Genomic DNA, 72,089 nt, shown 5'->3' on the forward strand with positions numbered 1-72,089 from the left:
TTTCCTCTAGAGAGGACCACTTTGCAGATTTGGCACGTTACTTTGGTCGCATTGACCTTTTTAAGTCCAGCTGGGAATGTGGAAAACTTCCACACGATAGATGAATACCTCTCTGGAGGGGAGGGGGAGGTTCTGGTACAAATTCCTGAGAGGTGGACTCTTCAGAATCAGATTAAGAAGGTGGAATTGTTGGCATTTTGAAAATTATGAGGTGAATCAGGTCTGCAATGAGCAAAAAACAGGAGTTCTTCTCAGCAGGCCTTTCCCTAAGAAAAGGTCTAAGAAGAGTGATTGAAATGGGTGGGGTCCTTCAATACTTTGAATAGGAATTCTAATGAACCAATCAAATCTCTTTTTTTGTGTTAAAATGGGGTATGGGCACCCAGCACGCGCCCAGCGCGACTTCGCAAAATGTAAAAGTAATGTATATTTTTTTTAAGTTAAAGAATATTATTTTTATAATTACCTCAGATAATGTCTTGTATTAATATTTATATTATATATATATACGTTTTTGAACATGAAAACTTTTTGCGGGAGTCGCGCACCCACCGCATTCGATATGCATATGACATCACGCGCTACCGCGTGTCCGTCACATCGCGTATTACCTACATCTCGCGTATGCGCCAGAAGTCGTGTACAAGTCGCATAGCGTCCGCGTTGGAAAAGTTGTAATCATCGCACTCCCTACGCGGACCCTATACAGCAATCCTAAAATGGCGGACACTTTACCCGCAGTGAACGGGAAGGGTACGCTTTGGGTGTGCGACTCCCAAAAAAATGACAAAAAATATTTAATGAAATCATTTAAATATCTTTTAAACAATATAAACTAATTAAAAAATATATATTTTTATTTAAAAAAAGAAAAAAAGAACATTTCAAATATGTGTGATGTAATTTAAAAAATAACATATCTAAAAATAAAAAAGATTTTAAAAAAGTAGTTAACAAATATAAAATATAACAATAAATATATTTTAAAATTATCATTTAAAAAACCTTTGAAATTCAGTGAAAAAAGCCATAGGTTTCAGATGTTATAGTTATGAATTAGCATATAAAAATCCTTTGAACTTCACTAAAAAAGCAAATGCTTCGGACGTGTTATAGTTAGGAATTAGCATTTAAAAAACCTTAGAAATTCACTGAAAAAACTATAGGTTTCAGGGGTGTTATAATTAGCTGGACATTTCACTGTTACATAACTATTGAAATTCCTCCGTTATAGTTAGTTGTTCTAACTATAACTCGCGCATCCGCAATCCACTGCTGATGATGCCACATATTACATCATTCAATGACGTGGTCACTGACATCACTGATGACATCACTGATGACATCTCAAATGACATGGTTGGTGAGGGTTCAGTGTGTTGGTTGTCTTCGTCAAAGTTGTCTTATATGCTCTTAATTTTGCGGTGGAAAAAGCTGAGGAGTTTGTTGCAGAGGTCTTGTGAGGGAGGTATGTCAATTGTTTTACGTGCACCACTTTCAAATGTCACCATCCGCCACTGGCAGGTGGAGAGCCAGGCTCAAGGCAGGGATAGGGGCATCCACCTGCCCCAGCTCCAGGCATTGATTGTCTCTCAATTTAGTTACTCTGATTGCACTAATAGGAGCTGTCACTGCCAGTAATTGGCCATCAGTTATTTAAACAAGAGTCTGTTTAACATATCAACACCAGGCCCTGGCTGTGGGGAGCTCCACCTTCCCCATCCCAGGCAGACACCCCCGGCCTCTATGTTGGAGTCAGCCCTAGCAAGGTCAATGGGAACTTCACAGCGTGATTCACGGAGAAAGGAAAGGCTGCGTGCTGCCCTGGAGCACACTGTATTCATCAGTGTCAGGCCCTTAAACCTAGATATGAGGAGGAAGTCGCCTTATTGTGCAGTAGATACACGTGCTACTGAATAATTGATCAGTGCATACTGAAGTACTGGGTTTTCCGGAACCCAGCGGTGTCAGGGTACACCCTAAGACTTCATGAGTTCTACCTGCTCAGACCACAGAAACGCATAGTCTTCTAGGTGAAGTCAAAGATCGAGTTTATTGGCTGCAACCTAGTAACAGGCGTCCTAGAAGTACAACACGGTGTATATTCTCAGGAGACTGCTCAACCTTACAAAACCAGACTTCTCTTTTTATACAGAATATTAAGCTTTAGGCAAACATTCTTTACATTTTAGTATACCATTCACATGTTTTCACTACAAAGGAAAAGCAGAGTCATGATGACAAGCCCATGTTTCAGTTTGTCCAGCCCACAATAAATTATCCGTCAAGGCCCAGTATTTTCATCAGATATCGATGGACCCCCAATAAAAACGGGCACCTCCTCATCGTAAAGCAAGTAAGAGAGAAAAAACAGGGACAGGTGTGAGCAAGATTAGGCAGGGTGTGTGTGTGATGAAAAGGTTTATGGTAGGCTGTGCCTTGATGCTATCTCGCTCGGCCACTGGGAAAGGAACTGGCCGGGCAGGTTCGGCCTGGGGCAAAGGTTCCAGCTTGCCCAGGTCACAGAGAAGTCAACTAAGGTGTACGTGTCCTTTGGAATCGAATTTGGCTGTAATCATCTGCCTATGTGAGGGCAACTCACAAAATGGCTGCCGTGCACAAAATGGAACCCAAGGGTTCAGAACGAAAATGACGATTTTGGGGTGAAATCGTCGCTTGAATATGACGAAAATGCTTGTGCATAGTGAACTTGTCATTTTTGGTCTTTTGATACCAAAATCGTCATGTTACGACGAAGTTGAATACACGAGTCCAGAATTTTAAGTACTACAGGCCCTCCTTTTGCCCTTACATAGGCAATTTAACCTATCCACATGCTAATCTGAGTCCAGGTCTATATTCCTAAAGTCATTGAGATGTTGCTGTAGCATCATCCTATTACTTAGCTCGTCTCTTGGTACAGGTTTTCTTACACATGATGTAGCACAGAGGCCACATATTGCAGGAGCACACTGTACGCACAGACAAAACAGGAAAAGGATAGCTAAGATCACCCCAATGACCATCAGAATTTTCCAACCCCAGGCGGATATCAGTTCCCAGAACCATCCCATTAATGACCAATCTCCTTTATTCACGTGAATAGATTCGGAAATCTTATGCAGTTTGGAGATGGCCTGGTACACTGTTGGAGCGTTATCCAGAATGAAAACACAGCAACTTGATTGGATCAATTTACATACCCCACCTCGGTCTGCAAATATGACGTCTAACGCGACCCTGTTCTGAAGTGTCATAAGACGATCCGACTGGAGCTCAGCAGTCAAGTTACTAAGGGCACCAGCAGTTTCAATTACGGTGGATTCAACCACCCTTGTCAATTGCCTTATGTTCCTGCTGTTAACCATTGGTCCCCAGAACGGCAGAAAACCCTTTACGAAATCTCCAAATTCTTGTCCCGCAGCGTCTTCTTTACTCAAGACACCTCTAAATATCCTTGTCTTATGGTAATCTGCCGCAGCGGTGTAGGTGGGAGGCAACAGGAACGAAACAAAACATGTGCCCGAGAAGTCAGGGGGCAACCATGTATAGGCTCTATCATGGCAGATGAAATATGTACCATTAGCTGCGAGAAACGAAGGGGAAGTCTGAGACACAAAAACATACGTTTCAGTACAGATACTCTTCCCTAGCTGAGCTCTGGGAATCTTGCCATTACCTTGCAGACACAAGTGACCCGGATGGGGTGCAATCCACATCGGGGAAGATCTCTTAGCTTGCTGTTTCTCACTCAGAGTAGCTCCATATCCGGTTACGTTCCATCCTATTTATACTAGCGTCTCATCTCTCGGGATAGTTTCGTACGAAATATCTTCTTTAATCATGTCTACTATACCCTTAACTAGAGCGCTATTCTTAGGATTGTCTGTTATAGAACGTAGGGGGTAGACTTAAAGTGCGTAGATGAACATCGTTCGGTATGCCCACACAGAACCATTGTGGCTGAATGGCAGGACCAAATAAGGGATACCTTTATCCGTTATGTGAGGCATAAGACCACACACCCAACAGTTAGTCGTGTTCATTACTAGTTGGTGTTGGTGTAAGAGCTGAACGAAGGAGTTATTAATAAACTCTAATCTCCTAGCGGATTCATGTTCAGGAATGGGTTGAAAAGAATGTGAAGAAACAGTAGGAGGAGGTACGGGCGATGTAGTGGGTGCAAATGTCACTTGAAAAGAGAATAAAACATATCCTATTAAAAACACCATTACGCTGAATAACATGAAAATACATAATAATAAAAAACGTTTCTTGGTCATCAATTTACATATCCTGGCTTTAAAAGTCATTGTTTTGGCAGGTCTCTCCATCTCGAAAAACTCCATCCACTATGCAATGCTGCTCGCGATGGTTGGGTGTTCTATGCTAAGGAATGCTTCTGTCAGTCCAGGGCAACTCCCTTAGACCAACCAGAACTGTCGACCTAACGTCTTCAGCTGCACCCCAAAGACTTTGGGCAACCGCGACCCTACAGCGGAACCCGGATGGTGGTTCGAAAAACAAAAATAAAAAAGTTTCTCAGATGGGAGAGCTGCGCTTTCAAAAATAGTACTTAGAAAAGATAATTTTATTAGTTCATAGTTCTCGGCCTCAGATTATATCGTTGTTTACCCAGTATTGTCTGGTCTCGGAACAAGAGTTCAGGCTCTGTAGTGTCCAATCGAACTGACGGTGATACAGCTGGTTGCAAAATATTGTCACTCTCTTTTTCAGTAATTGTTCCTTTTATACGTGCATCACTGAAAGGCAGAAACCGAGGCACAGTTTCAGTCTCTGAGTCGGCGACACCCTCCTGGACCCACCGGTCATACGGCAGAGGCAAAGGTACCCTCTTACAATGTACGCCGTGAATCCAGTGCTTCTTTCCTTCCACTCGAACAGCTGATCTTGTTGAAAGAAGGACGAGGTGTGGGCCGGTCCACCGGAACTTTGTTCGCTGGAAGTTTTTCACCAAAACCCAGGATCCAGGATCGATGGGGTGTCCTGGAGCTTTAGAGACCTGAGGCAGAGAATCGTGGACCTGTTGGTGTAAAACATGCAATTTAGCCGTCAATTCGTACAAATAGTCAAGCAGTACAGGGTGTTCGATTTCACTGAATTTTGTAGGCCTTGGCACTCCCCATATGTTGGCCGGGTGGCCAAATACTATCTCGTAGGGACTAAGTCCCACTCGTGAATGTACAGTCATTCTGGTTGATAAGAGTGCTAGGGGTAGAGCATCAGGCCATTTAAGACCAGTGCTCGCTTGAATCTTGGCCAGTTTTAACTTTAGCGTGCTATTAAAGCATTTTACTAGTCCAGCTGATAGGGGGTGATTTGCAGCGTGGAACTTCTGCTGGATGCCTAGCCCTTCACATATTTTCTTCATCACTCGACCCACAAATTCACTCCCATTGTCGCTCCAGACTATTCTCGGCATTCCAAATCTAGGGAAGAACTCTTTCACAAGGGCTTTAGCTGTGGACAAGGCAGTATTGTCCTTCAGGGGATATGCTTCTACCCATCTTGAAAAGGCACAAACAACAACGAGTACGTATTTTAGATTGTTGCACCTTTCCATTTGGATGAAATCTAGCTGCAAAACCTCGAAAGGATATGTTGGAGGTGCAAAATGACCAGCTGGAGTTGGGGTTCCTCTACCAGGATTGTATTTCAGACACACCATGCAATTCGTGACCACATTCTCTGCACATTTAGGAATTCCAGCATTTTGCCATACTGGAGCCAGCAACTTGCAAATCCCTTTTACGCTGATATGAGCCATTCCATGCGCCATCGTAACCACTGCAAGCACGTACTCGTTGGGCAACAACCATCTCTGATGCTCTGACAATTCAACCCAACAACCATTTGCATCCATTCTACCCATGCTTTCTCTCCACACGTTCAACTCTTTTTCTGTAGCTTCAGCTTGAATAGACTTCACACTCACTATTGTGTCTTCACACATTCCAACGTCACCAACCCATCTTGCAGGGCCTGCAACATACATTCGGCTCATCACATTCCTTGCTGTTTCTTTTGCGACTTCATCTGCAAATGCATTACCACGACCAACATCATCAGTCACTTTCTTGTGAGCACTACATTTCACAATCGCAACTTGTAACGGCAAGGTCAATGACTCGAGAAGCTCATTCACCAACTGACCATGCTGTATCTTAGCTCCATGCGAAGTCAGGAACCCACGTTCTTTCCACAACCGTCCAAAACTGTGAGCCACACCAAATGCATACTGGCTGTCGGTATGTATGGTCACTTTCATTCCTTCCGACAACACACACGCTCTTGTAAGTGCAATCAACTCTGCTGCTTGAGCTGAATTATGTGGAATACGTGCAGTTTCAACAATCGTATGCAAAGTCGTGACAGAATATGCTGCAGTCGTATCACCATTCGGAAGCTTGAAGCATGAACCATCCACCCATAATGTACCATCACATTCAGCAAGAGGAGTATCGTAAAGATCTACTCTCCCTTTCGTTTCTTCTTCTGTTCTAAGAAAACAATAATGCTGTTCAGAGGCATCTAATTCCTCTACAATTGGCAACAACGTAGCTGGGTTAAGCGTGTTGCATCTTTTTATGTGCTCATGACTCGCTAATAAGGTCAACACGTAACCTGACAATCGAGCACTAGTTAAGTGCTGTGTCTTGGTTCTGTTTAGCAACGTGTCTACTGCATGTGGAACCATCACGATCAACGTATTATTCATCACTAAACCAGCAGACTGTCGAATAGAAACAGCTGCTGCTGCTGTAGCTCTTACACAACTCGGCAATGCTTTAGCTACCAGATCCAAAGTCGACGAAAAATACGCACATGGACGCTGCTTGTCTCCAAACAACTGTGTCAACACTGACAATGCACAACTTTCTCTCTCATGCACATACAATGCAAAAGGCTTACTGTAGTCGGGGGTACCCAACACAGGAGCCGAACATAATGCATCGCGCAATTCAGAAAAACTTTTCTGGCAATCTTCAGACCACGGAACGGGATTCGGTGTATCTTTACACGTCAGTGCCACCAAAGGTTTGGCCAGCAAAGAGAAATTCGGTATCCATTGTCTGCAATATGATGTAATACCCAAGAAAGCACGCACTTCTCTCTGTGTTCTATGCACACTCAATTTCGCTATTGCCTGAATTCTTTCTGGGGTCAGTTTCCTTCCCTCCTTCGATAAGAGATGACCTAGGTAGGTCACTTCTTGTCGACAATATTGCAATTTTGAAAGGGACACCTTGTGATGCAAATCACACAGATGACACAACAAAGACAGCGTGGCTTCTTTACATAACCTCTCAGTATCTGCAGCGACTAGCAAATCATCGACGTACTGCACAAGGGTAGCACCATCAGGTAAAACAATCGTATCAAGCTGTGCCTTTAGAGCTTGACTATATATTGATGGACTTTCAAAGTAGCCGTGAGGAGTGCGTTTAAAGCGGAAGCTTCGTCCTCCTAAACTGAAGCCGAAAATATCCCTACTCTCCTCGGCAATCGGGATGCTGAAGAAAGCATTCTTCAAGTCAATCACCGAAAACTAAGTCGCGGAAGCTGGAATCATAGTCAATAGGGCAGTGATATCAGGGACAACTGGAAATTGTGACATAACTATTTTATTGACCTCTCTCAGATCGATCACAAATCTGTAAACAGGTGGCTGAGAAGGATCAGTACGTTTCAAAACAGGCAGAACAGGACTATTGCAAATGTTGCCTCTTGTCTCTTCAATCACATCCTTTTCAATCAGATCGTAAACGATCGCTAGCAACGCTTTTTCACCTTCACTAGAAATCTTGTATTGGGGAGTGCGTGGCATTTTAACATTGGCTTTCAATGTCACAACATATGGCGGTATTTCCAAAAGACCCACATCATTAGGACCAGTAGCCCAAAGAATATCAGGAAGAAATGACAATTCAGTCGGGAGTTTGTCCTTTGACAAATACATTGAGGAAACCACTCTCTTACCCAGTGTAAGTTGTACTCCCGTAGGAGAACAATACAACGTCGCATACAATCTTTTCAACAGATCCAATCCCAACAAGTTTTCACCACAACCTGTCGTCAGAATAAGGGGTGCTTCTAGTTCACAAGGACCAACAGAAAGGGACATAGGACTAGAAATCGGGTTCCTAACCGGGGCGCCAGAAAAACCAACTGAAACATTAATTTCGCCAGACAAAGGTGCGCCTGGGAGTTTTGAGTGCATAATAGAACTCTTTGTAGCACCAGTATCCAACAGAAAAGGCTCTGACACACCTGATGTAATCACCTCAACGTAGGGTCCATTCTGATCTACTGGAACTGAAACAACTCCCTCTCTTTGTCTATGGCTGTCCTAGCATTCATTGCTTCCCATATTCTCATCTTCTACATAGTAGTCATCAGCATAGTACTGAGCCGTCCTACCAGACGCGTTATTCTGCTGATCAAAACTATTAATTGAATTCTGCGGCGGAAGGGAACGTGCGTTCTGGGCAATATTTCCACATCCTCTACCTCTAGGCGCTTGTTGAACACCTCGACCTCTTGTGCCAGAAACACCATTTGGGCGCTGTATCAGAATGGGACAGCTATACTTGAAATGACCCTCTTCTTTACAGTACGAACACTGATTGGGACCTACAGGAACACGTGGTTGAGTATACTCTACTCTTTGCCTTTGAAACTGTTGAGGTTGCTGATAATTATTCTGACCACCATTATTTTGACCATTACCGCCACGTGGTGGAAACGCTTGCTGTAACAGAACCTTCGTCTTTAACTCTTTAGTGTTCTTCTCTACTCTATCTTTCTCGTTTTTATCTCGATTTTCATAATACTGTGCAGTAGCTAATATCTGTGCTGAAGAGGACACGGCCCAAGAACTCTCTGAATCCTTTAATTTCTTACACAACTCTGAAAGAAGATTGTGCACAAATTTATCGACGAACAACCGTTGACCACCTTCTGTACTCATGTCTTGACCACTGTGGTCGACAAACGTCTCTTCAAACCTGGTGAAGAAATCGGACACCGTTTCATCTTTCTTCTGCTTACATGCAGACAATTTATCCCAATTTACACGCATCACAGGCATTAAAGTTTTCATGTAATCAATGATCCTACCAGGGAGGTCTGCTACTAAAGCCTCTGGTTTAGCACCACCAACTTGTCGGCCATCTGCAGCAGTAATATTAGCCCATGAGTCACCTAACTCCTGATCATGATCTGCATGACGAATCTTTCCCCATAAAGGCTGTGGAACAACGTTCCCAAACAACATGTCTATATCGGCTAAATTCATGATGCATGAACCTGCAGTCTGCGATAACTCCTTGTAATATCCTGCAGGATTTTTACGGGGATCAGGCAATGTCTGATTAAGGGCCAAAACTTCAGCTAGCTTCTATGGAACATGTACCCACACATGCTGGAAATGTGCTGGTACAGCATCAACTTGATTGGCTACATCAGCCGCAACGGCGTCCTTCCATACTGGAGGAACTTCTCTCATGGGATATTGTCTTCCCTTCTTTTTAACAGAAGAATCAGACTCAAACAACGAACGAGAAACACCTTTAGTCCTAAGCGACAACAATGTCGCAACTGCTTTCCTAACATCTGAACCCACAATTGCGCCTTTCCCAAACTCGAACCGTGCACGACACAACTCAGGCGGATTGGGCTCTAAATCATTTTCCTCCAAATCCTCAGAAAGGAAAGTACACATTTTCTCAAAAACGTATCTCTGCTTTGGTGCTTCCCACTGGTGGAAGACATCCATAACAGATTCTACATCATATTTTGTCGGGTCTGTCACCCATCTATGTGCCAAATAATTCAACGTTTCTTTCTCCCTAGAATCAGGCAGTTGGCTACGCAACTGTTTACGCTCAGAGACGGGAGTCGGACTCGCCGCTCCAAAGAGAGGATATAGAAGACTAGTAACAGTACTAGCCACTCTCTGACAAACAGAAGGAGAAGTTGATGAAAAGACAAGCGGGAAAGCAGGGTGAGGTAAGGCAGATGCAGAGGCAGTGTCAGGAGGAATACCAGGAGTGGTAGTCGGTATAGTAGTCAAAGTTGTAGGAAGCAAAGGTAGAGCAGATGTAAAAGCCGGTGGCCCTTGAGGAGGCTGCACCGGAGGATCAGGAGCCAGCTGAAAGGCAGGTGGTTGCTGTGGAGGAGCAGGAGGCAATACAACCACAGGTTGCGCAGCTAAAGGTTGCGGAGGTGCCGTAGCATTCTGCGCATAAGGGGGTGGCGAACTCAATAAATGTGACATTAGGGGATCTTTTTCTAAGTCTTTTGCTGCATCTTGCTGAAGAGGCGGCAAAACAGGATAACATTTATCGATTACCATTTTACGTTGCCTGTACAACTGCTCACTCATCTGTTCTTCTTCGTTGTCTTTAAACTGCATGTCAGCTTGCATTATCGAGATACCCCTTTCTCTCTTATTTTTCTTCGCTAATTTAATTTCCTTCTGTTTGGCTTCCTTACGCCATAGGCGGAAAGAGTCAAACATTGCCGGCCGGGCTTTCTTCTTAAAAAGTTTGACCTCGAGGTTGTCTAGTATTTCCGTGTCAAAACTACCGTATTGGGGCCATTTTAGAACACCATCATTTCTGGTGTATTTGATCCACACTTCATTGTATGTGATGGGGCCTACTCCATGTTTCACGTACAGTTCATAAGTTGGAGTTCCAATCGGAGAAACCGGACACGAGTCCTCGAATCGGGAATCCCTATTATTACAACCAAGACAAAACAAATTTCCAAGTCTGCTTAGACCAGGCATCTTCGCTCTCTAGTCTAGCTTCAAACTTCAAAGGATTATCGAATACGATATTCTCGTGAATACACGAGTCCTTCGGCTTTGGTACTTGCAAGTTCCAAATCAAAGATCCCAAAGGATACCCAAACTAAGAACCAAACTAAGGACTGGGAGACGCTCCACTTATACTTAACTGAGGTATCGATGACGTCACCAGAAGACTCGTCTATCGTTTCGCTCTACCAATCGTCAAGGGTCCAAAGCAGGGCGATAGCCAGGGCAGCAGTCCTTCGTAGCCGTCGGGAAGCGGGGAACCTTGCAGCAAAGACTTTCGGACCACGTCGACATGCAGGGGTCGATGAAGTGGCGGCCTTCCTCCAGAATTTTCACACGGAGCCCCTCACGAACCTCTGGCTTGGACCGGTACCGCTGGAATCGCCCCACGTTGGGTGCCAACTGAAGTACTGGGTTTTCCGGAACCCAGCGGTGTCAGGGTACACCCTAAGACTTCATGAGTTCTACCTGCTCAGACCACAGAAACGCAGAGTCTTCTAGGTGAAGTCAAATATCGAGTTTATTGGCTGCAACCAAGTAACAGGCGTCCTAGAAGTACAACACGGTGTATATTCTTAGGAGACTGCTCAACCTTACAAAGCCAGGCTTCTCTTTTTATACACAATATTAAGCTTTAGGCAAACATTCTTTACATTTTAGTATACCATTCATATGTTTTCACTACAAAGGAAAAGCAGAGTCATGATGACAAGCCCATGTTTCAGTTTGTCCAGCCCACAATAAATTATCCGTCAAGGCCCAGTATTTTCATCAGATATCGATGGACCTCCAATAAAAATGGGCACCTCCTCATCGTAAAGCAAGTAAGAGAGAAAAAACAGGGACAGGTGTGAGCAAGATTAGGCAGGGTGTGTGTGTGATGAAAAGGTTTATGGTAGGCTGTGCCTTGATGCTATCTCGCTCGACCACTGGGAAAGGAACTGGCCGGGCAGGTTCGGCCTGGGGCAATGGTTCCAGCTTGCCCAGGTCGCAGAGAAGTCAACTAAGGTGTACGTGTCCTTTGGAATCGTATTTGGCTGTAATCATCTGCCTATGTGAGGGCAACTCACAAAATGGCTGCCGTGCACAAAATGGAACCCAAGGGTTCAGAACGAAAATGACGATTTCGGGGTGAAATCGTCGCTCGAATATGACGAAAATGCTTGTGCATAGTGAACTTGTCATTTTCGGTCTTTTGATACCAAAATCGTCACGTTACACAAAGTTGAATACACAAGTCCAGAATTTTAAGTACTACAATATGGAAAAAGGAGGGAAAGGAGAAAAATAGGGCACCTACCTGAGCTCAGTGTCTTGCCATCTCTCCAGTTGAAACTGACCCCTCCTCTTTAAACCATTGCTGCCCATCTGCTTTTTGTTTAACGTAGAAACTGAGGTGTAGTCCCAACTCTGCCATTAAGCCAAATTGTGTGATCCTGGGAAGGTCCATTTACCTCATTGAGCTTCTATGTCCCTGTAGGTCCGATTTGAGGACATTTAACAAAATAAAATCTTACTGATACGTATGGAACCAAAATAGTTTTCTTCTCTGGAGGTTGGCACTTGGAGAAGAGCTCGTCAGCACCAACCCATGAAAACGGCTGTGGCGACTGAGGTTTGGGTGCTCTGCAGGACAAGAAACATACATTCATTTTAACACAAACAGATTTGTGACAAAATTGGCTCACTGTTTTTATTTAGCTTCCAAAGAGGCTAGGGGTCTCTGTTGCTATGCCACTTCGAGTAGTGTGGAAAGACCTGTCCCAGTCGCTCAAATTGGTTTAGAATTAAAAGACCAGTATCTTAATACCCACTTCCTGTTTTCACCCCTGGACTTGCAGAGTCACATTTTTCCCTGTTTACGTTGTCCCATGTGTACCTCACTTGGGCTGTCCTACAAACATGTTATCGTTAAATGCAATACAATATTTCACTGGATGTAACCCATGGACGCACTGAAAGATAATGGCTTTTGCAGATAGTTTTGTAGCCCTTTAAATGTGTTGATTTGAAATTACAGGGTGACTAATTGTATTTCGGTATCTTGGCTATTCCAGCAAAGAAACGAAATGAAGCAAGAGAGGATTAGAAATGCCCCAGGGGGCACGCCCCTACAACCCACATTAACAATGGTAATGGCCTAATAGATAAACGTATGGGGGAGGGTGACAACTTTGTCCTACAAATGGTTCCAAGGTGGACGAAATGTTCACACCTTTTCAATGCATTAACCCTGGGCCTAGCTCTACCTCTTTACTCTTCTTCCTGGCTGAACACTGAAGTCACTGTAACCACTCAGGTGTTCATTCACCCAGTCAGTCATAATGACCAATACCTTATAAAAGTACAGATATGATTCAATAATGTACTTTGCATGACAATGAACTATGCCATTTCAGTAATGTAGTGCAGTGAGGTGTTTTAGTGCTTCAGTGACTCTTGTGCAACATATCTATCATAGAGGTGTAACCTCAATTAGGCATGTTTGCATGGAGGTTCTTTATTTGCGAGTGTGACGTATTTATGTGTGACCATAGATGTGTGAGTATGCACAGGTACCTGTGTGACTACCTTGTAGAACATACGTAACCATTCCTTTTCTGAGCTTTAGTAGGCACTGTAATACTTGCTATAAAGGTTGTTTTGAAAGGGAACAAACGCATGAGGTATTAGAAATATATGGCAATTACCCCTGGGCGTACTTCGCGAAGTAGCCCTTTGCGTAGCTACGCGAAGTGCACTTGTACTACGCGAACTGCGTAGTACCCTGTTCGCGATGATTGCACAGTGCCGGATGCTTGTCCGCACTGTGCAATCATTGAAAATGACATCCTGCGCAGTGCAAGCTGTCTTTAACGCCGCTTGAGTAGATTTTTACTCGAGCAGCAGCTTTCTCAATGCGGACTGTTAGTTTCTCATTGCGAGCGGTCGCGACCACTAGCAATAAGAAATCTGACCTCCCCGCGTTGAGGATCTTGCCGGGCGTTTTATTTTCCACGCTCACGATCGGCAACGTGATGTCGGAAAAAGTCTAATGGGATGTAATTTTGCTTGCTCGCGGTCTCTAACTTGACGTTGACGACCGCGAGCAAGCAAAAAATAACCGCTGCACTACGCTACATGTGTTTGCACTGTGCTACGTGCAGTTCGCCTAGTGAGAAGTTGCGCAAACCTCACAAACTACGCGAGCGTAGCGTAGTGCTTTGCCCAGGATTAATGGAAATATGTGTTTACTCGGATATATTTGTTGTATGATAAACAGTGGCCTGCTCAGTTTGCATGTCATAAATCAAATTAAACACTATAATACTTTAGCAGTTGCAGCAGAAGTTTAGGAAATAATGGCCTGTGACCGGGAGTAGTTGGGCAGATAAGAAAGCAAGGGCAAAAGAAAGCATAATTGAGGAAAAGATGAAGATGAGAAAAAAAGGGGAAGAAAGAACCAAATTATATAAACGCGAACAAAGACAGACAATGTGGGAGAAATACAACTAAGAATTACATAAGAATGCAAAAAGAGAAAAATGAAATAACAATGACGGAAACAAAGGGAGACAGAGCTAAACAGAAAAGAAGTGAAATAAAAAACAGTGAAAGAAAGAGCGAACAAGTATTTATCTTGCCCTTCATGACAGATTGCCTACTTGATATAACATAACTAAATCAATAAAAAATTTCAATCCTACTACAGTGTTCTACTTCCTTTAACCGCGCCACATTTTCAGGCCTTTCCTGCTACTTATTTTTTTTTACTTCAGTCCCTTGCTTGCGGTTTTTGACATCTACTAAACCAACATGGAGAAATGTGACTTTTTGGTGCATGGTGGTGATAGAGCACCATGTTATTCTGAAATTTGTATGGGTGCATCATAATCACGAGTAGTTAGCACCCACATATTTAGGGGACTGTTTTAATATGTGATTATTAGAGATGTAGTACTAAATCGAGTATATTGCAATGTGTAGAAGTGTGCTCATATTATTTGAAGACTAATGTAGTGCTTTAACAGAGAATATGCCTTAAGTATTGTAGAAATTATTGCTTCACGTATAAAAGGTTACATTGGGATTAAACGTGCCCTATATGAAAGTTGCACGTGTAGGTTTGCCTATTCATGAAATAATATGTGATGCCTTAGAAATGAAATGTAATGTAATGCTTTTAGAATGACTTTGAATGTAAATGCTCATGATTCAGTGTTAGGAATGCATTTAAATGTGTAAATGCCTGGAAAATGAACACGCTAGTAGAGGCCTAATTGTGATATTCAAAGTTAGCCACATGGAGTAGGCCTGAACTGTATTTTCCTTAGGAAGGCTCAGTCGAATTTTGAATTGTAGCTTTGTGTGCATGCAAGGTTGCTTTCTCATACTCTTTCTTTTGCAGGTGCATGGACACATAGCTCATTAGGTAGAAAAATCCTTTGTTTTTAATATTTAGGGTGGTAGAGTCAGTATTGAGGAGTTCAACGGAATGTTTAAACAATACATTTGGCGGAGAAGGTGCCTGGGACCCAAGGACACAGCAACGGCTTTTGGATGAAGCTGAAGTTTCAATGGAAAAACCCAGGAGCAAGGACCTGCCTGAAGGGGTGTTTTTAGGGCATGTTTACTGTTTTGGGATTTTGTAGTAGGGACAGTACCCTGAGGGTGGTTCAGTAGTTGTAGTCTTTGGCAGATGGAGTATAGCAGATTTTGAGGAGAGGGATGCAGGAAGGAGCATCTTAGAATGAGCTCTGTAGCTTAGGATACTTACCTCTAGAAAGTGAGTGTACTTCCTAGGAAGTCTTCACTGCTAACACCCTATTTCTTTCCTGAGAGGGAATGTTAAGTAAGGATGTCACATTAGAGTTAGTGTAGGGATAGATTAATCTTTTCTTCCCTTTGGGAAATGCAGTCAAGGCTCCAAGCAGGGGCTGTCATTGTTTGCGTGATGCTTTTGAAGCTGAAGCAAACTTCAAGGGTAGGGAGTTGTCGTCTGAGTCGGAGGAAGGCAGGAAGGCACTTGATAATAACTACTACATACATATACAATATATATGCTGTGCTTGCAAACTACGGTAGGTCAAGGGAGTATTATGAAAAAACAACTTAGATTCTCCTTGGCTTTTCTACTTTGGCGCGGTTTCTTTGACAGTCTCTTCAAACTAAGACTCATCATCCAGTGACAGTCTCTGCCTATGCTATCTGTGATGATACCATCCAGGCATCAATTCAATCAAAGTAAACGCCTATCATTCTTCTTAATCTCTCAACAAACCTTAGTTTGTTTCACCAACAAACATTTATTCTTTTTTGTTAAAACACAACCCATGCATCCTTTCGTTCCTTGCTTGCCTTGGCTTAGAGTTTGACACAAACACCACTGAGGATTTTTGCTACCCTCCACCCATACAGTTTCACCCACCCAGGCAGGCATCTTTTCTTTCATCTTCCACCCATCCTTCAACCACCCATGCATCTGATTCCGATCAGCCACCTATGCATGCTTCCCACATATCCTTCTCACCCACTCATAAATATTACATCTCGACCATCCTTCCTCCTTCCACCCTTTTTTCCATTTTTGTTTAACACCTTCCATGCGCATGACGAGCTGAGCTCGTCATGAGTTGCGCCGCTCGCATGCTCATGACGAGCTCAGCTCGTCATGTAACGCGGCTTTTCGCAAAAAGCCGCACAGCGCGAAAATAGCGGCCGCACGCATGCGGTTAACACACCCATCAAGGTCATGTAATCTGGCTTTCAGTCTAAAACTTTCACAGCTGAGTTGAAGTCAGATAAAAGAGGGCATTGGTTACTCAACTCCCACCGCTATTGCTAATGCTAATGCTAAGTAAAGTGTGTCTTCTTCACCCGTTGTTCACAACAACTTCTTACTTACTAAGTTTCAATAGTACAGCATACTGTACACCCTTGCTGCGAGTGTAATGTCAATAAGTAAGGAAAATTACGACTGTCTGCCACTGCTGCTGTCTCACTTCCTGCATCTCCTGCAGGTGTCTCATCTCCTGCCTCTTCCAGAATGGCCGCGTTGCCATCGTCGCTGGCCCCAGCACTCGTGGTTGGTAGTATGCCAAGAAAAAACATTACGCTTTTTTGGATACCAACTAAAGTTAAATACATACATATACAACAGACATCACTTTTATAAATTTGGTACTACTAGAGTAGAGTAGACACTAGTAGTGTTATGGCCTTCAGGGTCATACTAGTCTCTATGCTAAGTTAGCCTAAGCCGCACAAGCATTTTAGGTTTGTGTCTTTCAGTTTTGCGCACGTTACCTCGCAGCTTGTTGTGTAAGAAAAACTAAGAAGCATTTGAGCCCACATGAGCTTACACTGCTACTGTCTGAGCGCTGCGTACAAGTTTGAAAAACAAGCAACTTTGTTATTGAGTTCTGGTGGTCAGTCCGTATTGCTTAGCCATAACATGCTACACTTTTGGCACAACTGAGAAATGCTTGCAATATACTAACGAGCACCATTTTTCTCATTACAGACAGAAGATTCCCTTCTACCAAACAGATCTTTGCAGAGCTTATGATGTAACCAGTACTTCTAGGTTCTTCTAAGGTGAGGGGTCCCCAGAATTCGCTAGGAGATCTTCATTTATAATTTTATATAAACCATATTCCTGCCAAGGGGAGGGTGGTTCTTCAAGCACTGTTCTGTTATCATGATTTCCCTTTTTGTCTTCTCTGGACTTGATGTTGTAACAATGTTTATTGTTTTAATCTTATGCATTTTGCTGTTGGTGCTGGCACTTATCGTTAGTATACTGCATTATAGAACAACGTACAGAGCTTGTTATTTAAAAATAAACCTTTTGAACTTACATAGACTCTGTGGTATTTGGTGTGGAGAGTGGACTTAAACGAGTGAGTGAGCGAAATGGTGTGCATTGCTCCCACGACTCTGAGAGGTTGGGAGTGTAGTGTTATGTTCTGGTTTGTCTAATCATTAGGTTTATTCGAGGGGTTCGGGGAGCCTCAGCTAATGAGATACTATAGCTAGTCGGTCAAGGGATTGTGGGTGAGGTATGAGGAAGGACCAACCTCCTATCAACAACATCCTGTGAATAGTTCTGTATATGCAGAATTCCTACAACAGTAGTAGTATGTACTAGTATCCTATAAAAAATAGTTAAATATCTGGTTGGGAATTTTGTTGGTGGGAATTTTCTCAAAGAGTATATAAGCATCTTTTAACCCACACTTGTGTGCTGCATCTTCACCATTCTATCTAAAATGATGCAGCATCATTCAACTATACCTTTCAACAACCTAGAAAAAAGAAGCCTATATAATAACACCTTAAGTGAGCATCTTTCCAACAACATTTTTGTGCTGCATCTTTGCCATTCTATCTAAAATTATGCAGCATTATTCAACTATGCCTTCCTACACACTAGAAGAAAGAGGCCTAATTAATAATACCTTATGTGAGCATGTTTCAAACCACACTTTTGTGCTGCATGATCACCATTCTACTCGTACTCACACTCTTGAACCTACCACTTAAAAAACAACAACAGCTCTTTGTTATACATCATGCACCTTAAAATATATAAGACATATGAAAATGCAGATACAAGTAGAAACATACCAGAGAGAGAAGTCCATGCACACCTTAAAACGTGACAGGCTTCACCTCCAAATTTAAAGCAACAGCTACAATTATGCGGTATACTACAAATATACATATTCACACACTAAAACAAACAACCATAATCACTAATCCATCTTCCAAAATACACATACTACTATACAGTATCTTTTTCAAACAATATTTAAGTAGCGGTGTTCTCCTGTCACAAAAATTAAACCTCAACAGGGAGCACTGACAGATATAAATAAAGCAGGTGCACGAGTTGAAGCTCAAATTCTGTAATGCATTAATCCACCAATAAATTCATGAGCGAGGTTGTGGCTAAGCAGATGTGCTTTCTCCCCATTTCCACCTTGAAATTTTTGCTGTAATTCTTGATGGTGCTCTTTGCATCCTTCATTTTCTAGAGCGCAATCCTCGTGTAGAATTCGTGAGGCAGGTGGGAAGGGGCTGCTGCTATTGGGCCAGCTGGAGCGGGGATCACCATGACATATGCTTTCCCTATTTGTGAGAAGAGGAAGAAATCTACTTTCAAGAATCCAGATCATGGTGCATGTTTTGGGTAAAATCATGACAACGAAATATACACCATCCCAAAGGACACACTTTCAACAGTGAATGCACAACACTCAAAAATAGAACAGTGAAATTGCAGTTTTCTCTGTTTTTATTAGCCAAAGCTGTTTGTGGTGGTTTGGTTTTCAATATCAGAGTGAGGAGGCATGGTGTAGCTACATAGGTAAAACACTGCACTGTTAGCTTTCATTTAAAACAACAGACACCATGCCAGGCCATTTTCTCACTCACTGACGGTGCTCCCAGCCAAAGCTCTCATGCGCACACCAGCATGCAGCATCTCGTTTATTTCGCGTTATGGAGTCTACTGTGAGAGCCAGAATGCGGCAAAACCCAGCTGAGCATGTCCGCGCAATACATGGGCCATACAGTAAATGAGAAATGGCCAGTCCATGTTTCCTAGGGGCAGGCTCCAGCAGCGATTAACCATTAACCATTAAATTAAATCATTTAATTTAAAAGGAAATCTAATATCTTTCTCTAACTTGCTGTGCCATTTGCAAACACTGGGGTCAGCAAACCACTTCACAGATTATTAGTTTTGTAACACAACTATTTCCATTTATGTTTCCTGTACCGATACATATTCAGAGATTTCAAGAACCCGTGGCTGGACGTTCCATCTCAGAGAAGTATTTTTTCAATTTGATAACTTTATTTAGGTCATTGACCATAAAAGTGCAATAAAATATGTACAGGCACAGAAATAAAACCATAGATATAGGCAATTTAAAAAGTTATTAAACATTGAGTTATCAAAGATGAGATAAAATGAAAAAGCAGTGGGCCGTTATTTTTTGTTAATAAAAACAGTTCTTCTCCGCCACATGCCGTGTAAAAATCGGGAGACAGCAAAAACAATGAGAGGGGCGGTATCGTAGGTTAGAACTCTGCAAGCTTGTGCACATTGTCTGAAACCCAGGTTTTTACACAATGGAATAATTCAGCATTTCCGAATTTCACTATATGCCGGGCAGAAAAAGAACATATGTGCAATGTCTTCCCTACAGTAGTTACAAGCAGGGCAGTTGGCCTCCATCGATTTTGCCCATCTGGATGTCAATGCCCCAATCGGTATAGAGCCATGCCTCAGTTGGATGTATAATTTTCTTGCAAGTGGAGGCTGCACTAAGTCCAGGAACGCCTCCGTCCTAGATTCAACTTTCATCAGTAGGAACTCAGTGGACAGCCTGCCCAGGGAAGTCGAGCAATATAGTGTTTTGTGGATTTATGACCTTACAGCCGCCACTAATACAGACCTTTGCATCCTCGCACAGCTGTCCTCTGGTGTGTCCCATAGTTGGGGCAGACCAATTTGGTAGAGGAGAGCCTTTACATGGACCAACCAGGGTATGTTCTTATTCTTTAGCTGCCCCCAAATTGCAATGAACTCTGCTGTAAAGGATACGAGCTCCGGCACAGACCAGAGCCTTCTCCAGTATAGCAGAGGTCGTGCAGCTGCCAATTCGTTAATAGCTTCCAAGCCCAGATCCAAGTGTAGTGGTATGAGAGGCATGCTTTGGGGAAGGGCAACCAGGTGTCGCATGAATGCCTGTTCAACCTTCAATAAGTTGTGTACGTTCGTGTGTCCCCAAAGTTCTGCAGCGTACAAGGCTGCAGACCTGACCTGTGTTTTATATATCTCAAGGACAGGGGTAACTGGTTTAAAAGTAGAGGCTCTGTGAAATCTGCCTATGCCTCCCATAATCTGCGCCAGTCTGAGGGAAGATTTAGAAACTTGGTGGTCCCATGCAAAGTGCTCAGTCAACGTGACCCCCAAGTATATAAAGGTCTTAACTCACTCTAGGGGAGTTCCATTCAGTGTGGGATTTGGGCGGGTGTGCCTCGGGGGATTGAAAATCATAAACTTGCTTTTCTCCAAGTTGACCTCCAATCCCCGCGAGGCACAAAAGGACACAAACCCGTCCAGGACCCGCGGGATGCCCGATGATGTCCGCGACAACAACAAAGTGTCGTCCGCGAACATCAGAGCGGGCACCCTACCAGTGGCCAGACGCGGGGCATCGTTATCCCTAATGCCATTAAGTTCATCTATCAGACCATTGACATACAGGCTGAAAAGAGTGGGGGCTAGAACGCAGCCCTGGCGTACGCCCCGGGTAACAGGGAAGCGAGCTGATAATTCCCCGTTCCTCCCACACCTCACCTGTGCATAATTCCCAGTGTGAAGTCTGATTAGGGCATCTAATATGTAGGGAGGGAGACCAAGTTCCTCCAACAACGTCCAGAGCCTCTCCCTGTGAACCAGATCGAATGCGGCCCGCAGGTCCACAAAGACAAGGTAGAGGCGGCCACCCTCTAATCTTGCAGTTTTCCAGTATAGGACCTGGAGCCGGAAGATCTGGTCCATGGTCGAGATCCCTGATCTAAATCCGGCTTGGAGGGTGGTCAAAGTTTTATTCTCCTCCATCCAGCCCAATAGCCTATCGAGTAGGATTCGGCCCATCAGCTTCTGGGTGGTGTCAAGTAAGCTGATTGGTCTGTAGTTGGATGGGACGAGCGGGCAGCCCTTTTTAAAAATCGGAACAATCTCGGCTCCCAGCCAGGTCTCAGGTAATGCGGAACCCTGTAAGACCGCATTAAACAAGACCGCCAGGTAGGGAGCCGAGATTTTTGGTTGGGAACGAAAAAGGTCTCCCGGTAGTTTGTCTAGGCTGGGGGCTTTATTCGGAAGCAGTCTCTCAATTGCGAATTCAACTTCCTTGAGAGAGATGGTGTCTAGATTATTAGTGACGATCCTCTCGTAGACATCCAGTTGCTCTATCTGGTTTCCAGGGCCCAAGGCCCCCAGCAGTCTATACTCGTGCGGGGGGTCTGGGGCCGTGGAAATCCCGTGAACTGGCATGGTGTCCTGATTTTGACAGGAGAAAGCCCCGGGCCCCCCGGCAGTTGATGCTTGTGCATGAGATCCTGGGCCATACAGGTCTGAGGGGCCAAAGCCACTTTAGGCAACTTGTCCCGACCTTGGCACACAGGTGCCCCCAACTTAGTACTTGTGTAAAGTTACTTAAAATGCGCCTCCCACACTATGGGAGCGATATAGTCGAGACCCCAGCGTCTCTCTCACCTCCAGCTGAGGAGGTAGCAATGGCCCAGAAGGTCTTAGAATCTTCTAAGAGGAGTGCCTGTCTCATCTCATCCCATCTGGATTCCTCCCACTCACTCTTACCCCTGATGAGTTCCTTCTTATACAGCAGTCTTGATGCTCAAATTTTTAGGGTGTCCTTAGATTTAATTGCTGTATAAGATATTTCTTTGATTTTTTACAGGCATGGTCGTGCCAGGGATGTGTTTTAGTCCTAGGCAACTTAGTCCCGCTAACTGGGTAAAATACATCCCATAGACTCACAGCTAACTTTCTGTGGATCTCTATAATCTGCCCATGAGAGGTAGAGCTCCCCATGTCACTTATTAGTGGGGTAGCGATCTGGTAGATTTCTGCAAGACAGGTGGGAGAGTCCAGACAAGAAGGCCATTTAACCCTTTTCCTGTTATTGGATATAATATAGGGTGGCACTACCAAATTTGGGCTGGAGTCAGGGTTAGTTAGTCCAAATGCACCAGGCTTAAGCGTCAGGACCAACGTGTTGTGGTCACTGTCGTGCCTTGGAACAACCCTAAAGTCTTTGAGCCTGTCCCAATGTTTGGCTTCCAACATGAGGTAGTCAATGGTGGAAGTACGATTAGTCCTATTATATGTGGGTAGGCCGAAACTATTGTTGTTTTCCCTTCCATTGCATGCCCGCAGAGACATTGCAAGGGTCAGGGATTTGATTTGTAGTACTAACGAGGTCCAGGCCCTTACCGGGACAATCCTTGGAGCAGGGATGTGCCAAAGCAAGTCGACCTCATCCTCATCACACAACTCGGATCCACCCAGGGGCTCGAACTGGCAATTAAAATCGCCGCCAAGGATTATCGAAGTTGTGGGGTCAAGTGTCTGGAAAAAAAGGTCGAGTGCTTAAATAGTGCTCGATTTCCTTCCATTCACGGTGGGCCTGGAGTAGATATTTATAATAGCCACTCTGGATTTGTCAACGGGCTTAAGTAAGACACATTGTATGTCTCAGGATTTTGTATCCACATGGGTAGCCTGTACACCTAAGTTTATCCCGGCTACGTTCCATGAGAGGATTTTTATACTTCCTTCCATAGCCTTTTCTATACCTTGCACATCCCCTTGTTCTTTAAGGAGTCCCTGGTCCAAACTCTGCTCTGCACTATTCCCCACCCTCGTAACTTCATTAGGATAGGAATCCTCACCGATGACCGTAGGCAAAATCTTTTCCTTTGTTGCAAAACCCTCCGTTAGGTTACCGTTGTTAAGTTCAAGTAGAGAGGTGCCTATCGGGGTGAGTCAATCAACCTCCTCGAGGACACTAAACCTGTTTCAGTGGGCTTGCAGCGGGTAGGTCGGAATAGGTGGAAAGATACCCTCCCCAAATGGCTGCCAGTGTTGAATCCTATTAGGAGGAGAGAGGCGATTTCTGTTATGTTGGGGCCTACTGTGGAAGGTTAATTTACGAATAGGGGTAGGATAGAAATAGGATAGGTGCACATCAAATATTTGGGAATCTCTATAGGAAGGGGCTTTACAGATGTGGTCCACAGCGGCAGAGTCCCTAAAGTTAATTGTAACTACATCTCCTGCCACTGTTTTAGGGCCCTTTCCAATCCAATCTATTCTTCTCGCTGCCAGTATTTCACCCGAGATATTGGGTGGTAAAGGTCTATTTAGGCTCAACCACTGGACACACTTATTATATAAATCAACCTCATGTTCTCTTTTCCCCTCACAAAGGGCTGGCACACCCACTAGGGCAATCACATATGGTTGTGCTTCCGGGGGCAAATTTATAGACGGCAATTGACAGGAAACTGCCTTGGGCAAAGAGGGTTTAGCTAGGGATGGTATACTATTTGTCCCCTGATTTTTACCCACCTTGGGGTGTGGCCTAGGTTTACCAGTAGGGTCCCCTGCAGGGGGAGAGGTATGGCCTGGTGTATTGGTGGTTGATATAGGGGTTGGTACGGGGATTACAGACTTGATGGTAGTTGTTGCTATCCCTGAATTTTTATTCAATGCTGCTGGGACAGTAGGCTTAACTGCTTCAGGACAGGGTGCCTTTGTGGGAGTACCAACAGATGTAGGGGGTACCACATTACCTTGGGGATTAGTTGACTTCGTTGTCCCTACCATCCTGTTATTTAAGATGGAGGTTAGTCTATCCAGTTTTGACACCAGAGGTTTAATATGGGAGACAATAGTTTGCTCCAGACTTGCCTGGAGGTCAGCCACCATATTGCTGACCCAACATGGAATCCCTGGAGATGAATGCAGAGTATTATCAGACGGGGTCACCAAATGATGGTTGGCCTGCTACTTTTTACCCATATTTTTAGGGAAGCTATTCTTTTTCATCTTGGGGCCAATCCTACCAGGTTTTGAAATTACCATAGTGGGGGGAGAAGTCAGAATACAGAGTTGGTCCTCATTGTTTATAGGGGACTCTACTGGAACCTGTACTATTTCAACATCTACTGAGGTCTCAGCTGGCATCTGTGCACAGGGCAACTCAGCATAAGTGGATGTTAAATAAGAGTCCAAGACCGTAGGGTCGATCGCAATGACTGAGCAGTCCTCGCTACGATCTTTGAAGCATGCTGTGGGTGGCAAGGATAATCTTCTTTCTGTGTTTTCAATTGCATTAGCCACAACCCCTATAGTTTGTTGTAACATTTTGTCAATAGCCGTCAATCTTGGCAAGGGCTGTGGCAATGTTGCCTGGAGTCTAGTGTTTTTGGCGAGATGCTTGTAATTTTGATTTCCTACCCTGAATACTCATTTTTGCTACAGGATAATAGGTCGATTAACAACTAGGTACCAGGAAGGAATTGAAAAAATAACAAGTCCAGCACAAATCAAGTATAGCACTATCAGTTTTATGCTAACCCGATAAGCCAGTAGGCAGTCACTTGAAGAAAAAATTAAAATCCAGGTAACAGTACCTTTGTAGTAGACGCCGTTGCCTTATAGGTTATGAATTCACTGGTTAGGGTGGTGGCCCGTCCCATCCCCTGCTGTCCCCGGACGGCCACAGATGGCCCGACCTTTGCCCGGGCTTAACCCGGCGTGTCCCGCGCGCGTTCCCGCGACGCGGCGGCTGAGCTCCTTTTTGTGCGCCTCCTGGCGCGGGAAATGCGGGTGGCGGTGGCTTCCGCCGTTGAGGCGTGTGGGACTTGCAGTCCTAGTGACCCTGTGCCCCCCTCCACACTGCAGCCGCTGCTGATTGAAATGCTGCGGGCGGCGGGAGGGAGACAAACAAAGCCGGTGAGCTTGCGTGAGCCTGCGTGTCCAGAAGTATGCCCCCGAGATGCTGCTAGAGTCCCCCGCTCTGCCGGGGCTGAGCTCCTTTTTGTGCGCCTCCTTGCGCGAGAAATGCGGGAGGCGGCGGCTACTGCCGTAGAGGCGTGTGGGACTTGCAGTCCTAGTGACCCTGTGCCCCCCTCCACACTGCGGCCGCTGCTGATTGAAATGCTGCGATGGCGGCAGGGAGACAAACAAAGCTGGTGAGCCTGCGTGAGCCTGCATGTCCAGAAGTATGCCCCCGAGATGCTGCTAGAGTCCCCCGCTCCGCCGGGGCTGAGCTCCTTTTTGTGCGCCTCCTGGCGTTGGAAATGCGGGTGGCGGCGGCTTCTGCTGTAGAGGCGTGTGGGACTTGCAGTCCTAGCGACCCTGTGCCCCCTTCACACTGCGGCCACTGCTGATTGAAATGCTGCAGCGGCGGGAGGGAGACAAACAAAGCCGGTGAGCCTGCATGAGCCTGCGTGTCCAGAAGTATGCCCCTGAGATGCTGCTAGAGTCCCCCGCTCCGCCGGGGCTGAGCTCCTTTTTGTGCGCCTCCTGGCACGGGAAATGCGGGTGGCGGCGGCTTCTGCCGTAGAGGCATGTGGGACTTGCAGTCCTAGTGACCCTGTGCCCCCTCCACACTGCGGCCGCTGCTGATTGAAATGCTGTGGTGGCGGGAGGGAGACAAACAAAGCCGGTGAGCCTGCGTGAGCCTGCGTGTCCAGAAGTATGCCCCCGAGATGCTGCTAGAGTCCCCCGCTCCGCCGGGGCTGAGCTCCTTTTTGTGCGCCTCCTGGTGCGGGAAATGCGGGTGGCGGTGGTTTCTGCCGTAGAGGCATGTGGGACTTGCAGTCCTAGTGACCCTGTGCCCCCCTCCACACTGCGGCCGCTGCTGATTGAAATGCTGCCGCGGCAGGAGGGAGACAAACAAAGCCGGTGAGCCTGCGTGAGCCTGCGTGTCCAGAAGTATGCCCCCGAGATGCTGCTAGAGTAGTAAACAACTGTGTGTAAACACAGGTGCCGGTTATTTTATAATGCACAAGCTCGCTGGGCTTTGCGCTTTCTGACTTGTAGTTTGGGACATTCCTAGAAGGTGCTAGAAGGACTTGGGTTGCCGCTACATAAGCGTCACTAAAGTTCCCAGTTTACCAATGGTTATCCTTCTCTCTACAGCAGCAAGGGCAAGCTGTCTAGCTGAGACCTAGCACTAGAGTAGAAAGCATTGAAATGCGAGTACTGGAGATAATTCTTCTTATCCTTTACGCAGCTGCAATATAGGAAAGGCGCTATATATTTACCCAATTAGATAGCACTTACTGATTAGCCAGTATAAAGTACTCCAGTTGAGTAGGGGTATTACACAAAATGGTGGCATCTTCTTGGATAAATATACAGGGCAGGATTCATTCTGGCAAGATGCTCCTGTCACAAAAATTAAACCTCAACTGGCAGAACAAGACATTTCATGAGCACGCGGAATTCCTTGTGCTCGGGGAGATTTTTTGCTGTTTCACAGAACTTTGCAAATTCTGCCCACCCCTGCATTTAATTACAATAAAACAAAATACAATACACATCTCTGAAGTAAGCAGAAACAGCTTTATTGAAATTTTTTCTAGCTTTCTCAATCTATGGCAAAATTGATTGGACCACTTCCATTTCTGTCTTTGGCATATGTTAGAGTATACAAAGGCAGCTTTGGGGAACAGCAACATCAATTCTGCAAAGAGTTCCTTCATTAGAATTTCCAAACCTACCTCAGTCAATGTGCCTAGGTCATTGCCACTACAGTGCACATTCATGAGATCAGGGGGTTAGAGATGCAAAAAGGTTTTAACCAAAGGCATCAATTGCTGCCCCTTTAATACACTTTGTCCAGTCCATTGAATGTCTCCATTTTGCAAAACTATGTCTTTGTCAATATCTCTGCTTTCAGCATACCTTTTGCACCAGAATACATAGCTATGCACAACAATCCACCCTGAAAGCACCTTGAAGGGATCTCTGTAGGTAATGAAAAGATATCTGTAGCTGAGGTAGTCCGTTGGTAGAATGAGAGATATCTAAAATGGTGGAGAAAATGCTGCTTTTAAGAAAGTAGAGATTTGATTGGCTGTTTTAGAAGATTATACATTAAAAAACAGTTTGCATTTTACTTTGTTTAACAAGCATGTTTCTTATTTGTTAGTAAAAAAAAATTAAATGTACAGCATAAAGGATAATGGCCTGTTTTGCAAAAGCAACCACACTTGCTGTTTTTATTTGCAACATTCAGTGGAGAACTTGTGACCTCACAGTTAAGTTGAATGTTGCATGAGCTGTTGCTATGGAAACTGGCATTAAGCAGAACAGGTGAAGAAGTCAATTGAAACGTGTTATTATGAAACACCAATGGAAATATGTTTTTCAATTTGAAAATCTCAGGGAAGCAATGTGATCTGTTGCTTATGTGTATTTGTATGGCAAAATAGAGGGAAATCTTGCCATTACTGGTTTTAGCTTGGAGAGTCTGGTGATCTATATTCACTGTGTGTAAAAGTAAATCCTGTCTGAGTGTGTGAGATTTTTTATTCAAGAGATTTATTTAAAAGGTGAGTAATATATTTTTGAGGTTGTCTTAAAATAGATAAGACATTATTCTAAACCTGTGTTGTTTGAAATATATTATCAAATGAAGAGATGTATATTGGGATTATTTTTATTGTACTTGAAGATTGTTTAAAAAACAGTTTGTACAGTAATATATATATATTTAAGTCTGTTCAAAGGTATAGCTGAATGATACTTCTTATTTTAATATAGTTGATTGAACATGCACTAGATAATTTGGTAACGTGTCACAACTGTGCTGTTTGAAAGATGATCATATAAGTGGTTAATAATTAAGTTTCTGTTATTAGTTTGACGGAAGATAAATTGAAATGATGCCATATGTTTTAAGATAGAATGGTGAATAAGGTGTTGTTAATTATGCTTCTTTTTGTAGTTTGAGATAAGGTATGTCTGTTGAGAGGTATAGTTTGATGATGTCGCATATTTCTAGATTTAATGGTCAAGATGTAGCTCAAAAGTAAACCACCACATTTTACTCTTTCCGCTATGTTGTAATTATCTATTTAACTGGATAGTATGTAATGACTCAGTTATGTGTTCAGATGGTATTTATATATTTGTATGTATGTTTACTGAATTATTGACAGATTACAAGGGTGCAAAGGTGGTGAATATGTGATTTCATAAGTACATGAGAAATGAATTACCGATTCTATATTGTGCAATCAGCCAGGTAGCATGCAAGCACTACCCATGTATTCATACAATGACTCATGCACTAGCCATTCATTCCCCTAACCACTTACACAGTAGTGATTTTTTTTTTAAGTTCAAGTTTATTGAAACCAGGCATAAGAAACAGAATATAACAATGCATCAAGAGAGTATAAAATTATATGAAAACAAGAAAAATAAATGCAAATGTACAATGAAAACGGGATCAATAAACACTTAGTTCTAAACTAAGAAAAAGGGAAGAAGGAGAGAAAACAAAAATGCATAGAAAAATGGTTAAATGATGTAGCATATACGAATACAATATTGTATGGTATAAATAAAACAATAATAAAGATAAAGCAAGGACAATAAAATCAATTAGGAAAAAAGATAAATGAAAAGCTATGTAAAAAGACAACCAAAGGGTACTCATGGAGGTTTACGGACTTCATCAGATGAGGTGGTATGAGTATGAATGATTATGGATCGTGGGGTTGAGAGTGTGGATAGATAAGTGGTAAGAGGGATTCATAGTAAGTCCCTCTTAATAGCAAGGGAGATAGGGGTAACGTAATTGGTATCGAGTCTATGGTTGAAACAAATAGCATTCCACCATGCATAGTAGGAGACTTTTGAGGAATCTTTCCAATTGGAAGTTATCAAGTGGAAGGCTACAGCAAAAAATAAGTCCAGTAACTTGAAGTGAGAGGGGGATTGGGGCAGATCTGGAGAGAAGGATCCCAATAGGACATTAGGGGGGAAAAAGGGAGCTTTATATTGAAAATAGCATTTTTACGGGACCAAATTGAACGCCCAAAAGGCATCGACATTGGGGCAAAGGAATAGCATATAGAGTAAGTCAGCAGACAGTCAAGGGCAGAACCAGCACTTAGAGGAGATTTCAGGAGAGAAGGATGCCAATTTAGCTGGGTAAAGTAAAAATCGTTGGTAAATGAAATAGAGGGTTTGAGTAGTATTGGCAGTCCCTTGACGTTTTATAAATCTTTAACCACAGCTTATTCCATAAACAGACTGGCCAAGATACTAACACGTCTTGTTCCCAGGCCAATTCAGTTTTCATTTTAAGTCGTGCAGAGGGAGTTAAAAGACAATTGTAGATGCGAGAGGCCGAAGGAGTAGAAACCAAAAGCGGGGAAAGAGTAGCACAAAGGGGAGGTAAGGCAGAGGAGGGAGGGAGCGATTGAAGATAATGGAGGAGAGCAGGGAGTAAAAGATTATATTGTTTACTAAATGTGTTAGGAAGAAGAAATTGAGATTGAAGATCAGCAACAATTAGGGGAACATTATCGAGAAGGAGTGGGGAGATCCACATTAAACCTTTGGATTTCCAGGATTTCCTGAAAAAAGAACGAATTTTAATTCGGAGAAGTTTATTGTGCCAAATGGGTTGTTGAGATAAAGATGTAAGAGAGGGATATGAGGAGAGTAATAGGGGAGTCAAAAGGTGACGAGAGTGAGCAATAATAGGAGAATGCAAAAAGGAAACATTGGCAGAAAAAGCCAGAATCTCAGGAAAGTCAAATGGTGAGATGAGAGATTTGTCCATGGACAACCAAACCGGAGGATGAGTAGGGATATCCATAGACAGCCAGCGGGAAGCTTGCTTAAGGGCAACAGAATAATGGTAGGATTTAAAGTCTGGAAACTTAAGACCGCCATTGGTCTTATCTTTTTTAAGGGAAGATAAAGCAATCCGCGAAGTTTTATTCTTCCAGAGAAACTTCAGCAGAATTGAATCCAATCTTTTGAAATAATATCCAGGTATTCGAACAGGTATCATAGAAAGAGAATATAAGATTATAGGAGCTAACATAATTTTAATTGAATCTAATCTACCCCACCAAGAGAGGAAGAGAGGGTGCCATTTGGTGATAGAGTCGGATAAAGTTTTAGTGATATAATCAAAATTGGTTTTCAAGTGTCTAAAATAGAAGAGAAACACCAAACTCGCAAATATTTTACTTTATTCAGTTGCCAGGAGAAACCAGTTGGATCAAAATAATGAAGAAGACACAAAATATTAAGGGGTAGAACTTCGCACTTATCACAATTAAGGTGATAACCCGAGACCAGCGAGAAAACATCAACCTGATGAAGAAAGGAAGATTGAGAGGACTCAGGGTTGGAACAATACAAAAGGATGTTGTCTGCATAAACAGATAATTTGATTTGATTAGAGCCAGGATTATAGCCAGTGATTTGAGTGTCCTGTCGTATCTTTGTAAGAAAAGGCTCCAGAGCCACAATAAACAATAAGGGGGATAAAGGACAACCTTGCCGAACCCCTCTGGAAAGGGAGAAGTAATCAGAAATCTTTCCGTTGTCAAAGATAGAGGCTTTAGGACCGGAATACAAGAGAGAAATAAGGGAGATCAATGTAGGGGGAAAGCCAATCCAGGTAAGGAGGCAAAACATGAAATCCCAACTAATCCTGTCAAACGACTTTTCGGCATCCAAGGTTATGGCCGCAAGTGGATATTGAGTGGAAGAAGCTTTGCTAAGAACGTTAAAGAAAACTCCAGAATTGTCAGAGGACAAACGCCCCTTGACGAAACCAGATTGTTCAGTTCCAATGAGTTCAGGTAGTATAGGATCAATACGTAAAGCAAGCAATTTAGCAAAAATCATATAATCCATATTCACAAGGAAAATAGGCCGGTAATGTTTACAAAACACGGGATCTTTATTATCTTTAGGGATCAGACAAATCATAGCTTCTTGAAAAGTACCCTGAGAGGACCCATTACAATAAAGGAATTGAAAAGAAGGAGCATATGTGGAAGGAGAAGTTTCAAAAAATGATTATAAAATTCTATAGTGAAGCCATCTGGGCCAGGAGCTTTACCACGTCTTAGGAGCGAGACTGCATGAGAGATTTCCGCCAGGGTTATGTCTGTCTCAAGCAAAGCAAAATCAATATGGGAAGAAGAAGGAGGAGCAAGTGATTGAAAATAAGAGGAGAGATCAGAAGGAAGGGGGATGGATTCAGGAGTGTAAAGTTGTTTATAAAAGGAGACAAATTTCTGCAAGATATCAGCATCTTTGAAATGGTATGTACCGGTAGAATCAGTTATAGAAGCAATCCGGTTCTATCTTGTCGAGTTTTCAGATAATTAACCAATAGTTTTCCCATTTTGTTTTGCCCCCCATAGTAACGAGCATTACTCTTCAAAAGATAGGAAGCCGCAGCATCAGTAGATATTTTATTGAAAGCGACCTTGGCTGTGATGAGATCTTTTAAAGAAGAGTCTGTTGGGGATTGATAATAGGAATATTCTAATTTTTTAATCTTGGCAAAAAGAAGAGAGGATTGTTGCTCGAAACCCTTTTTTTTCTGAGAGACGTAATTAATTATAAAGCCTCTAGCGGTTGCATTAAAGGAATCCCACACTATGGTCGGAGAAGATTCAGGGGTGGAATTAGTAGCGAAAAAGTCTTCAACGAAAAAACTGAATTGGCCAGAGAATTTAGGGTCTGCAAGAAGGGAATTATTAAAACGTCATCTGCCGGAGGAAGGAGAGAAAGTGATGAGGTCAAAATCAACAATAACAGGGGCATGGTCAGATATTAGGATGGAACCTATCTCTGAGGCAAGAACACATTGGGCAAGGGACTTACTAAGAAAAAGATAGTCTATACTGGATTGTGTTTTATGAGGAGGGGAGGTGTAACAGAACTCTTGGAGGTCAGGATCACAGACCCCCAAATATCTGTCAAAAATTTACGTTGAATAGTAGAGGGGAATTGAGTGTGCATTTTGGAATTGACAAATGTAACTGGGGAGTGCCTATCAAGAATGGGATCATGAACTTGATTGCAGTCACCACCAAAAATAATATAGCTGTCATCAAGAGAAATTAGTTTGTCCGAAATGAGTGGCCAAACATTATTGTCAACAGAGACCGGAGCATATACATTAAAAAGAGAGGTACATTGTCAACTGTTAGTTTTGTGATCACCCAGCGACCATCAGAATCAATTTCTTGATGACTAACAGAAACATTAAACTTTTTGAGAACTAAAATAACAACACCATTCTTTTTCCCTAAAGCTGGGGAGGAGAAAAAATGACCGACCGAAAGTCGTTTCAATCTAGAAGCTTCAACTTCAGAGAGATGGGTCTCCTGTAGCATGGCAATGTCAGATTTCACTCTAGGCAAATGATGATAGTACTCGTTGTCTTTTAATGGGGCTATGTAATCCTTTAACATTCCATGAGGTAACTCTCAATGTAACTCAGAAGAAGCAAACATTTTTATACAAAAAGCGTACAATGCAATAAACAAGCTGAAAACAAAACTATGATGCATATGAGAGAAAAGAGAGCTGTAAAAAGAAAGACAGAGAATAGAATAACTAAGAGGATACAGAATGAGCAAGAAAAGAGAGAAAGCAAAAGAAGGAGAAGGGAAAGAACGGTGAGAGATAAGAGGGAGAGAAGACGTAAGAAGAGTAAAAAAGGAAGTGAGAGAAAAAGCAAGAGAGAAAGAAAGAAGTAAGAACAAAGTAAGAGCAGGAGAGAGTAAATAAAGCAATGAGAGAAGACTACATAAGAACAACCAGACAAAAACAAGAACCAAGAACATACCTATAAAGGGAGGATCCAAGGATACAAGGGGAGGGGAGGAACCAGACGGGGTGAACGGCCAACCGGGATCAAGCAAAACGGAGGATCGGGAGGCATCACATCAAAGGGAGGAAAGAACTGTGGGAATAAAAACAAGCACAAGATGAAGACGATAACTAGACTAAGAAGGGAATAGAAAATGTAATACAATCAATAAACCACCAGACTAACAAAGGAGGCAAAAAACAACAACCAAAAGGGAGATATATAACAATCAACCAGCGTTTTAGGAAGAAGCATCCATGGCGTCAGTTTGATGGGCATTTATGAAACTTTGAAGACGGAGCGGGTCCTCGTAAGTCGTTGTCCTGTTGTTAAAGGTGACCTTAAAAAGGCATGGGTGAAAAAGTCCATATTGAGCGCCCATTGCACGAAGGGCAGGTCTCAAGTTCAGGAAGGCCTTCCTTCTGTTCGCAGTAGCCTTGGCGTAAACCTGGGCAAAAAATAAAGTGGATTCGGACCAAGTAACACGCTGAAAATATTTGGCTGCAGAAAGAACTTTTAATAAGTCTGTGTATTCTAGAAAATACACCCCTCTTGGTTTCTGTGAGGGAGAAGCAGATTAGGAAGAACGACCCAATCTGTGTGCTCTCTGAAAGTTAAGTACAGTGCCTTCTGGCATATGAAGGACTTTGGGGATAAAAGATTTAAAGAAAGTGAGAGGGTCGGACCCCCCCTGTCCTTCTGCAAGTCAATAAATACGGAGATTATTGCGCCTATTGCGATTTTCAAGCTCCTCAACTTGCCGCTGAAGGAGAGAGACTTGGGATTGAAGTGGAGACATTTTTGCTCAGGTATCAATAATGGAAGAAACAGAGTGTTCAACTGCAGTAACTCTGTTGTCGAGTTGCGTCCAAGTGTCAGTGAGGACTTGAAGTTTAGAATTGGTGTCATCTATAAAGGGGCGCAAACCTCTAATCTCCTCTAATAATATCTCCATGGAGACAGGTGAGGTGGATTTAGGCGGCGACGGAGGATGTTGTCTGAGGCGCTTAGAGAGGGATATTCCAGAAGCCGCCAGTGCGGGGTCAGAAGACGGCATGTCGTCCGCCGAAGAAAGAGAGTCTTGTAAGTGAGAAAACTCAGTAAAAATCTTCGAATTCTTAATGTAAATTGCCTTTGCTGGTGTAGCCGCAGAAAGAGTGCCTTTGGACCTGCCCATATAGAAGAGCAAAAAAAGCGTGGCCAAAAATAGCAAAAGCAAAAAGTGCTGAGGAGAAAGAAAGCACAAAATGGCGGCCAGAAGCTAGTTAGTCAGAATAAGCATCCCAATAATGCTGGAAACACATGAGGAAAGTACTGTAGTATACAATGATAAATATTACACCAGGAAAAATGATAGTGGCAGGTGAAAGAAAGCCACAGTTTTCCAAGGAAAACATCAAAAATCGGCGCTTCAGCGCGAAAGTGAAAAAAAATGGCCGTCGCGATGCAGCGACGATGTTAGAGAAGTCACATTGTCCATAAAACTGCTAATCCGCCACAGAATGGGGCCGCAAAGGTCAGGAGAGGAAGAGCAGAAGTTCCGACGACCTCACATGTCAGAGTCAGCGCTGGAGCAGCACGAAATATTTGCAGCTGCCCGATACCACCAAGGAGCTTCACTCGGGCGCCGCCATTCCCGTCGGGCGCTAAGCCACGCCCCCCAACAGTACTGATTTAATCCTCTAATTACCCAGGTAGTACCAATGCAGACCAGCAATCACACTGGCACTCTCTGTGACCTCCTCTGATCATCTAGGCAGAATCATGTCCTTATCTGATCATTGCACCAAAGCTCAAGCACTTTTAAATTCACAGTGCTGTCAACTTGCACCTCTCTAAGTATCCAGTTACTATGCATGTACTTGTACAATGACTCAGGCATTAAGACATGCAGTGCTACATTCGAATATGCACTATCCATGTAGTCCCCTGACCACCTACATAGAACTGATTTACTTCTCAGATTCCCCAGGTAGTACCCATGCAGTCCAGCAATCACACTGTCACTCTCTGTGCACTCCTCTAATCATCCAGCCAATATCATGTCCTTATCTAATCACTACACCAAAACCCAACCACTTATAAATTCACCATGCTATCAACTTGCAGCACTCTAAGTATCCCCTCACTATCCATGTACTTGTACAATGACTCAGGCATTAAGACATGGCGTGCTACAATCAAATGTGCACTATCCATGCTGTCCCCTAACCACCTCTGCAGTACTGATTCACTCCTTCAATTACCCAGGAAGTACCCATGCAGTCCAGCAATCACACTGTCACTCTCTGTGCACTCCTCTAATCATCCAGCCAGTATCATGCCCTTATCTAATCTCTGCATCAAAACCCAAGCACTTATACATTCATAATGGTGTCAGCTTGCAGAACTCTAAGTATCCAGTCACTATCCATGTACTTGTACAATGACTCAGGCATTAAGACAGGCAGTGCTAAAATCAAATGTGCACAATAGCATGTTCCCCCCTAACTACCTTCACAGTACTGATTCACTCCTTCAATTACCCAGGTAGTACCCATGCATTCCAGCAATCACACTGTCTCTCTCTGTGCACTCCTCTAATCATACAGCCAGTACAATGTCCTTATCTAATCAGTGCGCCAAAACCCAAGCAGTTGTACATTCACCATGCTGTCAACTTGCAGCACTCTAAGTATCCAATCACTATCCATGTACTTGTACAATGACTTAGGCATTAAGACATGCAGTGCTACAATCAAATGTGCACTATCCATGCACTCCCTAACCACTTACACAGTACTAATTCACTCCTTTAATTACCCAGGAAGGACGCATGCAGTCCAGCAATCACACTGTCACTCTCTATGCACTCGTCTAACCATCCAGCCAGTTCCATGTCCTTATCTAATCACTGCACCAAAACCCAAGCACTTATAAATTCACCATGCTGTCAGCTTGCAGCACTCTGAGTATCCAGTCACTATCCATGTACTTGTACAATGACGCAGGAATTAAAACATGCAGTGCTACAATCAAGTTTTCACTAGCTTTGCAGTAATCTAACCACCTTTACACTTCTAATTCACTCCTCCAATTACCCAGTTAGTACCCATGCAGTCCAGTAATCACACTGTCACTCTCTGTGCACTTCTGCAATCACCCAGCCAGTACCATGTACTTATCCAATCACTCCGTCAATACACAAGCACTTGCAAATTCATCAACATCTACAGATATACTCATACAATCAACCACGCATTAGCATTCTCTTTTATTAATAAGATAAGGTAGTTCTGCAAAGAAGTCTTTTTTTCTGTTTTTCTGTTTTATCATTTTTATATATATATATTCTTTTTTTGTAAAAACAGGGAAACAAAAGATTTAAGTTTGAACTTTGGCAATTGAATAGTCATAGCAACAAAAAAAACAAAATTAACCGTGGTGATTTTTTGCTGCAGAAACCACAGCATCTACGGATTGCTCCACATTGCAAACCACAGTCTTGCACTTTACGCAAAGTTGTTTAAGATTACCAAATTCTGGACAAATGTCCGGGCTTCAAGATGAGGAGCTTAAGGCTCCTGAAGTACTAGTACCCGCTCCCTGGTCATTCTGCTGCATTTGTTCTTGCGCACATCACAGTTGTTCCAGTGCCAATGGTTGAGGGTGAATTGTCTATGGATGTTTGGACATGCTAGATGTTCCGCAGGAGTATTTCTTATCACTCCCCCTCTAGAGTACTCTTGAACAAAAAGTACAGCTAACCTTTCGCACAATCACTTTTTTTATACCAGGTAGAATAGTGAAACATTTCCACACAAAGCTTTCCTTCTTCTTCAATGGAAGGTCGGATTCTTCTTCTTCCAAAGTGGTATTCAGCACAGGAGTAGAAAAAGCCATTTCAATATGAAAAGGAAAACACCAAAGAAATATACAAGAAAGCTAAAAAACACAGCAGTTGGGTCATCTGGGATGATGTATGAAGAATGAGAAAAATGGGTGTGGTCCTCCAACTTTTTGATTAGAAAACCTTATGAACCAATGAAATGCTTTCTTTTCAAGTGACATAGGAGTCGCGCACCCAGCACCCACCCAGCAAGCACCTGACACGACTTTGCGAAAGTATATTTAATAGTAATATAACTTTATTGCAATTAGAAATATATCATTTTCATAATTAGTTCACATATTCTCTTGGTCTAATATACATATTTAACTAGTATACATATAGTGCAGGTTTTCTGCAGGAAGAAAAACCATCCCCAAATCTGTCCTAAAAATCCTGTCGTCAAAAGTTTCCTGTTGACATTTCAGAAGATTAGTAGTGTTGTATAGCTCCTAAGGACCAATTACATTTTATGTAGGCATGACTCCATCATGGATAATGGAAGTTGCCAACGTCTCAATCTTAGACAATAGAAGACAACATCATTCCATATTTATGCGGGATCGTTGTCATGTCAGCTAGTTAATGCAGATGTCATTTGACCCGATCCTTCTAACAACTGTGAAGACGTAAAGCCATCTGATTGATGACGTGGACAATTATTGATGCAACATTTGTCTGGGCCAAATATCTAAATTCTACTCTGTCAAGATTAAATAAGAGCACATACAGACATATAACCAACATAATATAGTCTGAATTGACATCATTTTACCTTGAATATTCATAAGGAAATGTCTGTGATGCACACCTTGATGCACATAATCTATGTCAGACATTGATTAACTTACATAGGAAATGCCACTCTCTGATAAGATTTAATTTAATATTTGTCACTTGTCAGGAGAGGTTCTTCGCCCAGATCTTTGACCAAGATTCTACCAGAGAACCTACTGCCAGCTGAAATCTTGTTGGGGGCATTGCCAAAACATCTCCTACCTGTTTGGACCCACGGACACCTTGTTCCCCTGCTCCGCTCTCCCCCGCCGCCGCTCCTGACACTGCGGCCGCCGAGAGGGGGGAGCGACCCACAAAACAAAGACTACACATCCCAGCGTCCCCTGCTTGTGCACGTGGACGCCGACTGCCGCGTCAGACTCCCGCGCCCGGCGGCGCATAAGGTCGAGCCGCTCCTGCGGCCGAGTGGGGCTGAAAGCTTGTTGGGGGCATTGCCAAAACATCTCATACCTGTGTGGACCCACGGACCCATGGACACCTTGTTCTCCTGCTCCGCTCTCCGCCACCACCGCTCCTGACACCGCGGCCGCGGAGAGGGGGGTGCGACCCACAAAACAAAGACTACACCTCCCAGCATCCCCTGCTTGTACACGGGGATGCCGACTGCCACGTCAGACTCCCGCGCCCGGAGGCGCATAAGGTCGAGCCGCTCCTGTGGCCAAGCGGGGCTGAAAGCTTGTTGGGGGCATTGCCAAAACATCTCCTACCTGTGTGGACCCACGGACCCACGGACACCTTGTTCTCCTGCTCCGCTCTCCCCTGCCGCCGCTCCTGACACCGCAGCCGCCGAGAGGGGGGAGCGACCCACAAAAAAAAGACTACACCTCCCAGCGTCCCCTGCTTGTACACGGGGACACCGACAACCGCGTCAGACTCCCACGCCCGGAGGCGCATAAGGTCGAGCCGCTCCTGCGGCCGCCCGGGGCTGAAAGCTTGTTGGGGGCATTGCCAAAACATCTCCTACATGTGTGGACCCACGGACCCACGGACACCTTGTTCTCCTGCTCTGCTCTCCCCGCCGCCGCTCCTGACACCGCGGCCGCCGAGAGGGGGGAGCGACCCACAAAACAAAGACTACACCTCCCAGCTTCCCCTGCTTGTACACGGGGACGCCGACTGCCGTGTCAGACTCCCGCACCCAGAGGCGCATAAGGTCGAGCCGCTCCTCGAGCGTCGCAGGATGCGCGTGTGTGTCGCCGGGCTGAGCCCGGGCAGAGGGTGGGCCATCTGTGGCCGTCCGGGGACGGCAAGGGACGGGACAGGCTTACCCTCTAAGGAGTCCAAACCAACATGGGTAAGCGGAAACTGCAAGTATCCTTGAATGGTGGGAGCACAAATGCTAAAATTCCATGTAAATCTGCCAGCATAATCTCCTACTTGACTTCCGCCATAGGGGTTCTTAACAAGGAAATAGAAGACACCGAACGTGAACTGGGTTTGGATATTAATAAAACAGGTGCCACTGGAGCCGTTGGTAGTAATCAAGCCCCCAAATATTCCTAATCCATCTGACCCAATCATACCACTGAGCCCTGCCCCTGAAACTTGTCTCAACTCTGAAACCCTGAGTGAATCCATACGGGATGTGCCTGTTAAAATACATGTTAAGAGACCTCCTAGAAAATCGAAGCAGAGACGTATTACCCGAGTGGAAAGAGGTCCAAAATCATTGGCTCACCTTGAAGGAACTATCAAAGATATGGTGGATAACATTTTCTCTGAGAAACTTGAATCTGCATTAACACTGATTGCCAAAGATATTATTGACACCTTGAATTTATGTGTGGCAGGGATCTTAAAAAAATGTGAGCGCCTTAATACTTTCTTGTCAGCTAATGATCAAACCAAGACTCTGACTGTAAGTCCTCCCGAGCAACTAAATGGGGCTCCAAAGGGGCGAGAATATGTGAGGGGGGAGAAAAGTACCTCGACATCTCTTATTAAGGGCCAATGCCCTGCTATTCCCCATTGTAAACCACTTTTGCCCAAGGGAGGGAATGGCACCAAGGATCAGCTCCTGGGCCCAGCCCCTAGGAGCCCCACACGCCACACTAGGGCAACGAAGATTGGGAGGGCTATCACGACGGAAATAGCCCCGGTCCACCAACCCACCATTAATCTTCCTCTGGAAGCCTCCCCCTTAGTTGCTATACTGGTGAACGTCCCTCCTTTGGGGGAGGGGGAGATAGAAACCTCAGACTCCCTGATTGCATTTATCAAGAACTGGTTTAATGACAACTGTACAGGTGACAAACTGATCTCCTCTAGCATCATTATGGTTAGACGGGTGGGATGGCTGGGGCACACAAAAAAACATCTGAAGGGAGACTGCCTCATTGTAAATTTTAATAACTCCACAGAGACATCACGCTTGTTTTGGGATGCCTCATCTTTAAATACTGAAGAAGAGGGCATAAGAGCTCTCCCGTTGGGCTTTTTTTATCCTTGTCCCAACTTTAGCCTCAGGCAGCAGAAAGTACAACAAGTCTGGAGTAGGTCTAGGAGTGACACGAATGGGCATACCCCCAATATCCCAGTACAATTGGCCAGAGATCATCTACCCAGCTGGATAACCCATAAACCGGGGTTATTACCTAAGCCCCATATTATGTCTAACAGGGAGTCTAGGGAGGTGCTGACCCTTGAAAACAGATTCTCCCCTTTGTCTCAGCTGGAAGAGCTAGATTGACTGGATGGCTCAACTAAGTTGCCCCCAATTACCTCTGAGAACAAAGATGGGCTGAGGGAGACGGTTAAAATATTAAGTTGGAACACCGCAGGGCTTCGTACAAAAAGGGACGATGAGGTCTGGGTTAATTTCGTGAAGCAGTATGACATTGTAGCTCTTCAAGAGACCTGGGACAGGGAGTGTAAGTTTTGGCTCACTGGCTACACATCATACTTTATCCCTGCCTGACGCTCATCGGCAGGGAGAGACAAAGGAGGTTTGATGCTTTTGGTGTCAGTAAACTTAGAAGGCTCAGCAAAAATGTTAGAATCCACCTCTCCCAACTACCAGATAGTTGAAGTTAGTATGACTAACAATACAACTCTCCTACTCATTATTTTTTATAATTCTATGGTAGGGGAGAGTCCAAATGAGCACCTCTTATAATTGGTAAAATTTTTTAAATCATATATGGAAAGTCAAACTACTTTTGTTTGTTATATTTTGATGGGATATTTTAACGTCCATTTGTGTCATTTAAATTGTAAGTATGATGATGAGGAAGGCCCTCCTAACTCATCCCCCCAACATTTCGAACATACTTTAAAGGGGGAAGCTCTAGAGGATGTCCTGTCAACTATGGATTTGTATGAACCTGGGTTTTTTAATAGGAATGACCAGGTGGTGACATATAGAGCCAGGGAAAGTGAATCCATTATAGATTACATTTTTATATCTCCGGGCCTTTTAGGCTTTGTAACTTTCTATAACGCCGTCCCTTCCACGTACAGTGACCATAATCCAGTGGTCCTGGAGCTGGATCATAGTATCTCCCTCTTTAATAAACAGACTGCTACTAAAGCTGTAATTGAGGGTAAACCTAAGGATCAAGGGAGGAGATTAAAGTGGAATAAAGTAATCCCAGACGAATTTTTTAATACCATTAGCTCGAAAGTGGGTGCTGAACTTAATGTATGCTCTGACCCCTTAAGTCAGGGGGGGGGACGTTATTGCCTCCTATGAGACAATCTGTCTCCAAGTGGCCAAAGAACTTACAGTGAAAACCAGGCCTAAAATAACTCCTGGTAAGGGCTGGTTCGATCGAAACGGTTCCAGAGCACATAACTTGCTTATACGGGCCCTCAAAAAGATCCCCCGGGAGAAACTGCAAGTTATGCAGCTGAGGAAAGCTTACAAATCCACAGTACAGGCCCGCAAAAACTAAAATCAAAAGGGATGCTTGGGCCGCACTGACGGATAAGGCTACTATAAGGGATAGCTCCAAATTTTGGGCAATAGTTAACAATCCGCTATTTTCAAGTTTCGAGAATGGCGTTTTAGAAATTAATATCTCGGAAAGGGATTGGTTAAATCATTTTGAGGCAATCTATGGGCGTAATTTGGAGACTGAAACCTTTGAGGTTCCTTCGATTAATTTGACCGGGCTACCATTGTCCTTTACATGTGAGGAGGTTGAGAAGGCGATAGAGGGAACTGCTGGGCATAAGGCCCCTGGCCCAGATGGTGTGCCCTCTGATCTATATAAGATCGACCCTAAATACTGGGCCAAAATACTTACGAACGTCTTTAATACATCAGTTGTAACAAGGTCCCCAGCTACTTGGTCCTGCTCAACTATCATTCCTGTGTTTAAAATGGGCCAAAGGGGTGACCCCAGATGGTATAGGCCAATATCCCTACTAGATTCTTCCATCAAAATTTTGGGGAAAGTTATATTGGTGAAAATAATGGACTGGACATCTTATCAAACGCCCAATATGGTTTTCGAGCTGGTAGAGGCACGGAGGACCAGTGCCTCAATTTACACTTAATCATAAATAAATACACGGTGGCAGCCAAAGGTTCAATCTACCTGGGTTTCATGGACTTGTCCACAGCCTTTGACCTAGTTAATAGGTCAAGACTGTGGACCTTACTATTGGACCTGGGGTTGGACTGTTCACTGGTGTATTTCCTGGCCGATCTCCATTGGGACCTGTACGCAACAATAAAAATGACACAGGAGGGGAAATGGACTGCCAGGTTCAAGTCTGACAGAGGAGTGCGCCAAGGGTGCATTATGGCCCCTATGCTCTTTACCTTGGAAGACTCATTGGTAAAGGCATCTCTCGATATTCCGCGTATGGGAGGAACGTCCATCCCTGTACTCCGATATGCGGACGATGCCGTTTTCCTGGCACGGACACCTCTTGGCCTACAAAGACTGTTAAACTCCTTTGGAGAATTCATGAAATCTCTGGATCTAGTTATTAATAACGGTAAATCACACGTTTTCACATTGGGCTCTAGTAAATATAGCTCCAAAACTTTGTTTTGTAACGGCTGTGCGATCTCCAGGGTAAAAGTTTTTACGTACCTGGGAGTTGTGTTCTACGACAGAGGTACCTGGGGCCCACAACTTACCACCAAAGTTAATGCGGTTAGAAGGTCATCTGCCACGATCCTAGGTTTTGCTAAACGGTTAGGGGGGAAACCGTGTGAAGCAATTTTATCCATTTACAAAGCTAAGTCTATTTCTATTGCAAGATATGGGGCTGGCATATGGGGGTACAAACAACCTAAGCCTATTCAGACTGAGGAAAATAAATTCCTCCGTGCCCTCCTAGCTCTTCTCCAATCAACAGCTACCTTTTCGGTCCATCAAGAGATAGGGATGGGCTATATTTCAGACATCATAAGCTTAGCCCCTATTTTGTTATGGATAAAAACATGGTTGAACCCTAAACTCACCCTGAATCATGAGATTTTAAGAGATTGTATGAAATTGGAGAAATCAAAGGAAATCCAGTGGTTGTCTTTCATTAAGACAACCGCTATGGATTTGGGACGCCGGGAGATTTTTACTAACCCCGAAGGGCTGTTATAAGATGATATCAACTGGGTTAAGACTAATTTTAAGAAACTTAGAGACCAGGAGCAGGAACATGTGCAATTAAACAAACCTACCGTTAGGGCCCATTTCCTACTAATTACGTCTCTATCTATCCAACCGTACCTCAGTATCATAACGGTTCCATTCCATCGATGGTTGATAACAAAATTTCGATTTAACCAAATCTATTTATTCCTGTCTGATCCCAAGGGGCGGTGTAGGCCAGAGGAAGCGGTGCCTTGTAAATGTGACGGCCACTCACCCCAAGACACAATGCACTTTTTATTTTTCTGTTCTTTTTATAACGTTGGTAGGAAAAAGTTTATTCTCCCACTTTTAAAAGATAAGGGATACTTACAAATTAAGCCAGCACTACTTCATTTGCAAGTAATGGAATCCCCAGTGATTATGTTTGGTGTTGCTAATTTTCTTGTAGTATCCATTAGAAGCAGGAAGATTAGACTGGCAAAAATAATATAATGGTGCCAATAGTATGTGATTTTATCAGAATAACAATGAATTGACGTTTTTATGTAAAATCGATTTTTAAACTGTTTTTATTGTATCGATGTAATCTTGGCATTATTTATTATTATTGTATAGTATACTTTTATGATTTTTATTAATCGAATAAAGTGTTTCTTGACTTGACTTGACTTACTGCCAGCACTCTTTGCAGATGATAAATCTCACTTGAAGACAGAAGCTGAGACCCGAAGGAAGACCGCAGCATGTGTTTGTGCCTTCACAGGGAACACTGGCTACACACCTATGCCTGATAAAGATAACCCTTGCTGTCAACAAGGTATGCAGTGCATCTCTCCTCCCTAAGGAGCTCTAGACTGAAAGTAGCTCTGCCTTCTACTGTGAATAACGAAATTAAGGTTTGTTGCTGTTTTCACTGTGCCCCTGATCCCTTTATTGGATTGTTATTGATCCAAAAGCAATAGCTCTATCTAAATTGCGGATTGAATAGTGTTTTGCAGGACTACAATAATCTGTCTTTTACATTCACCATGGGTGCCTTAATCCAAGTTAACCTTTGTCACTTGTGGGTGGAAAAGCACACCTTGTAGAGCTACGCCCAATTCATAGCTTACACAACAGTAGACCATTATGAGTCAAATGCTCCTGAATAGTTTTAAGACCTCCTATGGAAATGGAGCATGAAGTAACCAAGTGTTCCGCTGTGCAAATATGCACCATCGCTGGAGATGTAAAAGAACAACCATTGGAGCCATCCTCTTTAAATGAAAATAAAGGCTAAAATCTCTCCTGATCTCGTTGTTGATGGAGAACGTGAGAATAAAGTGTTTCCCGAAATGTTACCCATAATATAAAAGGACCCCCGGAAATAGAACTATCATTGACCACAACTGTGCGCCCATATATACCTACAAGAAAAAAGGGATTCATGGGCTGAAACCAAAAATATGTTACTGCACATGAGTGGGCAGAAATGGGTGTGGTCCTCCAATTCTAGAATGGAAAAGCGTATGAACCAATGAAATGCTTTCTTTTAAAGTCACATGGGAGTCACGCACCCAGCACGCACCAAGTGCTCACCCTACGCGACATAGCAAAAGTTTATTTAACAATAATATAACTTTATTGCAATTAGAAATAGATCATTTTCATAATTAGTTTACATAATCTCTTTGTCTAATATACATATTTAACAAGTATACATATAGTTTTCAACATATATCATTATTTTCGCGGGAACCGCTCTTCCGTTGCATACCAATTGCGCACATGACACAATCCCACATGTATATGATGTTACACGGGAGCCAGGCACGGCACATCCGTAGCCAACCAAATGCGGCTCCTTCTCAACTTGTCCAATATGGCGGCTTGAATTTGCATACCCACCTTGATAGGTACATGATGGATTCGCAACTCCAATATTTTTTGAAAAAAAATATACATATATTTTAAAAGACATAGGACATTACATAATTACATTAAAAAAGAAAATAATTGTATGAAAACTTGTAGCTTTCAAAATATAAAAGGTTGTATAAATCCTAAATTTACAAATTAGCATTTAAAAATCGCTAGAAATTCACTGAAAAAAACATAGGTTTCAGGCCCGTTATAGTGAGAAATTAGCATTTAAAAAACCTTAGAAATTCACTGAAAAAACCATAGGTTTAAGGGACGTTATAGTTAGTTGGACATTTCACTCCTACAAAACCATAGAAATGTCACCATATAGTTAGTTCACCTAACTAAAACTCTCGCCCACGTAAGGCACTGCTGATGACATCACATATTACATCATTCATGACATGGTTAGTGACATCACTGATGACATCTCAAATGAAATCACTGATGACATCACTGATGGCATCATACATGTAATCAGATGCACCTCCTCACACCCTAATATTACCTTTGATACACCTACTCCAAAATACAGAATACTGTTTTCGAAACCATACACACACCAATACCACTTACTACATAACTACTCTGTAGTTCTCTGGTTCTTAGGAATATACATACATCTACTCATTCACCGATACAATCACTCATACATGCAGTCACACATCAAGACCACACTATCATATACACTCATACAGGTACACAGACTTACTCACACACCTTGTCAGTCATGCACATAATCAAACACACTTCCATTTACTGACCTATATAGTTATACACACAGCAAATCACGTATTCAAACAGAAACAAATGCATAATTACTCTCTTATACAATCACTGATACAAGTACACACTCATCTATTCAGCCACTCTTACAATCACTGACTCTCACATAGTCATTTATATACTCCAACTCTCTCTTACACTGCCTTTTACATATGTAGCTACTTGGACATGTACCAGTGAGTCATCCATTCACTCAGTAACACACCCATACACACACTCACCCACCCATACAGCTGTTTCCACATGCACTCTTGAACCCATACAGCCAGTGAATTAATCACCGAAACATGTGTGTAGAAAGTCACACATCTCCCATGCACCCACACACACTCAGGCACCCATACAAATTCTTTGGCAACCAATCAATAATCACTCATGTAGCTACTAACCAACCCATGCAGCAGCTTATAAAACAGCAGACAGACTGATACAGACATTCACTCAGTTTAGTCACTAACCCATACATTCAATAAGACATGTACGAACTCACTTAAACAGTCAGTGACACGCCTACTAAATCCTCCATCCAGACACTTAAACACCCACTTATTCTTCAATACACCTTGGCATATATATATAATACATATTTAAACTTTAGAGAAATACAAATTTGGATGATGAAGTCAACTTGAACCTCATCGCCCCACCAGCAGTGCATCAGAAGCTGCATTTGCAGAGTGCTATAAAAAGGGGCATGGCCTTGGACCAACTTTCTGCAATGCAGCTCTTTAGCACTTACTGGCGATACCCGGTATGCTAGTTGGCCCCCAGGAATCAAGGAGGACTTAATCTCCCAATTTCCAACGTGCCAGGGGGTGTGTTTGCACACTTGTCATATCAGGCTCGCCCCCTCCCTGCACCATTGTGCAAATGTGCCCCATAGCATGTTGTAAGGTGCAATTAAGTCCCCCTGGATCCTGAGGGTCCCTTTGTGCCAATAGGCCCACCAGATACCTCTGGTAAGTGCCACAGAGCTGCGTTGCAGAGGTGTATAAAGGGGCATGGCCTCGGACCATCTCTCTGCAACACAGCTCTGTGGCGCTTACTGGAGGTACCTGGTGGGCTAGTTTTCACTCTTGCGAAGATGAAAGGGTGAGTGCACCCACCTGTTTCAGACCTGGGGCCAAGCAGTGAAACACAGATACAAGCAGGAGTCCACTGAGGGATCCCACCAGGCTGTAGTGAGCTACTGCTGCGAGAGGGCCCAGACCCAGCTGAATATTTTACTCATACAAAACCATTGAAATTCCCACGTTATAGTTAGTTGGACTCACTATAACTCACACGCCCGCAATCCACTGCTGATGATGTCACATATTACATCATTCATGACATGGTCAGTGACATCACTGATGACATCACTGATGACATCTCAAATGACATCACTGATGACATCACTGATGACATCATCCAGTGTCTGTGTGTTCCTGTAAAGTTAAAATATGTTTAACATATTGAAGAATGAGTGTATGTATGAGTGTCTGGATAATGGATTCAGTAGGTGCATGACTGACTGTATGAGTGAGAGATTAAATGTGTCTTACTGAATGCATGGGTTAGTGACTAAACTGTCTGAATGTGTCCATTATTATGTCTGTTGTGTAAGCTGCTGCATGTGTTGATCAGTAGCTATATGAGTGGCTATATGGGTTATTGATTGGTTGCCCAGTATTTGTATGTGAGGCTGAGTGTGTGTGTGGGTGCCTGGGAGGTGTGTGACTCTGTGCATAGATGTGTGAGCAGTTGATTCACTTGGTATATGGGTTCAAGAGTGCATGTGGAAAGAACTGTATGGGCGGTTGACTGTGTGCATGGGTGTGTTGGTGAGTGAATGGATTTCTCAGTGCTACATGTCCAAGTAAGTACATATATAAAAAACAGTGCATGTGAGAGTTGGCATATATATATATGACTATACATGAAAACCTGTGATTGCGTAAGTGACTGTATGGATTAATGTGTAGTTATATCAGTGATTGTAAAAGAGAGTAAGTATGTTTAAATCTATGTTTGAATAAGTCAGGTTTTGTGTGTATAACTGTATAGATGAGGACATGGGAGTGTGATTGATTCTTTGCATGACTGACGAGGTGTGTGAGTAACTCTATGAATGAGTGACAGTGTGTGAGTGTCTGTTTAGGTGTATGAGTCCATATAATAGTGTTGTATTGATGACTGACTGTATGTATGAGTGATTGTATGTGTGAATGAGTGGATATGTGTGTAGACTTAGGAATCAGTGAGTGTGTAGTAACTGGTTTTGGTGTGTCAATGGTTTCTGGAATGGTAGTCTGTATTTAACACTGGATGTATCAAAGGTTAGATTAGAGTGTGAGGAGGTGCATCGTATTGTCACAAGGATTATGTCATCAGTGATCTCATCAGTGATATCATTTGAGATGTCATCAGTGCTGTCATCAGTGATGTCACTGACCATGTCATAAATGATGTAATATGTGACATCATCAGCAGTGGATTGCGGGCGCGCGAGTTATAGGGAGTCCAACTAACTATAAAGTGGGAATTTCAATGGTTTTGTATGAGTAAAATGTTCAGCTAACTATAACTGGTGTGAAACCTATTGTTTTTTCAGTGAATTTCAAAGGGTTTTTTAAATGCTAATTCCTAACTATAACGATTGTGAAACCTATGTTTTTTCAGTGAATTTCATTGTTTTTTAATAAGCGAATTCCTTTGTATATCGACTTTGTAACCTACGATTTTTTTGTTGTTGTTTTTATAAGTATTAATTATATATATTTTTGTAAAAAAAAAATATTTGTTCAATGTATATTTTTGTAAATAATTTTTTCCTGGTGCGGTCAGGGTGCGCGCACCGGTAAGCTTACCCGTATCATTTTGACTTGGGGCGCTCAGGTTGCGCGCACCGGTAAGCTCTCCCGAGAGCGCAGCGAGAGCGCTATTTCTGCGTTTGTAAAAAAAAAATATGTATGAAAAGTAAATAATAATGCAAGACATTCAGTACCATACTTATAAAAGCAGTATTTTTAATTTACGAAATGAAAATTATTTTGCATTTCCGTAAAGCTACCAAAACGTCACTCAGGCAACCCTTCATTGGATGTTTGATTGTATTACCCTTAATGACACAATTACAATTATTACATTACATTAATTCGCACTTGCGCTTAACGCGGTCACTATTTACTCTGCTTGCACTATATTTCTTAAATGCAGTCAGCACGTGTTTTGTATTCATGATGATTCTTACTCCTCCAACATGGTTAGTGCTATTTTCCTATCAACTTTACGCTTTTAACTATCACCTGCGTTAGTATCCCACTGCATGTCACTTATTCAACAAGTTGTTCGTTATGCCATCTCACCTCCCTGACCCATTATTTTTTCGTTCATCTAATTTCATTCATCCACCCTGACCCGGGCTCATTTTTTCTTCATTGTAGTGTCTCCTTGATAAAGGGCGTGCAGCCCGAAATGCATCGGAGTATTTTGGATAACTATTGATATACATCGCATAGATATGAGTTCAATATCTATACACTTGTGAAATAATGAAATCTTCTACAAAATAACTAAATGTGAAAATAAAGCCGAACTTTGAAAAACGACAGAGTCATTTCTTATGAACACCCAGGAGTGCCTCCACGAGGGGATGTAATTGCAACTTCATTGCTTACACATGTCCTTTGATATTTTAAAGTGTGTGACGGTCACACTACCCTCGAGAGCACCCTCTCCAATGTAACTTTTTAATTAAGTTTCAAACCAACTAGTGCTGTGCACCTACCATCTTTTCTTCTGATGGTTTTTTGCCTGAGGACCCTCCTCACCACAAAACAAAGGACCACTTCATTGGGATATTTTTTGACATCCCTGAAGGAAAAAAAAGGTTAATGCTGCTAAGGTAACCTGCAAGATATGTGGCACTATTTTATCCAGAGGCAATCCTAATAGGAAATATAGCTTTGGAAATGCCACTTTAATTAGGCATGTCCAGAGAATACACCCAAATAACTTTGCCAGGGAGAGTGTCAGGGACCTGGCACGGAATTTACCAAGAGATGGCAGCAGCACCTCCACTGGTGGAGCAACACCTTCGGGAACACCACGCGGAAGAATGGTCCCTAACGTGCAGCCGGTCTTTGCAGGCATAAAGTATCTATGCGTGGACTGTGATGAACTGCTCTGTTATGAGGAGCAGAGCGTTGAACTCATTGCTATGAAGAGACTGGAACACCGCTGCCCTCCCCGTCCCTAATTTTTCACATTTTTTTTGCTCCTGTTGAGCAGTTTTGGAATCCCTGTTTTTGTTTTTCCCCTGAAAAAAATACAAAAAAATATAAAAAATCGTTATAAAAAAGTATTAAAAAAATATTTTAAAAAAGAAGAAAAAAAGTTATTTTCAGAACTACCTCCAATTCTCAAAAAAGGGCTGTATTTTCACTCTAATTTTTTACACTGTTTTTCCTCGTGGTGCGCTCAGGGTACGCGTACCAGAGAGCGGTACCTGGGAGCGCACCCAGCGCTTACCCTGCGAAAATTAAAAAATATATTATTTTTTTGCCCTTAAGAATCCTTCTAGGTTCACCTCAGAAAACCTAGGGTGTCAGGGGGTGTCTACTCTGCCCCCTTTTAATTATTTCCCCCTTTCTTTTTCACCTCTTGTGTCTCGATTCTACCGAGACACAAGATGGCGGACTCTCCAGACTGTTTAGAATGTTGACAGACACCCGACAGCCAATCAGCTTTCCGCTCGCGCACTCCCGTAGCATGCCGGGTGCGCTCCCCGGTACGCGTACCTGTAAGCGCTCGAAGCGCGCATATAGATATATATGTGTTTTTGAAGTTCATTTTCATAAAAACCACTGGAGCAATTTTCAGCAAAATTAGGAAAGGCACATCTGCGTACCAGTCCCTACAATTTTGCCAAGTTTGGTGTAATTCCGTTCAGCTGTTCGGCCTGTAGACTTGTCAGACCGTCCTATGGACCCCCACTTCACGAATCCCCCTGAAACTTTCAGGGAAGGAGCGCAGCCGAGCTGGGCAAAATTTTGGAAAATTACACACAAATTCCTCAACCGGCGCCAGAGTTATTCCCAATAGAATGTTGCGGATTTCCTATGGTAGCCAATCCTAACTATAACTACCTACAGGCGACCGCCAGTAGGTAATGTGTGTATATATATATATATTACCTACTGGCGGTCGCCAGTAGGTATATATAGTTAGGATTTTTTCTCTATGGGATTTTTGAAAATTCTATGTCTAATAACTTTAGAGATTGTGGACGGAATTGGCTGAAATTTACAGGAAAATGGCACATTTTGTTTCTGAGCAGCCCTTGAAAATTTGGGGGGGGTTCGTCAAGGGGGGGCCGAGAAAAAAGGGGGGTCCCAAAACGTGTTTTTAACATTGAGTTTTCCATAGGGCGGTTGGCCTCACTTTTAGCCCGAACGGCTGAATGGATTTGCACGAAACTTGGCAAAATTGTAGGGACTGATAGCCCGATGTGCCTTTTGTAGGTCTCAATATATGTGCTACAGTGGATTTTGAGAAATTAACGTTTAAAAAAAGATATATATCTGTAACAGCGGACCGGGCAGCGCTCCAGGACGCGTACTTTTCGCGCAACGGAGCTTTGTGAAGCGAAGCTGATTGGTTCTCCGGCGTCTGTCAACATTCCAAACAGTCCGTAGCGGCCGCCATCTTGTCTCTCGGTAGGATCGAGAGACAAGAGGAGGCCAAAGCGAAGGGGCAAATGACCATAAGGGGGAATAGTAGATCCTCGCTGACCCCCTAGGTTTGATGTGGAGGTTTTAAAAGGGCCCCGCGGGGCAAAAAAAATAAATAATAATAATAATCGAACGGCTGAATGGATTTGCACGAAACTTGGTAAAATATTAGGGACTGGTAGCCCGATGTGCCTTTACATGCTGTAAATGAATAAGAGTTATCAACACTTATAAGCAGCCACGGGCCGTGGAGGGAGTTACGGTGGGGCAGGGAGGCGGGGAGGGGGAGGGGCAGGGTGGAGAGGGCTCCACCCTGCCCCTCCCCCTCCCCGCCTCCCTGCCCCATCGTAACTCCCTCCACGGCCCGCGGCTGCTTATATCTCACCCTCCCTAATACACATATTATATTATTTGCTGAGAAGGTCTCTTTGTGTTGGTTTAGGGCGTGCCCATACTTTAGTGTCTTAGATTTGAAGGAATCACATCAGCATACACCAGCTCTCTCTTCATGTGAACCGCATCAAGTGTTGTGTATGTGTGTTCGGCAAAGCAATATAAAACCCGCCTCATGCCCAGAATTGGCAGAAGCTGCACTTATGTTATGAGTATGAAGTCGTGGAGATCAGACCTCATAACAATTCTGTATCGTGTTGTTCTTGAAACTTCAGCACTCGCTGTACAGATATAGTTTAACAAGTAAAGCAGATAGTAGAGCAATAACATATTATTCTCATGTAAATCACGATGAACTATTAGGTTGAAAGCTAAAGCAACAACTAAGTGTCGTGTGCAGAAGTTGCAAAAAAGGAAAAATGGCGTTTAAACCGGTAATGAGCCCATGCTAACTTAACACGGTGTAAAGATATCCAGGACCTAGATGACACCTCCCCATGATCCGGAAACGAACTGAATAAGATAATAGAAGTGCCATCTCATGAGAGCAGATTGCAACTTTATATGTGGACGGTCCGCAAGGTAAAATATTAAAAACTAGGAAAATTTAATGCTAAAGAAAAATAAAACAGCCAAGTACTTTATCGAGTCTTAAGCCAATAGGCAAGCTAAATAATAAAAACTTGACAAATAAGTCAATGAATTGTCAATGAAATGCTAGTACTCAGCATATCAAAAATGAAAAAGGTCTATGACATAACTGTGTATGCAAAATATGCTGCAACAGCCTCCAATAGGAAGTCACCGTCTTCATCCGAAAAGAGTTCAGACATCCAATTTAAAAGCGGAAAAGAACATACGTGCTCTCCCAGCACCGGATCCTCTATCACCATCAGAGGACAGCTCGGTGGGTTTTCAAGAAAGCTCTTTCCAAGAAATACTGTGTTGCCGCCAGTAAATTCCAGGGACCAATTAGTCCATGCATCAATGCCACAGCCATAATCCTTTCGCCAGGACAAACCAACTCGTGAGTAATGATAGGAGTCATCAGCTGATTAAAGTCGACGTCAGGAGAAACCGGTCCGCAGAGACACAAATCAATGGCCCAATCGAAATCACAGGTCAGGCAGTGAAATACAGGCTGGACACAGGTGAAGTAGGAGAATCGAAAAGATAATCCATATGCCGTGCTTAATATCGCCAACGGCATTGTGCCATAATATTCTAGCATGCGATTGCGGAACAGTGTCAGCAGCTGCAGGGCGGGAGGTTGCATAGGAGGGACATCCATATTTAAAAATGTAAAAAAGCACAAGAGCGTCCGCTGGTAATGCAAGTAAAAATGGCAATCCACGAAGCAGAGTGGAAAAAATAGAATGAAAGAAAGCAGGGATGACTCCAAAGATTTTCTCAAATGAAGTCACGAGACCACTGGTAACAACTTTAAAAAAGTGCGCCAGGGCCTTTGTGGAGGATGCGTTAAAGATAGTCCGAACCATGTCGCTGAAATGCAAAGGCGAATCAGTATTTAAAAGGGTGTGCACCTCTGTACGGGTGTTCGCTATGTGAAGCACGAAAGTTTCACGGGCCGAACTCAAGGCCACCTCTCTCTGAGACAAAAGAGCTCTTATTCTTGCCATGCCGTTGAAATCTGCTCCCAAGGTTGGTATTTGTGGCGAGATTGAAAACTCCCTATGTTCATGTGTGGGAGGAAATAGAACATTTCTGCAGCAAATAACCCGTTCACTTACTGTTACGATAAAAGGAATACTTTTAATTAACCCAGAACAATCTTCATTATTGAGCATCAAATAACTACCATTTTCCAACAACTTGAACGTGGGGATGATAGCAGGAACTGGCGTGCATTGCAACACGCAAGCCATATTTGGTCGGTGTTTGTTGCATGAACCGTGTAACTGTATGTGCCTACACATTAGTGAATGATCTGGCGTCTCAGTGCATTCCTCTCCATTCAGACAAACTTCTTGATCATCTTTGAAACATCTGTATGTGTATGGAAGCGACCAGACCTCATGAAGAAAAGCACTACCTAAAGGTTCATAACGACCTATTGGTATATATTTCATACAATTTGAAAACTTATATAAAGCAAAAGGCAGCGTTATTAAACCGTGGATAAGGCACGTTGCCAAAAAACCCGCAATCCTCTGCTGATGATGTCACTGAGCATGTCATGAATGATGTAATATGTGACATCATCAGCAGTGGATTACGGGTAATAGTATCTCTAGTTTACTCCCCTATAGCTGTCTTTCTTTTAACATAAGTGTCTGTTTCCTTCCCTTATACTTACTGTTTTGGGTTCGCTTCCGGTTCGCGTACCGGCGAGCGAACTGGGAAGCGAACTAAGAGAAATAGAGGTTGGCACAGTTCCAAATATTGTACCAATTTTTTAATAACGGGGAGGTAGTTCTGAAAAGAACTTTTTTTTTATTGTTTTTGTTGTTTTATATTTTTTTTATTATTTTTCTGAACATTTTTTTACTTTTTTTGAATTTTTCTGAACAGTTTTATATTTTTTTGGGTTTTTCTTGGAGGGGGCAATGAAAACGATTCATTGTAAAGGGCTCAACAGGAGCAACAAAACAAAAAAAAAGTATTTATTATTTTGGGCGTTTCGTACAAACTTGCATATGATAGTCAATAGCTCTGTTGATCAGAGTGATGCTTCTTTCTCCGTAGCAAATGAATCCATCGCAATGTACGCAGACGTGTTTTACTTCACCAAATTTCATTTGTATATTTGGCACTATCTCCCTGCCCTCTGGTCCCGTTACTTCCGGTACAACAGATCTTCTGGCCATAATGGCGAGATTATCAAGGTCGTTCCGAAACTGTGCAGCACTGTAGTTGTTAGGATGCCACCTAGTCATATGGCGATGCATTGTGTAGTTTCCGAAACTGTATTTTTTCTCGGTCCCTCTGGACAGTCTATCTTGACATATAAGGCAAGTTACGTATCTTGCATTTACTTTTTTCTGACCTTTGGGAATTTTAAAAAATTGCCAAATGAAGTTTTCTTTCCGGTGAGACGTCCTGGGCTCCTCAGGCAAAAACTGCCTCTCTTCGTGCTCGTCGTCCTGTTCCTCTTCTTCCTCTTCTTGTTGAATTATAACTTGAGCAGGTGGTCAACTCTTCCTTGGATGTGGTGGAGGTGGTGGGGAAGCACCAGCTGAAGCTACTAAAGAAGCCATTGCTCAGTGATCACAAAGGGTCTTTCTCTCACAATGATGAAAGTCAGAGTGAGGAAAGAAGGAGGGATTTTCATCATTTGGGAAAAACAAGAGTTCTCAACCAATGAAAAGTGTTCATTTTAGATTATATGACCTAGTCTTACATCATTAGGAAACCAAAAGTGAAATGAACCAATGAAAAGTGTTATTACCAAGTCACATGACCTGCTGTGTTTACGTTAAGCGCTTTGCAGGGCCTCCCGGTTTGCTTCCAGAAACCTGCGCTTTGCGACTCGCTTCGCGTACCAGTTCGCTAACGTAGCACGTCATATGACGTATCACGCGACAACGTGAAACGTCATGCGGACGGGAGGCGTCACGATGTTGTTTTCTAACGCGGCAGTTGCGGTAAAGAAACGTTTACCGGCTCGCGGTCTATTTCGCGGCATCAAGGTCAGCTAACGGGAAGCTTCCCGATTCGCGAAGTGGGAACGAAGAAAAAAAAATATTTAAAAAAAAAATTATTCATAAACATATAAAATATATTTTTGGATTTAAAGAAGAATACATTTTACAGCTACAGATATTAGCTGTTAAAAAACCAATGAAATTCACTGAAAAAACCATAGGTTATAGACCATATATAGTTAGGAATTAGCATTTACAAAACCTTGAAAATTCACTGAAAAAACCATAGGTTATAGACCATATATAGTTAGGAATTAGCATTTACAAAACCTTATTTTACTCACACAAAACCATTGAAATTCCGTATATAGTTAGTTGCACTAACTATATATCGCGCACCCGCAATCCACTGCTGATGATGTCACATATTACATCATTCATGACATGGTCAGTGACATCACTGATGACATCACTGATGACATCTCAAATGACATACCTTTTTTGCTTGGATTTAGAACGTTGAGATATGAACTTTTGACCTGTGCCTTTAGCCAGGTGCAGATTGAGCTGTTACCATGGTAACAGCCAGAGAAGGCAGAGGGTGAAGGGTGACCGTTATGTGACTTTGAAAAAAATGAAAGGGATGACCAATTGAAATGTTAATTTGATTATGTAATTGTGCGGGAACAAATATGATTGGTTGAAGAGACATATATGAGTGTGTATTGACAGAAAATCTATGCCATTATTCTTTGGTTGCAGTGATAGAAGTATTATTGAGAGCTCCGTCAATCGGCTATCGTTTTGCTACTATCATTGTTCTAAATCTTATAAAGCATTGGTAAAGGTGAGTTTATAACTGTTTCTTTTATGATGTACCGTAAAATGTGGTTTGGTCACTATACTTTTTATTTCCCTTACAGTCTCTCAGCAAACTACTTTTTGACTTTGGCACAGTTTTCTATTTTTTCAACTACTGTTTTAATTCAATTTATCACTCTTCATATACATTGCTTATTTACAATTATTACTTTTAAATTATTATTAATATATTTGATTAAGGTCAGTGAAGTTCAGTCATGTTCTTATGTTATCCGGTACTGTTACTTCTTTTAATTGAATGTCAGTCAGAGACGGAACAGTAACGAAATTTGGGGGGGAGGGGTGGTGTTTTTTGATAGGGGGACATGAACGTTTAATGAGTAGGTAGAGTAAAGCTAGAGGGGCACTAAGAATGGGTAAAAGATGTGCAAGGCCTAATTAACATTCAAATGGTTTTTTATAGAGATGTGAAACATTCAGGTGCGGCTCTGTGTGTATTTGGGATGAATGTGTTTTTGGCCATCCACAGCAGAAGTGAGTGAGGGAGGGATGGGGCAGAAGTTGTGTGAAGTTAATAGGGGTTGTGCGCCGTTTTCTCACTTTCTTTGAAGTGTGAATTAGAGTTTAGAATGTATTTGTGGTATACTGAAGAAATGGAATATAATATATAATAAAATAAACAGAAATTAATTGAGATTTGGGTGTGTTTCCACATAATTTGTAAAGTTGGTTACAGATAAAAAAAAGTAATTAGCAGTGACACAGATAATGCAGGTAGAGAGAGAAATTGTAGATTACATGTGATATCGTCGAGTAAAAGTGTGAATACTTTAGGTATTAAAAACTTTAAGTTTGAGGAAAAAAATACAGTGTGGTTTGCGGCCGAGGTATGCACTGGTGGGGTTGGGGTGAGAAGCAGAGGTGTCCCAGTACAATTAAATGAAAACTTGTGACCATGAGGTTGTACACAGGTTCGTGGAGTATATGCCTTCATAAATTAATGTAGAAGACCGAATATATATAGAGGTATCTGTGTTCCGCCGTGTGACTGTATTTTCATTTCATTCCTGCTTTCCGTATCAGTTTTTTTAAGTTATCTTAGTGTGTGTATGTGTGTGTGTGTGTGCGTTCAGTCCGGGCTGAGGAAGTTTGTTTTACAGGGAGACACAGATAGTCGCATCAGAGTACTCGGCAGGTTTTAAAAATATTGGGGCAGATTTATGAAGGCCTTGCGCTGCCGGTGCGTCATTTTTAACGTGGGAAAAAATGACGCACCGGCGGCGCAAGGCCTTCTTAAATCTGCCCCATTATGTATATAATAGAGATGGTTTTTGGAAGCGTTAGTCAGTGTATATCGAGTTTCAGAATTACCGCTCGGTCGGCTCCACACTTCTTAGTCTATGGCTGGCAAAGAAATGTTTGTTATAGTGGAGATGAAAGGGTGATAAGTAGTGAAATACGACATAGCGTGTGCTGTGTAGAAGCGGGGGAGCAGTGATTATCAGTCTGAGTGAAGTACAACTGCGTTGGTGCTTGATTACAGTAATAAATTATTTTTTTCCCTGAGGTACGATTGATGGTATGGTTTACAACCCGCAAAGAAAGGCCTGACTGACCGCTGTAGGCCAGCGGGTTGAACTATGAATAATTGAGGTTGACAAAAGAAAACATGAACTGAGTACAGCTGAGATTACGTGTAATACATGAATACAGTTTAAGTTTACATTATTTCAGTTGTGAATAAGAGTTAAAAGAGAGAACGTATATTTTTGAAATATTTATTCACTGATGCAGTGGTTTGAAGCGAAGTTTTTTATCTAATATAAGTAAAGATATTACAAAGAAAATAGTGGGCATAGTTACTAGTCCATACAACACAAAAGATTTAAAAGTAGTATGAAGGAAAATGAATAACGTTTAAAAAACATATTGTACAGCCCCGTAATCAAAATAATAAAATGAAATTCCATGCAAGAAGGTGTCTTTTGATTTTAAGTTCAGTAATCATATATGAAAATGCTAGTGGTTAAACATCACCTCATTCACAATTAGTTCTCTGTATACGAAGTACTAACAAGCTTGTTGTATTGTATAGAGAAAGGAAAAGAAAAACGCAGCAAAAGCGAGAACTTGGGTGGAGGTACATGTATGTTATCTGCAGGGACGTTCGAAAAACAGTATTCAGAATATCTACTGTATTGAGATAATTTTTTACAAGGTTCCAAAACTGGATGTGACTTACAGGTTGATAAGCAAGGGTAATATCAGTGTAATCATATACCTTTCAGTTATGAATCAAAAATATTTCAAAAGGCAGAAAACAAAAATAGCAGACATGTTTGTAAGGCGGAAATTGGAGTAGAAAGGAAAAATGGCGATAAACGATATAAAAAGTCATTGAAACTATACACATTTATCAGGGCACATTTAACCATATATTAACCAGCCTTGCTTCGAGAATATTTAAAATCAGATAAGATAACATAAGCTAGTGATTTGTTGAAATTAGAGTATCATGAAATGTTTCAGACAAAATCGAGTAGGCGAGGAAAAAAAATTAAGTCCATATAAAATAAAAAAATCTCACCAGCTGGAAATTGCAATGTCCACTGTTTGTAAAGCCAATAGGTCTGTTTATATAAAATATAAAAAAAAATTAAAAAATAAAAATAGGGAGGGAAAAAACAGTGAAGACATCAATGGGTTGCATAAGAGTCATGTTTCGATTGAGTAGGCAAAATAAGTGGCAACCGCTTCTAAAAGGAAGTCATTGTTATCGTCCGAAAACAAGTCAGCCATCCAATTGAAAAGAGGAAATGAACATACATGGTCATTAATTACCGGAGCCTCTAGTAGCATCAGAGGACAACTCGGTGAATTTTCAATGTAGCTGTGTGCCAAAAAATCTTGCGCCGCTGTGAAAATATTCCAATGACCCAGAACTCCATGTATCGCTGCAAAGGCCATAATCCCTCCGTCGGAACAAAGCTGTTCATGATCTATTAATGGATTCATGAGATGATTGTAATTCACTTCAGGAGACACCGAGTTGCAGAGACATAAGTCCAGGGCCCACATGAAATCACAGCTCAGGCAATGGAATACAGGTTGCACACAGGTGAAATAGGAAAAACGAAATGATAATCCATATGATGCACTCAGAGGCGCGAATGGTAGGATGCCATAGTACTCAAGCATCTTGTGGCGAAATAGTTCTAAGTGCTCCAGCTCGTTTGCGAAGACAGGACGCACGTCCATTTTGTAAAAATGAAAACAGGAACACAAAAGCAGCAGCTGCTGGAAGTAGATCTGGAAGTTCAGAAAGATAGATCAGAGAATATGGAGTGAAGAGTAGCAGAATGCCTTTAAATAATTTGGTTAAAAAAAATCACCAAACCATTGGTTAGTAGTTGGAACAAAAATAGTGCAGCTGGGAAGTGGAGAAGCGTTAAAGATTATGAGAGTCACCTCAGGAAATTGTAAAGGAAGGTCACTATTTAATTAGGTATGCAGTTTTCTGCGAGTGTTAGCTAAGTGAATGAGATATGTTTGTGAACAGATGCTCGGGAACTTTCATTTTGTGACAATAGGGCTGTTGTTCAAGTCTTGGGATGGAAGTTTCTGTTCAAGGCCGCATTTCGCGGCCAGATGGAAACATCAAGGTTTTCATGCGAGGGTGGATGAAGTTAATTTTTACAGAGAGGCATATGCAGAGTGACTATTACAGACTAAAGCTTGTCGTTTAAAAAGTCATAGTAATTGACATTGCTTGAAAATAAATATTCACTGCTGAGTGTTAAGGTAAAATTCGGCATTATAAGAGGTACCGGTGTACCTTTGAAAACACATGCAATATTATAGCACTTCCTGTTAAATAAGTCATGCAATTGGTAGTGCTTGGAGTTGAACGATTATGTGCGGCATTGATATTTTTGACACTTATGAGTAGTGCAGAAGTGACGCAATGATATGATGTTAGGTGAGTGTAGTGTAGTAACGGAACAGAAAACCTTTAAAGAGAGTTACATTTAGTATGGAATACTTTTTATTTTTTAAGAAACTTAGGTTTGAGAATATTGATATAGTGTCAGCGGGACTGTAAGTTGAAGTTGGATAAACATTAGTGAGAGAAGTGAACTAAGGTTTATTTAATATGTACAGCTAATAATCTGTGAGAAATGGCAATAGTCAATAAACACGTGAATCACAGTCTTGTAAATAGGGGTGCGCGACCCAGTGCACGCACCCCGCAAATTTTTACGGAGAAAAAACATGTTTCTTTCGCGTTCAGGGTCTATACTGCACCCCCTGAGAAAACCTACCTGGTTAGATAATCTGTACCTTCTCTCCTTTCCATGTTCTAACCCTTTGTTCAGTAGAATATATTCACTCGCAGTTACAAAATGGCGGACAAAACTTCCTGATTTCCTCCGATTCTAATGTTGACAGACGTTAAACAGCAAATCAGAATTCCGTCAACTGTAAATTTTAGCAATTTTAAAAAATAGGCAAAATTACTAAACTTAAAGTCCTGAAACTATCTTCAAGTCTCGTTGGAAGGACTATTTGAAGACGAAAATTCAACTGAAAATGAGGACTTTTTGGACTGCACTTTTGATAGTGCATATTTAGAGATGGTGGAAGAACAGAATTTGCAAGAGGAAAATAATAATGAAGTATCAGATGAAATGATGCTAAATGTGCTTCTGGAATATGAATTATTAAATCAATAAAATTATTTTTGTTTAAAAAAACAACTTTGAAAACATTATTGTTGTACTGTTAATCAGTATTCTCTTTTTCGAGAATGACAGTAAAAGTTGTGATGAGGTGCATAAAAGATTAAAGTTATAAAAATAAAAAGCATTAGGAACACCTACAATGCTTGAAAGTTAGAATAGTAATACATGTGTAATGATAACACAGATATGGAGTGTCAAAAATTTAGAAACAATATTCACTATAGGATTTCCTACTCTGACCAGAGACAGTTTCTTTGTCTTTATTCAAGTTATAAAATCAAGCAGTGGTTATAATTTGTATGTTATATGGTAGTAGGGGTCTATAATATTTTTTAACTTTTTTCCAAACAGATTATCATTTATATCACAAACATCAATCACTATGCCGAAGAGAAATGAAAAAAGAAAAATGTATAAAAAGACATACCATTTGAAGAGAAAAGAGGCACAAGATTTACCTAATCAACAAAGGACGGAGAAAAACAAGAGTGCTCCTGGTAAGAGCAGCAAGGAATTTAAAAAAAAAATTGTGTCAAAGGAAAAGTCAATTGGATAATGTTGAAAAGGAAAAACAGTTTTCAGGATCTACAAGGAGAAATGGAAGAAAAAAGAAAACTGTGTCTGAAAAGAGTGGTGAGGAAAGTATGTACAGTAAAAGACGTACAAATCAGTTTGCGGAAATAAGGAAACGTATGTTTCATAAGAGAGTTGTTATGAATATATTACAAAAGGAAAAAGTTTCTAAAAGGAAATCTGCTTTTTATAAGAAAAAAAAAATATATAGAGGAAGTTGTGGATGATGCGTTCAAGACAAAAAAAATGTGTTTATTTTAGTGCTTAAAAGAATAAATACACTAAATAAGGCAATCAGAGTTTTAAAAGCTAAGAATAAATGGAAGAGACACATAAATAGAACAAATTTTTGTAAAAAAAATTCTGGTAAATGGATGTATACTTCAAATTCCAAGCCATTTTTTAATGAAGAGAGTTACTTTCAAAGTAACGATTTGTTGCATGCAGTTGACACCAGTGGTCGAGCGTATGAAGTGAAGGATGGCTGTCCTATTGAGAAAGAGAAAATTGAGGTCAGAAATACAGAAGGGGAAATAGGTGTAGAAGTTTTACAGGGACGTGTTCATGCTCCTGTTTATAGTTGGAATTGTAGCAGTATTTGCAGTGTACGACAGGATTCAATTGATTTCTTTCGCAATTTCTTACGTAAGTACACTAAGGAAAGTCTAAAAAAAAGAATTGTAATGTTGCAAGAATTAGATCGTTGCAGAGTGAGAGAAAAAAATGGTTTGCAAGGCCATTCTCTGGCTTGTCTTTCAAAAAATATATGCCAGAGTGTTTTTCATCACTTTAGGATGTTAGCAGTGCATCATACCAAAATGAGAAAATTAGTCAGAAATATGTATTATGCAAAAAGTCCAGCACTTAAACTTAAAGAGTTAAATAGTGCTCTTTTGCATGGATGTGTATTAGATGTGAAGAATATTTGTGCAGAAATTGAGGTAAGTTATTTTGGTCGAGATGAAGAGAATTTAGAAACTGATATAGTTATAGAAGGAAATGTGTTAGAAAATGTTGGACATTTTAATACTGAAGAATTTGAACAGGAAATAACAAAATTTAAGGTCATTGCAGGTGAAAAACCAAATTTAACTTGTGTGTGTTGTCGACGCATTCATTACAAAAGTCAAACTAGGTTAGTTGATTTATATTTAAAAAGTGAAGATGAAGATAATACTCAGTGGAGAGAGTTTGCAACTTATTTGTTGGTAGAAAACTATTTTGAGTTGGGTTTTGAGCAACGTATTTGTAAATATTGTTATAATAAATTAAATGAAAATAAAATACCTGCTGGAGCTGTTCATAATAATCTTGAGTTGATAAATATTCCTTTGGAACTAAAGGATTTAAATACTTATGAGACTATTTTGATTCAATGTGTACATCCTTTTCAGGCTATTGTTCGTATGGAGACTGGGAAATTAAATCCTACAGATTTACAAAGAGGATTAAAGGGTAGAGTTGTATATTTGCCACTTGATTTAAAAAAAAAATATGGAGACAATTGATATTGAAAATGTAGAAGAGGAACCTCTTGTTATTCTAGTTAATGCTGTACCTACAAAGAGTAAGAAAATCTGGCAAGATTTAGTGGATGTTAGGAAAGTGAAAAAGGCAACGTTGTATTTAGTCAAAAATAATAAATACTATAAAAATGTGTATGTAGAAGAAGAAGATGTAGGTGATGAAGAGAATAATGATTTGTCTATTGGACAAATTGAAAAAGTCGACATGTCCAGAACTGAAGAAATTTTTGAACATTACAGTGTTCATCCACTGCATTCCAAAGAAGCAATGGGGAATGCAATTGACTTATTTCAGATGAAAAAAGCAGAATGAAGTCCTATTAGTGTATGGAAAAAAAGTTTGGAAGGTCGTTGTTTCCCACAGTTATTCCCAACAGGTGAAGGTGCGCGATATGATGATCGACCGATGCAGATTCCTGCATCTGAGTACCGTACAACAAGATTATATGCAGAAGATCCCAGATTTCATCAATGTATTCCATATTTGTTTCAGCTTCTGTTTGAGAGTGACTTATCGGGTCTTTCTTATGCAGTAAACCATATCTTAAAAAGTGGAGTGCATCTGCAAAATGTTTCAGCAAAGGATTTTATGGATAAAGTGCAAAAGAAAGATAGTGTTTTGGATTCTCATCTAATTAATTTAATGGCATGTCAGCATGGTCCTAATGAATATTGGTACCGTCGTCATGGAGATTTAAAATGCATGCTAAGAAACTTGTGAGCACCAACATGGTTTGTAACTCTAAGCTGTGCAGAGTATGCCTGGGAAGATTTACTTGAATATCTTCGAGAGGCGAATGTAAATATTGAAAATATAAACTACAAGATACCAGGAGAATTGTGTTAGTTGGATCCGGTTAATGTTTGCAGATATTTTAATCATCGATTTGAAGCAATGATGTCGTTCCTTACAAACAAGAAGAATCCACCGCTTGGTGAAGTTTTGGATTTCTTCTGGAGAAAAGAGTATCAAGCAAGAGGTGCTCCACATATTCATATGTTACTATGGATCAAGGATGCTCCCAAATTTGGAAAAGACTCCGATGACACTGTACTGTCTTTTATTGAGCAATATGCCACTTGTGACATACCTAACAGTACAACTGATAAAGACTTAAGAGGAAAAGTGTTACGGTTTCAAAGACATCGTTGTGGAAAATATTGTCTGCGAAAATTCAAATCAAAGGATAAGTTCTATACAAAATGTTGTTTTGGATTTGCACGACAAGTGCTTTCAAAAGGAAGAGTCAACAATTTGATGTCATCTTTGCGACATAACATCACAAGAAGATCACCCAAAAATACATACAATTTAAGAAGAGGAGAAGAGTCCAAATATATAAATGACTACAACCCTGTCATTTTGACCATGTGGAATGCTAACATGGATATACAATATGTTGCGGACAACTCTATTGCTGTGGCTCGATATGTAACGTCTTACATCACGAAATCTGAAAAGACGGAACTGAAGGAGATGTGGGAAGATATTTCTCATGAAAAGAGCCTAAGCAAGAAATTGTATACATACAGTTTGAAGATGTTATCACATCGAGAAATTGGAGCATATGAATGCTGTGATCGATTATCATCAGCAAGTCTTTATGCGAAATCTCGAAGTATCCTGTGGGTGAGTTTAGGTCTAGCAGGAACACGAAACCGTGTTTTGAAAACTGTGCAAGAAATTGAATATTTAGCACAGAAAGAACCAAACAGTACAGACATTCTGAAAACAAATATGTTGGATACATACTATCCAAATAGAAGTACTCTGCTTGAAAATATTTGTCTGTATGAAGTCCTTGAAAAATACACTTTTAAAAGGAATATTAGAGAGAATGTTGAAAAAGGTATATACGCTGTAATTGGACAGGAAGGCTGTCTGGTGAAACAAACAAAAGGACATTTGATTAATCACCGAAAACTGAGTTGCGAAAATCGAGACAAAAGAGAATTTTACTATTTAGCTCTTTTGCAACTCTTTAAACCATGGCGTACTGAAGAGGAACTACTTGGAGACTTTGTTAGTTATGAAGATTCTTTTAACGCATCTAAAAGTAGTATAGAATGTCCTGTTTTTAGTAATTATCTCAAAATGTTGAACGACGAAATAGAGCAAGAAGCAACAATTGCAGCGGAGATTGCTAGAGAAAGTTCACAAGACACTCAAAGTTCAGCATCGTTGAGTCAGGATCCACTGGGAGAACCAATTATCCGAAATGAAGCAGCCACTGCCATGGATGAGGTGGAAAGAGCAATGCAGCAAGCTCAAGAGGATATAATAAACTTAGAAGAATTGGAGAAGGAATTTAATCTTGAGCAAAGACAGATATATGACGAAGTGACAGAGCACATTGAGCATGGTTTTCGTCATGACAAAAAAGAATGCTCATGTATGTCATTTCAACCTATTCGACTATATGTAAGTGGAGAAGCTGGGACAGGGAAAAGTTTTCTTATAAAAGGAATTACTACATATCCACAGCAAAGAACTCAATCACCATTGTCTTGTGTTGTCACAGCACCAACTGAATTGGCAGCACATAATATTAAAGGTATTACTTTAAATCGTTTACTGATGCTGCCAGTTGAACATGAAAACAAATTACAATATCACAAGCTATCTGGAGACGCTTGTTATGAAGTTTCAAGAGTTCTTAAAGAAATTAAACTTCTTATTATTGATGATGGTATCCAAAGAATGCAGCAGATACTTAAAACTGACTATGATGTTGTATTTGGAGGGAAACACGTCATAGTTTTTGGAGAACTACTGCAACTAACTCCTGTAAAAGGACAATCTGTATTTGAGACTGTGACACATGAAGACACCAGAAAGTGCCTTGGCAGTATTGGAAATGTTAATATATGGTCACATTTCAAATATACTGAACTGATTCAAAATATGTGACAGGCAAAGGATACTAAATATGGAAATATTCTTCAAGATATAAGGAGTGGAAGACTAACTGAAGATGCAAAAGAAACTCTACAATCTCGATTACTTTGTAAGTTGTCTCCCAATGAAGATAATGTACCTGAGAAAATATATAGTAAAGAGGTAAAAGATAAGTCAGTTATATGCTTGATGCCAACTCTAAAAGAATGCTCAGTTTTCAATGAGAAAATGTTGAAGTTGGAAAATCAAGAAATTAAGAAACTGGAAGCAAAAGATAAAATAGAGCATGAAGAAAGTACTATTGTTTTGTCTGATAAATTAAAGTTAAAATTGGATAGTCTACAGACATCTATATCTAAAACTGCTGGTTTAGAGAAGAATCTGTATGTATGTTTAAATTGTTGGATTATTTTACGGAGAAATTTACTTGTAGAAAGAGGTCTGGTGAATGGAGCAATGGGTAATGTGTTAGTTTTGTAAATTGCCCAAATAGAGATGAGATTGAATTTGTACGAATAAAATGTGATGGAATTGAGGAAGTTCAACAAATCGGTCGCTGCTCAAGTCGTTTTTTACTTGTGAAAGACTTGTATGTCCGTCGGAAACAATTTCCAATTTGTTTGGTATATGCAGTGACTATTCACAAATCGCAAGGTTTAAGTGTAGATTGTGCTTTGGTAAATATTGGAAATAGTGTATTCAAAGAGGGTATGGGATATGTTGCTTTATCACGAGTTAGAACTTTATCTGGGCTTTATCTAATTGATTTTGATGAGACAAAGATCAGTGCAGATTTAAAATGTGTAAAGGAGTATAATAGGTTAAGAAGAGAATATGCTCCAAGTTTACCTCAATATCCTTTAATTAAAAAGAGTATAGTTGGTCAGAAAAGGAGAAATGAGGAACAATGTACTGAAGTAGTAGAGAAACGAAGACAAAAAGATGAGACTGTCATTGATAAGAGTAAGAAAAAGGTTAGTACTACAGAGATTGTTGGATTTAAATTTGAAAATAGGTCTGGTGTCAACTGCTATGCAAATGTAGTGGTTAATGTGTTTTTTTTCTAAAACGTTTACAGCAACAGATTAGTGAAAATCAGGAGCAAACATTTTGTTGTTCTTTAAATTTTGTGTTTGAAAAAATTACCAGTGGTAATAGTGAAGTAGCAAGTGTTTCAGAAGTAAGGAATGTTTTAGACATATGTGCAGAACTAAATCAATTTTCTCAGAATATTCAGCAAGATTGTCAGGAATTTATTATGTATATGCTTACAGTTTTGGAAGAAGAAGGTGTATGTATTGATAGTCTTTTTGGCCTTTCTTATAAATGGGAACATATTTGCGATAATTGCACATTTACAAGTAGTACTGACATACACACAGAAAGATTTATATATTTAACATTACCAGATTGTAAAACAGTGTCCTTTAATAAACTAGTTAAAGATGCGTATCAGAACATGGTCTGTTCTCAATGTAATTCAGAAATGTTATCTACCTTATTTATCCATAGATATGGACAGTATGTTATTTTAATGCTTCAACGATGCAGAGCTGATGGAAGTAAATTGTCAACTTTAATTAAAAATTATGTGGCTTCTCAAATATCTATTTCTAGAAGAACATTTGTAACTGTAGCAATTATTTTTCATGAAGGGCCATCTATATCATCAGGACATTACATAGCTTATTTGAAGAGTCCAACTGGTTGGACGCTCTGCAATGATAGTCAATTAAGTTTTAAGAAACGTTTGCCTTCTGAGTTAAGAAATTCTTATCTGATATTTTTGCAACCAAAATTTCAGTGAAATTACTTGGTCTAGTCAGAGTAATACTGTAAAGATATGAAAATCGGTTGTTTAGAAATATGATGTGATTAAGGGTGTTCAAATATAGAAATGAAACTTTTATGTGCCAAAGTGATAGCATCAGGTAAGGTTTCCTTAATGTTTATGGTACAGGACATGTTGGAATTAACTTATACTATTTGGCCACGCGGAAAACAATGAGATATGAAAATGTTGACTTAAGATAAATGTTTTTAGAGCATACTTACTTGGAAGTTTGTTGAGAGGTACTAAAAAAAAACAAATTAGCTCATACCATTTGGCCATGCGGAAAAGTATGAGATATCTAAATGTGGACTTGAGATAAATGTTTCTAGAACATACTTACTCGCAATTTTGTTGAGAGGTACTCAAAAAATAACGACTTATCTCATAGTATTTGGCCATGCGGAAAAAAATGAGATATCAAAATGTTGACTTGAGATAAATGTTTTTAAAACATAGTTGCACGGTTATTTGTGGAGAGGTATTTAAAAGTAACTGGTATACTTTAGTTAGTTTGTAATTGTGGAGTATGTGCTGTGCTTACTCAAGAAATTGCGATTTAGAGAAAAACATTTAAGACATGTTTATTTCTAGGTATTTATTGTATGTATAGAGATCTTGTACGGGTTTTTTTAAATACAATCATTTTGATTGTGTGTTTTTTTTACTATTGAAATCACTGTTTATAGTGAAAATCAATTTATCTGAGGACAGCAAAAATAAACCAGTAAATATGTTGTCTAAGTTATTTTGTTACATTGGATTTAGAAATATGTATTATAACAGATTTATTTATTGTCTTCCACAGATATTACATTTTTAAGGTAAGAACAACTAATCATATCTGAGAGTTTCGTGTACATGTCTCTTATCCTTATTTTTTTCATACTCTTCCTTTGTTAGTGGTGTTTAGATATTGTTATTCCCTTTAACTCATGCCTTTTCTCTTACATCTTTTCTGTTAGTATTCTATTCAGTCTTTCTTACTCTTCAGTTTGTTACTTATGTTGCTTTATAGAGAGTCACCTTTATTGATCCTTTATCACCTTTGTTTCCTGAATCTTAACTTCTTTGTCTTACTGTACCTTATAATTTGTTCCCTTACTCTGCTTTCTTTATTTATGCTCAATTTCCAATCTAAAATCTATAGTTTAGTTCTCTCACCCTACTTCATTTCTCTTTATCTGTCTCTCTTACACTCCATGTCTGTTTGTATTCCATTCATCTTCTGTTACTCTACCTTTTTCACTCTTTTTCTCTTAGTGTTGTTTCTTCATTTTATCTATCTCTTTAAGACATTTAGGTACTCTTAGTCTGTTTATTTCACAGACTGTTTGTTTCGTGTATTATCACTGATCATACTCTCATTTTGTCTATTACTTTACTTTCCTTTAGACAGTCATTCTTTGAGTGCTTTTATTTCTTTCAAAATATTCTGTCTCGGTCTTTTTCTAACCCTCAGTCTTCTTTTCTTTCACTTTCTGTTTCAATCACTTCTACTTTGTTTTGTTTTATGAAATAACACTATAACCATATTTTTACTTTTCTTCCACAGATACCATGTTTTTTAAATATTTAAAGTTTTTCTTTATTACTATTTCTTAGGTAAGTATAAATAATAAAAACACTTTTTCAACCCTGTGTCATTTCTTTGAGTATCCTGGTCATACTAGTGTTGTGTTTTATGTGAGCATTTCCATGGAAGATTGGCTGCACGGTCACAAGAAGCCTCCTAAAAATTAATTTAAGAAATCAGCAAAATTTCAGTGAGTCAGTTCACTAATGCGGATGTGTGAAAACATTGCAGGTAAATGATATGTGTTACAGAACTTTAGAGCATATTATCAAGGGAGTTTTATTCTGCATTTTTGAATTTAAAAGGCAAGATAGCGCAGATAAAATTGTCTCTCTAGTATGTAGCAGATGCTAACACCAGTTAGCAACAACTAATAACAGATAATGACTATATTGGGATTTGCTTTGTTTGTCTGTGAAATTTAATATAATTGACATACAAAGTTAACATTGCAAGATGTAAGTGACTGGAAACAGTTCCTAACATTGCTATCTGTTTTTACCCACTTTGGAACATATTTGTGCCATGTTCGAAAATGTTGAAAATCTAATAGCTGCCCCTGAGCAGTTCTTAGGTATGTCATTTAATGGTCGGTTTATAACTTGACTAAGACAAATAGCTTCGTAATGGATGAATATTGCTGACTTCACAACAATATTTATTTATTTGGACCGATTTTTATCACTTAGGACAGTGGTTCGCATACAATGTTCACCTGTGGGTTTCTTGACCTACTCAGCAGTTTACAGTGGTTCCACGCCATTTTATCTAACGGTTGGTAGGTGGTATGTACGTCCTGTTACCGTTCTTAAATTAATTGGGACACTTTCTATCACTCATTCAATCATCTGTTCACTGATCCAGCCATCCGTTCTCTTAACTATCCACCCTTTTACTTTACTGATGTATTTATGTTTTTGTCCATCTACCCCCTTTCACTTACTAATTAATCTTTGTAATCACCCTTTCAGTTAACCATTCTTTCACCTTTTCACATATCAATTTATCTATCCATGCATTTACTTGACCATCATCTACACTTTCATTTATTTATCTATGTATCTTTTCACACATCCATTCACTAAATTACTGATCCATCACGTGCTCTTTTACTCATGCATCCATCCTTTAACAAATCTATCCATCCTTTTAGCCATTCAAGCACCCTTTCAGCCATACATACATCAATTTATCTTTTGTCACATCTATACTTGCTCTCATTCATTTATTCATCCATGCTTTCTGTGATTATATAACTATTCTCTTTTCATTCATGCTTTCAGTTATTGATCCAGCCATTTAGACATTCCAAACTTATTTACTGACCCACCTTTGTACTTTATGACCCAAGTCTTTCTCTGTAGAGTTGTAGGAAGTAGAGGCCTGTAAAGAACAACCTACAGCAAAGGATGGAGTGCGGTGGGTGAGAGTTTACAATACCTCCTTACATAGGCAGACTGAAAACGTAGAAGTTATCAGTGATACATGATGTTCAGTAACAGCATGTGAGGTTACCGTTAAATGGTGTTGTTTCCATGGCTTTAAGCACTTTTTAAAAAAAGGGAGGGGTCTTTTCAAAGGAGGTGTTGGATGTAATTCTGTGGGCAGATTAAAGCACCTAAACTACAAATATGCGTCTAGTATAGTGGGGTGCTCGACTGGTGGTATGTTGTATGTCTGATTGCATGCAGATATGTAGATCAGCAAATACCTTCACACAAACAACAAGCAAAGACTATTGGCTTTGAGAATAGGTGCTACTTCCTTTAAGTACAAAAGCAGTAACCATGACATTGTTGAATATGTTAATGAAAATACTGCTGTTTAAAATTCATGAGACAATGAAAGAACGTTAATCTGATTTTTTTAATTTTCTTTCATAGCCTTTTTTAAAGAAAGTGTTTTCTAATATGCCATGCTGGTGGTTTTACTTTTTTTATCTAAGACAATGCCTTCTGTTCATTGAGGCAGGAAGCTCCTTTGAGAATTCCAATGCGCGGGAGGGGTGCTCCTGGTGCAGTAAAATCCAAGGCCGTTTCAGCAGGGGCTGTCAGCCTTCTCACAGGGGAGGAGCGTGCAGCTCTCTGAGATGGATACAGTTACACATAACAGGGTAGTGACGTCTGTGGAATTTACGGATGGTTAGGCACCCTAGTGTGCGCCGTGCCCTTGGCACCTCATTACGGCAGACTGGGGAGC

This window comes from Lissotriton helveticus, chromosome 6, assembly GCF_964261635.1.
Source record: "Lissotriton helveticus chromosome 6, aLisHel1.1, whole genome shotgun sequence".
In the NCBI taxonomy this organism is placed as follows: domain Eukaryota; kingdom Metazoa; phylum Chordata; class Amphibia; order Caudata; family Salamandridae; genus Lissotriton; species Lissotriton helveticus.